This window comes from Loxodonta africana, chromosome 22 (assembly GCF_030014295.1).
Source record: "Loxodonta africana isolate mLoxAfr1 chromosome 22, mLoxAfr1.hap2, whole genome shotgun sequence".
Lineage (NCBI taxonomy): Eukaryota > Metazoa > Chordata > Mammalia > Proboscidea > Elephantidae > Loxodonta > Loxodonta africana.
Genome location: NC_087363.1, coordinates 3425160 through 3497248, shown reverse-complemented (window position 1 = coordinate 3497248; position 72089 = coordinate 3425160). Strand labels below are relative to the sequence as shown.

Genomic DNA, 72089 nt, shown 5'->3' with positions numbered 1-72089 from the left:
GTTTCATCCTTAGTTTATCACTGATGCTTGAAATTCTCCAAGTAGAGAGTTATTTATTTGCCTTAAGGTTTAAAATGTATCACTGTAGAAACAACGGAGTCAGCAGTGTATTACTTTATAATAGTGACACAGAGGAAGAAAAGGTAAAAATAATGAGATTGAAAGAGGGAAAAGTCAGCCTGAGATTCTAAGACTAACAACACAGGCGCTAAAGAGAATACGTGTTCAGAATGGCTTGTTAGTAAGAGTTGGACAAGTTTTACACACTAATCAAAGAGAAGCCAATTTGTCCAGATGGGTATGGCATTGGGTGGACAGGTTTTGAACACTAATCAAAGAGAAGCCAATTTGTCCAGATGGGTATGGCATTGGGTAAAACTTCAACAGTCCATGTTAAACCTATCATTGCTATTTTCAAATGCCTTACTGAATGTCAAATACACCAATATTTAGCTTCTAAGTTTGAGATTATCATGCTTTGAAAATAAGGATAACCAAAACAATATTATCCCTTGGATTGACTTTGAAATACAATCCTTCATTTTAAATTAAAGAGGTTGAACTTTAATTACCATTTCTATCAACTTGAAATATCTTTATGAATCTACTATCTAAGATTTTCCACTGGAAGCCAGTATTCTAGATATGTGTTCTAGGAAGTAGCACAACAATGAATTGTTCACTCAACACAAGTTTTCTCATTTTATAGGTGAGGCAATTGTGGCAATAGTTAGGACTTTGAATACACTGTTTCATTTAGGGTTGAAAATCTAACTTGAATAAGAAGGAAAATAGCAAAGGATATAGATAAAATTTATTACATTAAGTAAAATAATATAAAAAGTTAATAGGACCAGACGTATGCAAATAATTTTATATCTATTGACTTAGTAAATCTTCATGATCATGCTTTGGGGTAATGCATTCTGGTGCTTAGAACTGAAGATTTAAGCACATATATACCACATACACATGATGTTTGTGTGATTTTTTGGTTAAAAATGATGTTTACACTCTTACTATTTCGTTTGTATTTGTATTTTCTCAATAAAAATGATAAGACTAGAAAAAGATCTGATTTTTCTTTTCTCTAGAAGGGTGAATTTTATAAAGTTATCGAGGCATAACATCCAGGTGATGTTTGATAATACATGTTGTTAGAATGGTTGAATAAATGTACCATATTCTATGTTATAAATTTATTGACAACACACAACATATACCTAAGAATCAGACGGTGCAATAGTTAAGTTCTCAGCTGCCAACCAAAAGATTGGTTGTTTGAACTCACCAGCAGCTACGCAGGAGAAAAGGCTTGGTGATCTGCTCCCATAAAGATTACAGCCTAGGAAATGATATGGGACAGTTCTACTCTGTCATACAGAGTTGCTATAAGTCGGAATCAACTTGAGGGCACACTGCAACAACAAGTGTGTGTATATGTGCATATATATGTAAATTTCATCTCAGAAATCTAATACATTGCCAGTAATTAATGTTTTCAAGAAAAGGACAAGGCGGTCTGCAGAAGTGTTCCTAAATAAAAAATCAAATTTCTATTTTCTTCTATCCTTGAGCCATTTTCATTATAACCTCCCCCATGCAAGAAATGATGTGTATCACCACATTTAAATAGATCTCATAAGAATTCATAATTTGTCTAAATTGCAGGTGGCTAAAATTGCTCTGGATCATGGAAAATGGAAATAATATCACAGAATTTATTCTCTTAGGACTTTCTCAGCAAAAGGAAGTAGAAATTCTCTGTTTTTTTTCTATTTTTTCTTTGTTACATTGCAATTTTGGCAGGAAACCTGCTTATTATGATTTCTATCACCTGCAGCCAACTTATCAACCAGCCCATGTATTTCTTCCTGAGTTTCCTCTCACTCTCAGACCTTTGCTACACCTCAACCGTGACACCGAAGCTAATCATTGACTTACTGGCAGAAAAGAAAACCATTTCCTACAATGGCTGCATGACACAACTCTTTACCATGTACTTCTTTGGGGGGATCGAGGTCTTCATTCTCACAGGGATGGCCTATGATCGCTATGTGGCCATCTGCAAGCCCTTGCACTACACCGTCATCATGAGCAGACGGAAGTGTGATGCCATAGTTGCTGCTTCTTGTGCTGGGGGTTTCCTGCATTCCTTTGGTCAGTTTCTGCTTGCCATCTTGCTACCCTACTGTGGCCCCAATGAGATAGATCACTACTTCTGTGATGTCTATCCTTTGCTGAAACTGGCCTGCACTGATACCAGCAGAATTGGCCTTTTGGTCATCGCCAATTGTGATGGGTCTAGTGACATTTGTGGTCTTGCTGATATCTTATGCTGTGATCTTATACACAATCAAGTCCTACTCCAAGGAGAATCGTAACAAAGCTCTTTCCACATGCAGTTCCCATATCACTGTGGTGGTCCTTTTTTTTTGCTCCTTTACTCTTCATTTACATTCGACCAGCAACTACTTTTCCAGAAGACAAAGTGTTTGCTCTTTTTTATACTATGATTGCTCCCATGCTCAACCCTCTGATATACACATTAAGGACATGGAGATGAAGAATGCCATAAAGAAACTATGTTCCCATATTATAGGAAGGTGAGGGAATAGACTGAAAAACATTCCTGCTTCTCAGCACAGAGCTTGTTGAATATACATCTTCTCTACCCTAAGAACTTTAAAATGCATAAAGCTCGTCTTTGTCTCTTGTATCTAGCGACATGTATAGGCTCAGATATGAAAAAAAAATTAATATTTCTTGGATTTACACAGACTTTCCCTCTGCTGTGCTTTGTTTTCTATGTTCTTATCTTGTGCATTACTGATTCTTTGGTTCTACTAATAATTTAGATGTTTAGCAGCAGGCCACTCAGAGAAGTATGCAACCCAAATCAGAAGAGAGCCCACACATAGCTCATTCTTGTGGTTAGCTCATCATGTTTAGTGAAGACAATTCCAGCCATCAAAAAATAATGTAAAAAGCAATTCTAATCTTTTACATGCATCACTCAGAGAATATTTTAAAAGATCTCATCTATACCACACAACAACACTTCTCAAAATTTTCACCTTCTCTGATAATCATGTAACTGGTGCCATTCTGGAGTTTCTTATATGCCTAACATCAACATGCTCTCTATGTTTTTTTCTTCTAACTTACTTTGTTTCCTAGCTGTGGTCATATGCAAATCAACTGCACATCTCTGGTGAATCCTAGCACTACTTAAAAAAAAAAAATCTGCTGCTGTTGAGTTGATTCCAACTCATAGCAACCCTACAAGACATAGTAGAACCACCACATAGGGTGTCCAAAGAGCGGCTAGGGGATTAGAACTGCCAACCTTTTGGTTACAGTCTAAGCTCTTAACCACTGCACCACCAGGGCTTCAGCACCATATATTGTATTGGTAAAGGGTATGGACCCTGGAGCCAGAATCTCTTGGTTCAATGTCACACTTGGTAGCTTACTAAATGTGTTCCCTAACTCTGTTGGGGGCAACTCTATGTCCCAACAAAGCATCTATGGTACAGAGGTAATAAGAATGGTACACCACTCACAGGTTTGTGAGGATTACATGTGAGGAATTACAACAGTAATTGTCACGTAGTGAGTACTCAATATGTATAAGGTATTTTTATTACTTGTAATAGATTGAATTGTGTCCCCGAAATATGTGTCTACTTGGTTAGGCCATGTGTGGCTCTCCTCCATTTTGTGATTTTCCTATGTGTTATACATCATAATCTCTTCCTGTGGTTAAAGATGATTAGGGTGGAATGTAACAACCTTGCTCAGGCCATATCCCTGATCCAATGTAAAGGGAGTTTCCTTGGGCTGTGATCTGTTCCCCCTTTTATCTCTCAAGAGATAAAAGGAAAGGGAAGCAAGTAGAGAGTTGGGGACCTCGTACCACCAAGAAAGCAGCACCAGGAGAAAAGTGTGTCCTTTGGACCTGAGGTACCTGAGCTGAGATGCTCCCAGACCAAGGGAAGACTGATTACAAGGACCTTCCTCCAGAGCCAACAAAGAGAGAAAGGCTTTAGGAGGAGCTGACACCATGAATTCCGACTGCTAATCTACTAGACTGTAAGAGAATAAACTTCTTTTGTTAAAGCCATCCACTTGTTGTATTTCTGTTATAGCAGCACTAGATAACTAAGACATTACCAAATCTTCTATTATTTACCATTCTCATAATGACTTTCCTCTGGAGCAGTGGAGGGTGTGAGGAAGGAAAAAAGAGAGGGAACTCTCATACACAAATACCATATTTGTGAAACAGGTAGAATACAATTTTTCTTGGTGTGGGAAAATAATGTCACCTAAACTCACTGCAAATTTTTTTGTCTGTTTTTCACAACTTTATAAAAACTAAAAGTTTTTTTTGTCCAGTGGTAATTTCAAGTCAACCAGAATCAAATTTGCCTCAAATCAGAAAGGACTAGGGCAAAAACAGGTTGCTGTGTAATTGCTTAGGATTAGAGAGGAACTCGAAGGCCATAAGAAACTCTATGACAAGAAAAAGTTTTGCATAAAAATATATTTTCAGATTGGTATAGAAAACCAAAAAAAAAAAAAAAAAACCAAACCCAGTGCCGTCAAGTTGATTCCGCCTCATAGCGACCCTACAGAACAGAGTAGAACTGCCCCATAGAGTTTCCAAGGACGCCTGGTGGATTCAAACCGCTGACCCTTTGGTTAGCAGCCATAGCACTTAACGATTATGCCATCAGGGTTTCCGATTGGTACAGAAGGTGCAATAAATAAAGATGGTTAATATTGTCAAAGGATTCTAAGATGGCTGGAGAGTATAAACAAAAGGATAGAGTAGTACTTGAGCTCAGTTTAAACTTCCCAACAAAAAAAAATTGAAAACACTACATACTAAAAATTATTGAAAATATCCTAGCATACTTTCCTGGATGTTCTTTATCTAATTCTTGACATTTATCTAGAAAGTGCCTGAGTGGGTTGTGAGCTGGACACATGTCAGAGAACAACATGACAACAGAAATGTGGAAGGTCACTTTCTGGAGTACGATAAACAATGTCTCTGGTACGAAAACCTACAAGCCCTTGAATTTTTCTTCTCTTTCCGAAGCTCTATCCTCCAACTCAGAAGGCCTAAATTACTGAAAAATAAAACTTCAAAAAAACACTGCAGATGTTTCTTTTATTTTTGCTCATGGAATAAAAGTTTTGAACAGGGATTATTTAAACATCTGTGGCAAAAAAAAAAAAAAGGAAATATCAATCATTAGCAAGGAATCCCTCCTTTAATTCCATCTTTTATGCACCAGCTCTCATTCTTTCTCATCTTCTCAAGGGCATCACTTCACTGAGTCACCCCTCTTCCTCTGCGTCAGCAGTTTTTTCTCTCTTTGGTAATTGATGTCAACATAAGAGCTGTAGGGGAAAATGGTGAGAGTGTTCTTTGCAATTTAGTGGGTATCCTGGCTAGCTTTTCCATTCCAATTACCCAGCACTAATTGTCTTTGACTAGGATAAATGGAGATAAAATTAAAGTTGTCAAGGATTTCATTTTACCTGGATCAACAATCAACAGCCATGGAAGCAGCAGTCAGGAAATCAAAACACACATTGTATTAAGTAAATCTGCTGCAAAGGACCTCTTTAAAGTGTTGAAGAGCAAAGATGTCACATTGAGGACTAAGGTGCACTTGACCCAAGCCATGGTATTTTCAGTCACATCAATGCATGTGAAAGCCGGGCAATGAATAAGGAAGACCAAAGAAGAATTGACGCCTTTAAATTGTGGTATTGGCAAAGAATCTTGAATGTACCATGGACTGCCAAAAGAACAAGCAAATCTGTCTTAGAAGTACAACCAGAATGCTCCTTAGAAGCACGGATGGTGAGACTGCGTCTTACATACTTTGGGCATGTTGTCAGTAGGGATCAGTCCCTGGAGAAGGACATCATGCTTGGCAGAGTACAGGGTCAGCGGAAAAGAGGAAGACCCTCAACGAGGTGGACTGACACAGTGGCTGCAACAATGAGCTCAAGCATAACAACGATTGTAAGGATGGCTCAGGACAGGGCAGTGTTTCGTTCTGTTGTGCATAGGGTTGCTACAAGCTGGAACCGACTCAACGGCACCTAACAACAACAACAGGATATTTTACAACTTTGTAGTTGTAGAAGTCAACTTGTAGAAAATGTTAGCAAGGCCAATAATGCCTGTCCATGGAGATGTAAACTGGTTCATTGAATGTGAGTATTGATGGGGTTTGCCAGTTTGGCATCTGCTTGTAAATTACCTTCAGCCTTTTTTTTACCAGCCTCAACGTGTGATATTTTGTGTTCTTACCGATGGTAACACCTTAATAACAAAAACCAAACCCATTGCCATCAAGTAGATTATGATTTATAGTGACGCTATAGGACAGAAGTGCCCCATGAGTTTCCAAGGAGCTACTGGTGGAGTTGAACTGCCAATCTTTTGGTTAGCAACCAGCTGTTAACCACTGTGCCACCAGGGTTCCATCTTAGTGGTATCCCATTAAACAATGAGTTAAGTAAAATCTTTAACATGTGTTTATTTTACTTGTATAAGAATCACGATTATATCCTCTTTTAAAATTTATTCTTTAACAAAATAAACTTATTCATGTCATCAAAAACAAAACAAACATCTCTTTTGTGCCTGCTTTCCCTTCCCATCTTCTTTCCCAAATTCTGATTTCTTATCTTCCTGTACTCACTGTATCTAATTTCTCTCCTCCCAGTTTTATTGTGCCCTCTCTCATCAGTTTTTTTTTTTTTTTTTTTTACCTTTATCATTTTACTTAAGCTTCTCTTATCAAGGTCACCAAAGACTTCTACATTGATAAATCCTGGATTTCCTAGAGTTGATCATTTTTTTAATCAAAAGACATTTTGACTTGGCTTTGAGGTCTCCACACTCTTCTGATTTTTCCCCTGTGTTTTTAACAACTATGTGCAGTTTCTTTTCCTGTCTTCTGCTTGTCTCAGTGAACTCTTCATTAGTGTTGAGGGGCACAGTCCATACTCCATTTATCTATTCAACTGCTGACGGACACTGGAGTTGTTTCCACCTTTTGGAGAATGTGAATAGGGATGTTATGAACCTTGGAGAATCCCTGGATGGTGCAGTTTGTTCTCAACTACTAATCAAATTTGATGGTTCAAATCCACAGTTGCTCTGTAGAAAAAAAGCCCTAGCAATCTGCTTGTGTAAAAACTACAGACAAAAAAAAAAAAAAAAAAACTCTAAGGAGCACAGCTATACTCTCTAATACATTGTTATGTTTTTGTTGTTGTTGTTTAGAGTATCCTGAAAGCAGCAAAGCATAGTGATTAGGAATGTGGTATCTGAAACTAGATTTCTGGGTTTTCATCCCAGACCCACATTTACTGCTTATGTAAACCTGGGAAAGTTTCTCAAGCCCTGTCCTACAGTCTTCTCCCCCATAAAGGGGAGATAATAATAGTCCCTAACCATAATATAGCCTGAGTGCCAAGTGAGTAACAAATTAGAACAGTATTTGGCACATAGTAGTTATTCAATTAATTTTAGGTATTAACACATATTTGGATACCTTCAGTAGGTGATTTTTGAGACAAAACAAAACCCACCACTGTAAAGTTTATTTTGACTCACAACAGAAGAGGCTAATTGATACTTTATCTGAACTGACACTGAACACAGAGAAATAAATGAATAGAATATGGCAAGTGCACTCGGACTTAAGAGTTCAATGGGAGACAGATTTCTCAGTTAAACAAAGCTTCATTGTAAAAACCAGGTAGATAGAGTCACACGATCAAGGAGCTATGAAAGTACATCTAAGTTACTGCCGTAAATCAGAGAATAGATTTCAACTATACCCTTCAACTATACAAAGGAGGAAGGAGCCCTGGTGGTACAGTGGTTGAACTTTCATCTGCTAACTGAAAGGTTGGTGGTTCAAACTCGCCAGTCACTCCGTAGGAGAAAGATGTGACAACCTGCTTCCATAAAGATTACAGCTTTGAAATCCCTAGGAGACAGTTCTACTCTGTCCTGTAGGGTCTCTATGAGTTGGAATTGACTCAATGGCAATGGAGATATCCAGGAGGATAGAGACTGTAACTGAAAATAATGCAAATAATCTGTCAGTTGGCGAACATGGATCTAGAGAGATGTTTTCACTTATTCCAGCAAAATTAGTCCAAAAGCAGGATGAGAAGGCAGAAAGGGACAGGAACTGGTCTCATGGACACTGAGAACCCAGTGTGGAAAGGGGGAGTGTGCTGCCACATTGTGGGGATTGCAACCAATGTCACAAGACAATGTGTATAAATTCTTGAAGAAGTTAACTTGAGCTGTAAAATTTGCCTAATGCACCAAAAAAAAAAAAAAAAAAATTAGAAAAAAAGGGCTGTGAAACAATATTGCAGAAAAAGGAAAAAATAAAATTATTGGAAAACGTGGATAGAAAGCAGAACTGTGAATATTATTTCTTGTGGGGACAAGTAGAAAAAACATTTGCTATCTTCAATAGGTTGTGAGAAGTTGCCTCTATAAAAATGAGCCAAAAATTTTTAGGGAAAATAGGCTAATGTTAACTAGAAAAAAAAATGTCAGAACAGAAATGGGTTGGTTAGGAAAAATCATGAGGAAAGAAAAACTTAAACAGAAAAATTAAAATCAACTCTAATGGTTTTTAAAAAATAAATTTGAAAATATTGACCATCAAATGCTAGAAACTTGAGAAATTCTCTCAATTTGAAGAAGAAAGAGAAAAAGAGATGAAAACAGTGAGGGAGATTATAATTAATATGGCCGATAAATTGAAATATGCTGCAAGAATTATACATTTTCCTGTAGTTACAGTCTTAAAACTATGAGATTAAAATATAACTTTCATGATTTGAAAAACAAAACAAAAAATATACATAAAAACAAGTCTGAACATGAAGATCTAAAGTCTAAAATGTCCTGAATTTTTTTTTTTTAGATCTATAAAAATAGATCCATTCGTAGGCACTTATTTAATGTTTAAAACAATTTCAATGATAAACAAACAAAAAAAATGACAAGCTTTTTTTTTTTCAGGCAATAAAGACAAAGTAAATTCATCAGATGATTCCAGGTTTCGGACTAATGTAAGGGGGAAATTGTTTTCGCTAGAAGAGGAATGAGGAAATACAATTTCCGGTGGAGTTACTTGAAGACAAATTGACAAAACAACCAGAAGCTAATATCCGTATAATATAAAGAGTCAAAGGTTTATTATTGTATAAAGCTTTTGCAAATTAATAAGGAAAGATTGAAAGCATCTTGTTGTTTTTTATTTTGTTTGGTTTTTATTTTAGATCCACTGTTCCTAATTTTATGTTTGTTTGCTTGTTTGTTATCTGTCTCCTCCTTTAGTCTTCAGGCCTCATTCAGGGCAAAGACTATGTCTGTTTTGACCACCATTGTGTACACGCTCCCCACTGGGTTATACTCAACTCAGATTTTGGTATCTAGAGGTATTGTTCTTCTTAGTTGCCTTCAAGTCAATTCCGTTGAGGTGACAGCAATTTTTTTTTTTTTTAATGAATGAGATCATTTTATTTTTTATTATAATCTCTAGATTTTTTGCAATACGCATATGTGATGCTCTAATAAAAATTTATGTTTTTAGAAATTAATTTCTTTATATTGATAAATTTGTAAGCTATCTGTATATGCAGGAAAATAACCCATGGGAACGAATGGGCATCCTGAAAGAACAGTTGTAAAAAAAAAAAAGAATCTTTTCCAGGCCAACCAATCAACCAACCCCATTGCTGTCCGGTCAATTTTGACTCATAGTGACCTGTAGGACAGAGTAGAACTGACCCATCTGGTGAATTCAAACTGCTGACGTTTTAGTTAACAGCCCAGTCTCTTAACCACTGTGCCATCAGTACTCCAGTAAGTTTGCTTTTGTAGAAAAAAAATCTTAAACTCTTGGTTCACATTCTGCACTTCTAACAATGACCATAGGGTTACCTGGTACTTCCCCTTTCAGCTCGCCTCTGCCTCACTCCTAACATGTGGGCACTACTCAAAACTTTTCTTTATAGTTCCCATGCCCCATCTCTAAACCCAGTGTCTTAGATGCTGATGCAATGGGAAAAAATAATTGACTTTGGCATACATATTTCACATTCTGCACTTCTAACAATGACCATAGGGTTACCTGGTACTTCCCCTTTCAGCTCGCCTCTGCCTCACTCCTAACATGTGGGCACTACTCAAAACTTTTCTTTATAGTTCCCATGCCCCATCTCTAATCCCAGTGTCTTAGATGCTGATGCAATGGGAAAAAATAATTGACTTTGGCATACATATTTCCTAGGAACAAGCTTAAGCTATGGTCTATATCAGCATACTGATGGGAAATTTCTAAATCCTGAGAGATATCAAGAGTTACTCTGTATAACAGATTTTCTCAGAATTCACTTTCAACACCAATATGACATCAAAAAGAAAAGATATATATGTACATGTCTTCTCTAGAGGCAAAGGTAAATACCAGAGAGGTACTTCTTTTCTTTCTCAGAAATAGAAAATAGTATGCTGAAAAACAATCAAACAAAACATCTTGAATTTAGTATTTTTGTAAAATCTACATCTTTAGATAGAGTTTACTGGTATTTTCTCATATCTTAAGACAATGCAATTTGAGAGTTATTATTGCATATCTATGTTAATTTTTTTTATTCTGATTTTACCCCAGGTGTGAAACCTCAGTTTATAAGAAATCTGGTGAGTTAAGCTGCTGGTAAGCTAAAGCCAGTTCATAAATGCACTAGTTATTTTTCTTAAAAAGAACATTTAAATTATTTTGCTGTATTAATGATCTAGTCTTTCTAAGAACACTTTGAATGAAAAAAATTCAGAATCATTAAAAGTACTAATTTTACTGTTTTGGGAATGCTTCAACTTGCTTTCCGACTATACTAAACAACTACATATGGTGAACTTTGCTGTTAGATTATCAGCACCATATCTTTCAGCAGGTATCAACATAGCACTGAATCTAACTGTTTTGCTTTATTCTAGAATTTCAGAATTTGAAGCACTTTTCCAGTAGGAAAGTGATCAATATTTTAGAGAAGATGTATATAAAATTATCAAAAAGCAAAATACCAGTATGGTTCTAAGACCATGAAGAGGCAAAATATGTATGGCAAATTTTTCTATAAATCTACTCAAATGCATGAAAACTGTGGTGTATGTTTCTTCCTTCTAAGCTTTTAATTTCAGGAATGATTTGTTTCTGATGAAGAACATTCTTCAAAGAGAGGAGGACTGAACATCTATCTAACTTGAGTAGGGTTAATGGATTCAAAGGAGAGAAAATAAAAGTGCTAAACAACTGAAATAAGCAAGCAATTACTTTCAAGAATACAAGATCAGCTTAGTCTTTTTTTTTTGAGAAATAAGCAAACATTCCTTCTTTTTATTACAGCTTCCCCTTTTTCAAATTTTAAATTTATATTTTTATTGAGGTATAATTTACATTCAACGAAATGCACAGACCCAAGCTGAACAGTCCAATCATTTTGACCAGTGCACACTTCTATGTAACCCTTGTCCTTGTCAAGACACAGGACATTTCCATTGCATTAGAAAGCTTTCTCATGAGCATTTCCAGTGAACCCCTCCCATTTCTAGTGACTTTGCTGGTTATATCTCTGTAATTCTAAAGGGCCAAGATAATAACTTGCATTATTGTTTATAGCAGGTAGACAAATTCAGGAAATTCATCATAACTCTCTGAAAGTAACCTGTAAACTACACTTCAATCTTTATGTCTTAAACATATTTCCAAGAATCCATTTATTCTAAAGATATTAGGATCTTTTTCATAATGAATAATTGTTTTTCTATTCCGCTAAGTGCAATATCTGGATGGAAAATATACAATACTTTTTCACAGGAGAGAAACACACTGTACATGCTTATTAAATAAATATGCTGTCTACTTATGTAAAAAGATATCTTATCCAACCTTACACAGAATCTCACTCTGTAGATAGATGGTAAGTTAAATGATGTGTTTCTATGCCACTGATGGCTTGATTAAATTTTTTTTAATTATTATTAATTTGGCTTGTGGTTAACCCTTCTTTGTCTTGGTACTATTTTCTCAAGGACATTTTCAGGAACTTTCTAGCAGAAAGAGTAGACAAAAGTATCCTATAGTTAAAGACTGGTCACCACTTTGAGATGTGTTTTCTCCTTAGGAAAAACTCCTTAATGATTAGATGGAAGGAGTGGATTTTTATTAAAAAATGTTTTCTTAACCATGACTCATGAATAGTAATTTTTCAGATCTTGAAAAATTCATGAGCTATAGATCTAGATTCTAAAATATTCAATCCTATTTCTTTCTCCAACTTTCATCCCATGATACATGTCTTATCAGTATGTAATTTTAATTCTCAGGTGAAAAAAATGTGTATCGGTCAGTAAAAACCCCTCACCTCAACAGGAAGACAACTGAAGGAGCATTTGTCACCAAGTGACTCCCTAGAAGCACCATCTCCAAAGTGAATAAGCCTCACTGAACTATAAGCCATTCTAGCAATTATAGCTACTTGTTCACTATTGTGCTTCAATAGGAAACCCTGGTGGTGTAGTGGTTAAGTGCTATGGCTGCTAACCAAAAGGCCGGCAGTTTGAATCCCTCAGGCACTCCTTGGAAACTATATGTGGCAGTTCTACTCTGTCCTATAGGGTCTCTCTGAGTTAGAATCTCCTGGAAGCCAATGGGGTTTTTTTGGCTGCTGCTTCAAGAATCTAATTCAATGCCTGGTAAAGAGAAGGCATTCAATACATGTTGAATAAATAAACAAATATTCTGGGGCAGGAACTGGTTCCCATCCAACTTTGTGCTCCTATTACCTAGCACGATGCATAACGCATAAAAGCTACTCAGGACTTATCATTGACTTGAAATGGCCACACTAAAATGGTAATGGGTAAAGGGACAAGATAAATGGATCTGAGGTCATTTTTAAAGCTTTGGTTCAAGATGGTCTAAGATCATTTAGTTCAATTACCTGATTTTTTTTTGCAAACCAGTAAAGAGAGTCAAGATATAGTATGACACATGTTGGAATCGGCTTATTCCTGGCCAGGAAGCAACTTTGTTTAATGAGGGAAAGCTCCTGTGGAATCAACTGTTAAATGACAGAGAGGAAGGGAAAATTAGATCTGCTGTGTGTTAATACCGTGATTTTACCAGACGGTTACTTGGAAAGGAAGCATGTTGTTATCAGATGCCGTCGAGTCAGGTTTGACTCATAGGGACCCCGAGTAGGACAGGACACAGGCTGCTCCCTCCTGTGCCGTCGTCAACACAGCAGGTAGGACTGAGCCCGTTGTAGTGGCTGTTGTGTCAGTTCATCTTGCCGAGTGTCTTCCTCCTTTTGTTGACCCTCTACTTTACCAAGCATGATGTCCTTGGCCAGGAATTTGTCCCTTCTGATCACATGTCCAAAGTAAGGGAGACAAAGTCTCACCATCCTGGCTTCTAAGGAGCATTCTAGCTGTACTTCCTCCAGTAGCTTCTTCTATTTAAGGTAATATGAAGAGAATAAATTCTGTAATGGAATCCTGCAGCTTGTGTGCGTAGAGTCTGTAAAAAGTTAAGGGAGAAAAATGGTTGAGCAAAGCAGGCTGCATGACTTGTTTTATGCTGTGCTGGAGGGACCTTTTTTTACATCAGAAAAGTGGTGTTTCCATCTGGGCAAACATATTTGATTGGTAAGATGTAATTCAAATGAGTTTTCGAAAAATCTACCTTTTTTTTAAAGTTTAGGTAACTAGGAAAAAAAGTATTTTGTAATAAATTTATGTTGACTATCTTATCATCTCTTCATGCCCAGAGTAACATGACAACAACATTGAAAACTGCATCATGCTTTATGATTTTCTCAGTCCTTGTCCATCTATCGTCTTACATTGCAAGACTTTCAGTGATATTGACTCAGTCAAAATATTCACATTTATTTAGGAAATCAGAACAGTATAAGAAGACCATATCAATTTTTCAACTAAAAGGAACTTGACAATGTTAACGTTATTGATTCTTAATGCACTTTTACTTAGGATAAATAATTATCAGTGTGCACTCCTGGTCTTAGTTTCCTATAAGGATCTTAGTTGGGTTCCAGATCCATATAGTCACAATTCTTAAATATTATAGACTGCATTTAAAAGAGAAATAGGCAGTCATATTTATAAAGACACTTTCAAATTAATTTAACATATATTCATTGGTAACATAAAATATATTTATAAAATATTTTCATTTTCTGAATATAAATACAAGTGTATGATAAAACACTTGCATATTAGAGAAGAGCATAAATTGAAAAATTAAATTCAACATAGTCTAACTATCAAGGAATAGCCATTGTTAACAATTGTTTAAATATTTAATTTCACAGAAGAACAGAAACTGAAGAATTGCTAAACTTTGGATAAATGTTTCTTACAAAAAGAAGCACTGACTCTTAAATAATAATCCCCAAATCAAAAAAACTATTAAAATGCTTTCAAGCACATGTATCTCAATAAATTTGCTTACAGAAGAACACATTCAACTTAATGTAAAAGGCAGAAGACAGCAATGTTGTTTAAAAATGTTTTAATTGCTTAAAAAAAATGTTGAACCAGGAATGAAGTTTAAAAACTCAAGTCGCATTTACTCTAAACCTACAAGAGAAATAAACTTAAAAAAAAAAAAAAAAAGAGCTGTAGGTATACAAAAAGCAGAGCTACAAAAAACATCTGGAAAAAAATGTTATGGAAAAAAAAATCACCTTATAAATGCAAAGAGATTACAAGTGAATTCAGAAAAATAATCTGTTCTTCTGTTTAATCCTGAGTTACCTGACAAATGGATGACTGGTTATTTTTAATATTGCATTATTTGCTCAAAATTGTAGTACATTTTTGTTTAATTCCAAATTTTTTCCTTAGTTAATATCAGTTTAGCAAAAGCAATCGACTGATAACTGAAAGGTCGGCGATTCAAAACCACCAACAGCTCCTTAGAAGAAAGATGTGGCAGTGTGATTCTGCAGAGGTTTACAAACTTGGAAACCCCGTGGGGTCACTATGAGTCAGAATCGACTCCATAGCGGTAGGTTTGGTTTGGTTTTATGGGACGAGCAGAGTCCCAAGTTGGTGAAAACGGTTAATGAATACACTGTTATTCAAAAAGTTGGTAAAAGGTTGGTGGTTTGAGTCCACCTGGAGGCACCTGGGAAAAAAGACTTGGTGATCTACTTTCAAAAAGTCAGCCATTGAAAAGCTATGAAACACATTTCTACTATGACACACATGGGGGTGTCCCATGAGTTGGAAACAACTCAATGGCAACTGGTTTGTTTTTGTTTTGTTTTTTTCACGTGTCAAGTACAGTATAAATGCTCCCCCCACCCTCATTTTTGTGATCTCATTAGGAAAAGCCTAGTCAGGTAAGTAGTATGGTGACCTCCATTTTATACCACCAGAGACCTAATGAGAGTTGGGAGAAAGGAGATAAGCTGCATTGTCCAGATCTTTCTCCAAAAGTAGTTAGTCAGTCAACACCTCCAACTAGCCCAGAGCAACATAATAGAGGACTAGAGAGAGTCCAGCATTGTGACTCCCTTGAAAATTCTATATTGAAATGCGTGGTGAGGAAGAAGGACTTCTCCTAACAATATCTTCTTAACTATTTTTGAAGAAAGTTATAAAGATTTTTTAATAGTTCTTCTTTCTTCCATGGTCAGTTGTTTTTTTGTTTGCTTACATCATTCTCTTGTATACTTTAGGATTTCTACAAATTCTGTTGATTCTCAATTGTCCAATCATATTAACAGAATAACTATAAATCAGTCTAGAAAGTAGGCACAGGGTTCTCTAGTTTATGTAGGTCATGCCTCTAAATATTGGGGTTAACTCTATAGTTTTTCACTTGAGTGTGTGGGATATGCCTGTTAAGATATATGGCAAGAGTTAAGCTGGCTAGCTGGTGACCTCCTAAAAAAACCCAAGATTGTCAATATCAAGAAGCCTTTAATCTTGGGTAGAATAACTGCATTTTATTCTTCTGTGCTGAGATCCTTTTTTCTTTCTTTCTTTCTTTTCGTTTCAAGTTAAAAACATTTTAGCCTTCTCTGTGGCTGTATGACCTATGTTAGTATTTGACAGCTCAACTCCTCTTCTTTACCTAAAATTATTTCTTCTGGTTTGGAATTGGGCATGTATGCTACAAATACTTACTTGGTACATACTTTCTCAATAGTTCTACAATAAGTTGATTAGATAAGATACTTTGAAAGTCTCCCTATTTCTAGAAGGTAACATAGCATAGGGTTTTAGAGCACAAGCCACAACCTAGTCTAAAAAAAAGAGCCTGCTGCCATTGAGTCGATTCCAACTCATAGCAACCCTAAAAAAGGACAGAGTAAAAGTAACCCATACGGTTTCCAAGGAGTGGCTGGTGGATTCGAACTGCTGACCTTTTTGGTTAGCAGCCAAATTCTTAACCACCGTGCCACCAGGGCCTCAAAGCTAGTCTACATAGTTTCAAAACCAATATTGGTTGCTTAATAGATTTGTGAGCTAGTATCCATTACTTAACCACTCAAGGTTTCACTTTCCTCATCTGAAAATGGAAAAAGTAATACCTGTTTAGTGAGAGAAACTGAACACATAATAGTTCATACATGTAAAAATATAACAACGCCTGATTTTTTTTCTGAGTAAAATCTTAGTAATCGTTATTTATTTTTTTGTATTTTTTCCTAGAAGTTAACATTACAAGATTCTGATTGTGTATTAAGGAGCTGTCTTACAAATACCTAAATAGTTGGGCAGTTGCAATATCTTATATTCAAGTAATTCTTCTGGGATTATTAAATTATCCCATACTCCATTTTTCTAGTAAATTATGAAAAATAATCTTGTGAGGTACACAAAGCAGTTTTCTATGAGGATCCCAGAGGTTAGAGGGCCCATCATTACTATGAAACTCATCTTGGTTCTCCCTACAAAGTTCTGTTGAGTGCCTGTTCTTACAGTGTACTTATTATTAGTGCCCGGTTTCACTCTCAAAAGTCTCCAGTTCAGAATACATTACATGGTCACCTACATAAAATTATTACTGATTATTTTGTTAATTTATTCTTGATCATAAAAATTTTGTTTCCTAAGCAAAACATTCAAATTGCACAAAATCTTGGATTGTGCCTAATTTGTCACTGTATCCTCAGTTCTTAGAACAGTAGTGCCACTAAGTGTTCAAAATAATTATTTTGAATGAACAAATGATTTCTATGAACCTCAAGATAGCATGGGTCTAAGAAAATGCATTTGCGTCATTTCAATTAGATAATAGATTTCCTTTTCCTTATCAATAATTTGTCTCATTAACTTTGTCATTTCAGGTAACTTTCCAGAGCTATCTGTAATTTCATCAAACCATGGAAAATAGAAATAATGTTACTGAATTTTTTCTTCTGGGACTTTCTCAGAATAAGAAAGTCTGAATGCTCTGCTTTTCATTTTTCTTACTTTGTTACCTGGCTATATGGTTGGGAAATCTGGTTATTATGATTTCTATCACATTCAGCCAGCTAACTAACCAGCCCATGTACTTCTTCCTTAGTTACCTTGCTCTCTCAGACCTTTTCTACACTTCCACTGTGACACCCAAACTAATGACTGACTTACTGACAGAAAGGAAGATCATTTTTTATAAAAACTGCAGGACACAACTTTTTACCACACACTTCTTCGGCGGTATTGAGGTTTTCATCCTCACAGGGATGGCCTATGACCGATACGTTGCCATCTGCAAACCACTGCACTATACCATCATCATGAACAGGCAAAGATGTAACTCAATTCTCTTAGCGTCATGTGCTGGGGAGCTTCTACATTCCCTTGATCTGTTTCTTCTTACATTTTTTTTGCCTTTCTGTGGCCCCAATGAAATAGATCACTACTTCTGTGATGTCTATCCTTTGCTGAAACTGGCCTCCACCAAAACAGACAAAATAGGTTTCTTAGTGATTGCCAATTCTGGCCTCATGGGAATGCTGATCTTCGTGGTTTTGATGGCATCCTATGTTATGATAATGTATAATTTGAGAGCATACTCTGCAGGGAGCCGCCACAAAGCACTTTCCACTTGCAGTTCTCACATCACTGTTGTGATTCTGTTTTTTGTACCTGTCATCTTTATTTATATTAGACCCACAACAACTTTACCAGAAGATAAAGTGTTTACACTTTTTTACACAATTATCATCCCCATGCTCAACCCTCTTATCTGTACACTTAGAAACACGGAGATGAAAAATGCCATAAGTAAAGTGTGTTGTAATCAAATGTTTGTGGAACGCAAGCAAATGATTTGAAGGGCACTTTGAGATGCAAATAAATATCATCTCATGACAACTCCAGACCATGTAAAAGCCAAGCCTTGAACTACAGCTCATCATCAGTGGAGTTCTTCTTTCAGTTCCTTTCCTGACTTGCTTTCCTTCTTTTAATTCTTCGCTAGCTTGTAAGCTCCATGAAGGTAGGGGTCATGTCATGTTTATTTCGCTGCTCTTTTCCTAGTAACAAGCAAACTTTCTACCATATACAAGGAACTCAATAAATATTTATTGAATTAATATATAAATATCTTATAGAATAGCTCTTGTTCTCATACACTATTGGAATCATCTCCATGTATTAGTAATCCATTTGAACATTAAACATTACCATATTGCTGGTATTTATTCCTCTTCACTAATTTTTCTACTTCTATGTATTTTTATGTATATGTTGGCTTCATATAGCTACAATAGTGGGCAAGAAAGGCTTCTATGTGGGTTCAATCAGCCAATGGCCAAATCAGCCAGCCCAGGCACTGAAGAATCAGGAAACATAGTATTGAGTCAACGCTTTTGGAGTGATTTAGATTTATTTACATATTCTTTTCCCAATATTACAACAGAATCTTCATATATGATAAGCTTGTTATCCATAAGGTCTCTTCTTACAAGAAAAATAGCCAATTTATGTATTAAAAAGGGTCACACACCCTCCAAATTAAAAAAGGTCTAACTAGAAGTCTCTTTTTTTTTTTTTTTTTGTCTAATAGTTCTTCTGGTGATGTTGAAAAAGTCAGGATGGCAAAATACACTGACAGAATATACCCCTTTATATAGTTAAAAATCTATTTTAAAGCCTTCTATCTCTAACCACTTTATCATGTTTCCATAACATTAATCTCTACAAAATTTTATAAGAAACAAAGATAATACAAAATATCGAATAGTCACAATAAAAGGAATTCAAACCTCACACCTCATAAGCCAATGAATCCCTGTCCTACAGGGTATCTCTATATAACCCTATATGACCTAGATATATGTACACATTTTATGAATATGCCTCCTAGTTAGTTTGGATGCTATTTTCAATGTAGATAAATATATGTTATAGTAAAGTCACATCATATATACTTAAGATGTGAATTGAATGTGGTTTAAGTTACCTAAGGTCACAAATATTCCCCAGTTTGTCTGTCAGTTTGTGATACTGTGGGGGCTTGAGTGTTGCTGTGATGCTGGAAGCTATGCCACCAGTATTCAAATTCCAGCAGGTCACCCACGGTCAACAGTTTTCAGCTGAGCTTCCAGATTAAGACAGTCTAGGAAGAAGGATCTGGTGATTTACTTCTAAAAAATTAGCCAGTGAAAACCTTATGAATATGAGGGTGATATTGTCTGATATAGTGCTTGAAGATGAGCCCCTCAAGTTGAAAGGCACTCAAAAAAGAGAATGCAGAAATTATTGAACAATGTTATTAGTATCACATGCAAGTACAATTTTGCTGACCATCATTTAAAAGCAGTTGCAGCAGTTCATCAACAAGGAACTGCCAGAAATTAAAGGCGGATTCAGAAGAGGACTCAGAACAAGGGATATCATTGCTATTGTCCAGTGGATCCTGGCTGAAAGCAGAGAATACAGAAAAGATATTTACCTATGTTTTATTGACTACACAAAGGCATTTGACTGCGTGGATCATAACAAATTATGGATAACATTTCAAAGAATGGGAATTTCTGAACACTTAATTGGGCTCATGAGGAAACTGTACATAGACCAAGAGGCAGCCCTTAGAAGAGAACAAAGGGCTACTGAGTGGTTTAAAGTCAGGAAGGGTGTGTGTCAGGGATGTATCCTTTCACCATACCTATTCAACCTGTATGCTGAGCAAATAATCCAAGGAGCTGGACTATATGAAGAAGAACATGACACCAGGATTGGAGGAAGACTCATTAACAAGCTGTGTTATGCAGATGACACAACCTTGCTTGCTGAAAGTGAAGAGGACTTGAAGCATTTACTGATGAAGATCAAGGACTACAGCCTTCGGTATGGTTTCCACCTCAACATAAAGAAAAAAAAAATCCTCACACCAATAAGCAACATTATGATGTACAGAGAAAAGACTGAAGTTGTCGAGGATTTTATTTTACTTGGATTTACGATCAACTCCCATGGAAGCAATGGTCAAGAAATCAAATGACACATTGCATCAGGGAAATCTGCTGCAAAAGACCTCTTTAAAGTGTTAAAAAGCAAAGATGTCACTTTAAAGGCTAAGGTGCTTCTGATCCAAGCCTTGGTGTTTTCAGTCGCCTCATATGCATTCCAAGGCTAGACAATGAATAAGGAAGACCAAAGAAGAATCTATGCCTGCCTTTGAATTATGGTGTTAGGGAAGAATATTTAATACACCATGGACTGCCAAAAGAATGAACAAATCTGTCTTGGAAGAAGTACAGCCAGAATGCTCCTTAGAAGCAAGAATGGTGAGACTTCGTCTCACTTACTTTGGACATTTTATCAGGAGCGATAGATCCCTGGAGAAGGACATCATGCTTGGTAAAATAGAGGGTGAGTGAAAAAGAGGAAGACCCTCAAAGAGATGGATTGACGCAGTGGCTGCAACAATGGGCTCAAGCGTAACAAAGATCACGAAGATGGTGCAGGACCAGGCAGTGTTTCCTCCTGTTGTACACAGGGCTGCTAGGAGTCGGGAGTGACTCAATGACAACTAATAATAACAATAACAAGGTCACAAAACTATTGAATGACAAAGATGGGATTCGACTATCCAGACTGCAAGATACTTAGTCTATTAGAGGTGTCTGACAGCTAAAACTCACAGAGAAAAGAGCAAAAAACATCTCATATCTTGCATGTACTATAGCATTGGGTGGGATATTGGGCAGGGCATAATTCCCCATACCAATTAAAACTTTTCCACTTTATGTCTTTTGCCCACTGTTTTTTCCCAATATGCATACTTATTTCTCACAAGTTCAATATGCCTAGAAAGTGACTCCATTGTCCTGCTTGATATGTCATGGATGCTGCTACTTTGACTATTTTGACATTCAATATATAAGATCAATAAGGAAAACACACTGGCTTTGCCACCAAAAGAAAGAAAACAAGCCCATCAAAATACATGATATTTTTAAGTAAAATATTTTTATATAATTTATAGTAATTTTGTTGTTACTGAGAATATACACAGTAGAACATACACCAATTCAACAATTTCTTCACGTACAGTTCAGTGACACTGATTGCCTTCTTCAAGTTGTGCAACCATTCTCACTCTCCTTTTCTGAGTTGTTGCTCCTTCATTAACATAAACTCACTGCCCCCTAAGTTTCCTAGCTAATATTTCAAGTTGATGTTGTCAATTTCATCCCATATAGATAGATCTTAGAAGAGCACAATGCTCAAGACAATTAAATAAAAAATTTTAAGTAAAATATTTTACACTTGTTACCTAAATTCAAATTGAAAAAAAATCATAAAATAATATTTGACGAGATATAGGGACTACATTTGGTAATGTGGACCTGTGAGCTATACTTCCTCATATAGAAATATAAGATGGGCATTTTGTCTGTTTTTTCTTTACTTGACTATTTAACTACCTCTCTAGTTTTCAGTTTGATGTTAAAAATTATTTCATCCTCCAAGTTTCAGTTTACTCATGAGTAAAATAAAGCAGATAATTAGGTCATTATTTCAAAACTAGAGTTTATGTGGCTTTTCTTTAAGAGGAAATGATTTTCACAAATCTTTTGCTGACTGAAATAAGTTATAAAGTTACAAGATTACTTAAATGTGTGAATATAAGGACTTTATGCTTATATTTCTTATAGTATGAAAAAATATTTTTAAAGTATAAAGTAAATGCAAATAAAAATGTTAAAATCTTTATTTAAATACTGTTTTACCAAAGTTAATAACAAAAATAATAAAACAATTTTAAGTTTCTTTTCAAAGCACAGTACTTGTTTTTTCACTACAGTTATTTTACAGAAACACTTCTAATTTTTCTATGTACCTATTATTTCTTACATAAATGATATTTTATTGTTTAGACCCTATATAAAGTTTTTTTCTTCTTATTTAGCATTTTCAGTGAATATTAAAAAAGCATGGGCTGAGTGGAAAAAACGGTTCTTAATTTCTGTTGCTCCTCCTTTGATGTGAAATGCAGAAAAAATAACAGGCCATATATCCGCAACCAAACCCTGTGCCCTTGAGTCGATTCTGACTCATTGTGACCCTACAGAACAAAGTAGAACTGCCACATAAAGTTTCCAAAGCTGTGATCTTTACAGAAGCAGATGTCCACTTTTTTTTCCCCATGGAGTGCCTGGTGGGTTTGAACCACTGACAGTTTGGATAGCAGACAAGTACTTAACCACTATGCCAACAATCCATAAAAAAAAAAAAAAAAAAAAAAAATCCATACAGCCCTTCAAATGTGGGATGATAGATACCAATGGAGCTTATGTAAATTTGGAGATTCTTCGTGGAACCAAAGCACTCAGGAGATAGAAATGTGGGCTCTGATTATGGACAAAACCTAAAGAAAAAAGTACCAAATAAAAGTACAACAGTTGAACAAGGAAATAATAACTCAAAGTAGCAGGGAATAGTGTAAATAAGAAATACAGATCAATAAAGAAAGACCAAGGTCTTTTAAAGTAAATTATAATATTAATGAACTGGTATCAGTGCCTATGCTTATGTTTCTTACGGTCAGTTCTCGCTTTAATAAACTTAAGATGGAGCAAACTCACTTGGATAGGGTGTGGAATGAGGAGTAGATGTGCCTTTCAGATCATATGCCTTCCAACCAAAAATGGATTCTCATACCAACTTTCCTCATCGCAGTCTTCATCTCCATGTTTCTCAAAGTGTAGATCAGAGGGTTGAACATGGGGGCAATGATGGTGTAGAAAAGAGCAAACACTTTATCTTCTGGAAAAGTTACAGGTGGTCTAATGTAAATGTACAGGATAGGCGCAAAGAAAAGAACCACAACTGTTATGTGGGAACTGCAAGTAGAAAGAGCTTTGTTGCGGCTTTTGGCAGGGTGAACCCTGACAGTGTATAATATCAAGAAGTAAGACAGCATCAAGACAACAAAATTCACCAAACCCATCATGCCTGAATTGGCAACAACCAGGATCCCGAATATGTACGTGTCTGTGCAGGCCAGTTTTAGCAAAGAATACGCATCACAGAAATAGTGATCTATCTCATTGGGGCCACAGAAAGGTAAGTTGATAGTGAGGAGACACTGCACAAGGGAATGCAGAAATGCCCCAGTACAGCAAGCAAAGACCAATACATAACACCTCCTCCTGCTCATGATGACCGTGTAGTGCAGGGGCTTGCAGATGGCCACGTAGCGGTCATAGGCCATCACTGTGAGGATGAAAATTCCTATCCCCGAACAGAAGTGCATAGCAAAAAGCTGTGCCATGCAGCTAGCGTAAGAAATCGTGTTTGTTTCTTCCAGTAAATCAGTGAGAAGCTTGGGTGTCACTGTTGAGGTATAACACAGGTCTGCGAGAGCAAGGTATTTAAGAAAGAAATACATGGGTTGGCCTATTAGCTGACTGTACGTAATGAAAATGATTATGAGCAAGTTTCCCATCCAAATAGCTATGTAACAAAGTAAGAATAATAGAAAGCAGGAAGTTTTAATTGTCTTTTTCTGGGAAAGTCCCAAGAGAATAAATTCTGTGACGTTATTGATATTTTCCATGGTTAATTCTCAGAGGGTATAACTGGGAAAAAAGTTGCAAATTAGCATCAGAAAAATTGATTAAGCATGTGTGAATCAGAGTGAGTATTGCAGAAACAAATTTAGTTAATCGATCAGCTATCCTATAACATACACGCAAAGTCATTAATGCTAAACCTTACACTGGTAGGCTTACTATATAGTTTACCATTCTGATCAGGCTATTTTTGAGAGTGAAAAGGAGAGATAGTAATAGTTGTAATAGCTCAAGTTACAAGTTAAGAAGTACAGTCACCTTATGGATGGGACACAAAAGGGAGCTTACAGAAGATGCATTTCTTGTCCTGGAGTAGCTCATCCTCTTGATAGGTTGAAAGAGGACCAGAATGAAGTGTTCAAGTGGAGGTTCAAATCCTGTCTTTATTTAAAATTTTGGTATTCCATTTATTGTGCAATTTTGCGTTATTGAAAAAAATATTTCAATGAAATATTATTTATCTTGATTATCGAGTTGTTTATATCCAAGGTTTATACCTCATTGATTCATGCTAACCTGTGTTAAGAGCTAAATACATGTTAACAATGTTATGAAGAGCAATAAAAATGATACGATGGCACTGGAAGCCTAAGTGGCTGTGACAGTTCTTCTAGTCTTGGAATTATTGTAGGAATTTTTAGGTTAGTGCCAGCTACTACCCATGGTTTCTCGCCCAAAAAGTCAAAGCAGAGATGTATTTTTCTCAACATCTTCTATGCTCTCTCCTGTTACTAGTACCAATTATTTACTGAAGTAAGCCCTTCTTTTTCTCTTACAATTAACCCATTCTCTCCCCCACTCCTTAAGTTTATTCCACATTGGTGCCCAGGAGACTCTGACATTAAGTTGTCTAAACCCATAGCATTTCATGCTCTTAACTACCCACTGTACGCTTCTCCCACAAAGAGTAACGAAGGAGAAAGGGAGTAATGTATCTCCATTTTAGTGCACCCCTTAATTTCCTTGACTTGTGCTTCTTCTTCTCTATAGCTGTCTTTTCTCCTTTACCTAAATGCAAGTTACTCACTTCATTAATCTATCAACTCCTTTGATTTCTCCTCTAATAAGAGCCAGATATGACGATGAATACTTTCATTATTTCCATCATGAAATTCTCAATATTATACTAAAAAAAAAAATGCTTTATTTTAACATCTGACCAGGGATAGTACACGAATCATTCAATTCATTTTACTTGGAAAATGAGAAGTTATTTTTTAAATGTTTGCAAAAGCTTGAAGGAAGGGGGGCAAACAAACATTTCAAAAGGATTAAAATCAGTATATTTACAGAGAAAAATGTAATTTTTTTTTTTAGATATACATACATGTATGTATAATATGCAAACTTAACTTTCTTCTGTTTGGATAAAATACTTACTTCATATAGGTTGGTCACATTTTCACTTAGCCGGTGAATAGCTCATAAATAAATTTGTTTAGCTCTGACTCAAAGGCAATATTCGGAGCTTACAATGCAGTCAGAATAAATGCTTACCATCCTTGCTATCCTTGCTAAAGATTAATAAATTTCAGCATCCAATCATCATCTGTTGGTCCTGGGTGTAGTCCTGCACTATATTCCCTGAAGAGAGGAATAGTCTCTCCCGATTTCTGTGACTAATAGGAAATAAAAGTCGTCATCAACATTTACATTGAAAATGCTTCTTATCTTTATTTTTTTGTATCCAAAAGTTGTATCCACTGTGGTCTCAGGGGTGGAAATTACAAATAAGTTTGGTAATTAATTTCCCCATGGAATTTAAAGTGCATTAACTGAGATATAATTATCCCATTGCACACTCTCACTATTTTTATTGACTTTTATTTATCAGATCTCATTGTCCTTGCAGGTCAAGTGTGGCTCAGCAGGCTCTAACTTCTACATACTTCCTGATTATACTTCCGGAGATGTCCTGTGGGTGCCTGCAGTATCCCAAGCTGCTGTCCGACCAGCCCAAGGACATCAGCAAGAGTTTCTTGCTGAGATCTACCAAAAGAAATGTTGGCCAAATGTGTCACTGAAAATGGTTTCATGACTCTCAAGTTCCAAACACACAGGTATGTCAGGGTTAATAATTCTTTATACCTTGTATATTCTGATCACAATGCAATGGCCCATATTCATTCAGTATTGATAGGCCATAAAGCAAGTGCTTTATGTTGTAACTAATTCTGAGGAACCAGTTGGTGGTAAGGTGTGAGCAGAGACAAAATGGAAAATGCCAAAGAAATCTTAGGGCAGGGAAATTGGACCCAGGATTTGAATTTTAGTTTACCCCACAATAAGTTGTTTGAAAAGTGGGTGGAATACTTCCTGTATTTTTTTCAAGTCCAAATGGCTACTCCAGGCCCTGCTATGACAACCAGTTCCATGTAGGTGCAAAATTACAGCCCTCCTACTTGTTCATCCCTGACCAAGAAACTCTTGCTGATGTCCTTGGGCTGGTCTGACAGAAGCTTGGGATGCTGCAGGCACCCACAGGACATCTCCAGAAGTACAATCAGGAAGTATGTAGAAGTTAAAGCCTGCTAAGCCACACTTGACCTGTAAGGACAATGGGATCTGATAGATAAATGTGTTCCCCCTTTGTCCTCAGGCAGACATTCTGCGATGAGTTTCATAATGTCCCCGGCAGGTCTTTCAGAAGAGATGTCAGTCATCAAAAGAATGGCCAGCAATATGATTCATCTTCATATTGGCTCTCTTTTTTTCCCTGCTTTATTCCTCCTGTCCCACATTCCTGCCACCTGGGATCATTTCCCAAAGAAACCACTTGTATGTAAGCATTGCCTCAGGCTCTGATTGTCAGGAAACCAAGGCTACTACAAAAGGAATTCCTGTTTAATTCAGCCCAGTGCTTCGGCCCTCACAAATTTTATTTAGGATTGACGGGTTGATTGTCTTTTTCTCCCAGAAGTTTTCTGTGCTTTGTATTAAGTGGCAGCAAAGCAACTCTCCATAGCAACTGGAGTCGGAATCAACTCTGACAATGAGTTTGCTTTTCTTAATCAATTCCTCATCTTACCCGTCTTGGAGTTTCTGGCTGAGGTCACGTGAATCCCTCATTGTCTATCATTTTATATGCCCTCACTTTGGCTAGGCACACTTTGCTTTTATACTCTTTTTAGAAAAAAATTGTTTCTTCCCATGGATTCTGTATACCTGCAGTGAAATTAAAAAAATATATAGTTCATTTAAATTTTCTTTTAGTATAAAATACCTGTCAGTAAAAATAATACACACTGCAGACATTTCAGAAAATTCAGGTATTTATAGAGGAAAACTTGTTACCTAAGATATTCCAAACTAAAGGTAACATTTTTGACAATTTATATTTTTGGGGAATTTTTTTCTTAAACTTGGATTTTAATTTTAATATACTTTTTAATATACAAAGATGTATACGTACATACTTGTTATTCATCAGCACCAGTTGAGTTCAACTCATGGCAACCTTATGTATAACAAGTGAAATGATCCCTTCATGATCTTTAGTATGTTTGAGCCCAATGTTGTGGCTATGTGTCAGTCCATTTATTGAGGGGTTTCGATCTTTTTCACTGACACTGTATCAAACTTGATGTTTTTTTTAGTAATTTGTCTTTCTTGATAAAGTGTCCAAAGTAATAAATGAAGTTTTTTCATCTTCACTTGTAAGGAGTATTCTAATTATATTTCTTCTAAGACTGATTTGTTTGCAGTCCATGGTGTATTAAACAGTCTTTGCCAACACAGTTCAAACTCATCAACATTTCTTCTATCTTCCTTTTTCATTGTCAAGCTTTCTCATGTATATAAGGCACTTGAAAATACTGGACTTGGGTCAGGTACACCTTGGTCTTCAAAGTGACGTCTTTGTTTTTTAATACTTTAAAAAAGGCCCTGGCGGCACAATGGTTAAGAGCTCAGCTGCTAAGCAAAGATCAGCAGTTCAAAGCCACCAGCAGCTCTTCAGAAGCTATGGGGCACTTCTGCTTTGTCCTATAGGGTTGATAGGAGTGAGAATCCACTGGATGGCAACAGGTTTGTTTTTGTGTGACTGGTGTGCCCAAAGCAATACATCGTTGGTTGTTTGAATGCTGTTTCCATGGAGCTCCTGGGTGGCACAATGGTTCAACATTTGACTACTGTTAAAAATAATCAAAACTCACCAAAATTTGAACATAAGGTTTATTCTGAGCAGTTATTCTGTATTCATATCAGGAGGCCATATGGATTCCAGAAAAAGCAAATGGCTCCAAGAAGCTAGGTACAATGGAGCTTATAAAGAGAACAGGAAGGAGAAATGTAGAAGACTAACCATTAGCTAATCTTAACATGATTGATTGAAGCCTACCTCCTCCCCTTTACTAGATCAACTGCTATCAGTTTATTTTTGGCCTGGCTGCTAATAGTTTTGTCTTCCATCCACCTGCAGGCAAGAGACTTTTTGAGATTTATATTAGGAGGTAATTGTTTGTTGACTATTCTAGCAGGTTAAGGCAAATATACATTGCTGTAGAGAAGTTTCCGGTAGGTTTTTATGGTTAATATTTGGTTTTGTGGATAAGAAAAGACTTAAAATCAAAGTAAGATGTCTGTTATTACTTTTCCTCTTTAATACCACTGATGGAAAGGTTGACAGTTTGAACTCACCCAGGGAAACCTTGGAAGAAAGGCCTAGTGATCTGACCTTGAAAGAGCACAGCCTAGTGTAATTCTATTCTGCTTCACTTGGGGCCCCCAAGAGTAAGAAATGCCTCGATGGCAACAAGTTTGTTTTTTGGTTTTGGCTTCCGTGTACATTGATTTTTCAAGCAAGTGGAATGAAACTATTGACAAGTTCAAATTCTTCTTCATTTTTCATGATGTTTACCGATTCACTTGTAAGAATTTTTGTTTTCCTCACATTCATGAATTTATATATAACATATATATAATCCTGTTATCATCCTGGTACATTTCCTTCCAACCTTTTTCTATATATTTATAAATGGTTGTGACGGTCACCTTGTAACAGCAGTGGGGTCTATACACTCAGACTTCTGTAAAATCCAAACGCAATTTTTTTTCATGAGGGTCTGCTTTCTAGGGCCATTTCTGAAACCAAATATCTTAACTTGGGTTTCCTAAGAATCAGACACTAAGCAAAATATTATTAGCTAAAAGTCAGGCATGAGGAAATGGAAATAAGACAGGAAAATGAGAAAGTGAATTTTCTAGCTGGTCACTGTTCGGCATCAAAAGCAAATGTTTTTTCCACCTACCAGATTTTCTTCCCAGAAAGCTGTATAAAATATTGTGTCTCAGACATTCCACTTGGAAGGAGGAAGAGAGAATGTTCCACAGCCCCATGTTCATTCTTTAGCATTGTCTCTACAGTCCTTAAATCCCTTCACAACTGAATTGCACATGCAGGGGACTGAACAGAGCACCTTACCTGTGTTAAAAGACGCAATGCAGGGATAGGTGAGGTGCTGGGATTTTTAGGTGTTTCGCATTTTTATATATTGAGCTGGAACTCACCTAACCTAAAATTAACCATATTAAAACATACAAATCAGTGGTTGTCTTAGTTATCTGGTACTGTTATAACAGAAATACCTCAAGAGGATGGCTTTAACAAAGAGTTTATGTTCTCTCAGTAAGGTAGGCTAAAAGTCCAAATTCAGGATGTCAGCTCCAGGAGAAGACTTTCTCTCTCTCTCCACCTTCTTATCAAAATCCCCCAGACTAGGAGTTTTCCTGGCAGGGAGATACGCTCTGCTTCTGGCTGTGATTCCTTCTTGGTATGAGGTCCCCCCCATCTCTGCTGGCATCTTTCTTCTATATCTCAAGAGATTGCCTCAGGACACAATCCAGTCTTGTAGAATGAGTCCTTCCGCTCTAACACAACTGCTACCTATTCTCCCTCGTTAACATCAGAGTGGAAGGATTTACAACATTTAGGAAAATCCCACAATACCAGGAGTAATGGCCCAGCCAAACTGATACACACATTTTGGGGGGACATAATTCAATCCGCAGCAGTGGTATTTAATATATTCACATTGTTGGGCAGCTATAAATTTATTTATATTTATTTATTATATATTTATATAATTTTTCCTTTCCTCTTATTTTTATATTATTTCAAATAAGCCTTTTTTTTTTTTTTTTTGTAATGTCTTTTACTATCAGGAAACACTGGTGGCATAGTGGTTAAGTGCTATGGCTGCTAACCAACAGGTCGGCAGTTCGAATCCACCAGGCACTCCTTGGAAACTGTATGGGGCAGTTCTACTCTGTTCTATAGGGTCCCTATGAGTCGGAATCAACTCGATGGCAATGGGTTTGGGTTTTTTTGAATCTTTATGTTACAGAATTTTCAGATACAATTGTAACCTGAACTTAACTAACATTGAAATTAACGTTGTCCAGATATGTCTACCAAGGTTTTTGGGATATCCTATCTCCCGTTATGTGGGAGAGGATGAGAATAGCTAGGTAGAAGCATCTTGTCCAGTGGAAGCAGAAACATGTTGTTGCTTTTTTTTATATTCTTTTTTAAGTGATTTCAATCTTGTTTATGACAATGTGTATCTAAAGGTGTTAAATGTTTCAGTAATTTATCTATTGGCCTGAACTAGAAAATCCACCCTCCTATCTTCTGCTCTTTGATCCTCGGACAGAGAGTATGAAACTATCTCTCTCCTCTGAAAGGTGTCTTCCTGTTCCTATAAATAGGGGTTCACTAGAATGAGATTAAAAATCAAGAGAAGGGGAGAAGAGACTGCATTATAACGTCAAAGTATGGAGAACTTGAAGCAGGTATCTGAGGAGAATAGAGTAAAAATGTATGCAAAATGTACATCAAAATTTTCCTAAAAGGAAGAGGTTTGGGCAAATGCTAACTATATTGAGCTCTGACCTGTTGTTGTCTTTCACATAATCTCATATACATTTTGTTACCATTCTACATCAATTTTAAGGCTCAGTGTTGATCTTTAAAGTGAAATTTAAAATGCCTTTCATGCAAACCTCTTTCCTTCCAAAAATAGTGGAAAACACCACATCTTCTTTATGGCATTCTTCATCTCTGTATTTCTCAGTGAGTAGATCAGAGAGTTGAACATGGGAGCAAGGATGGTGTAGAAAATAGAAAGCACTTTATCTTCTGGAAATATTCTACCTGGTCTAAGACAAACGAAGGGAACAGGCACAAAAAGAGGACTACAACTGTTACGTTAGACCTACAAGTTGAAAGATGTTTGGTACAGCTTTCGGCAGGGTACACCCTGGTGGTATATAATATGGGAACATAAGACATCATCAAAATCATAAACGTCACCAATGAAATCAGATCTGAGTTGACAGTTACCAATAAACCAATTTTGTGTGTATTGGTTCAGGCCAGTTTCAGCAAAGGATACACATCACAGAAGTAGTGATCTACCTCAGTGGAGCCACAGAAGGGTAAGAAGGTAGTGAGAAGAAATTGACTGGCAGAGTGTATAAACCCCCCAGTACAACAAGCTATGACGATTGTGTTACACCTCTGCCTGGTCATGATGACAGTGTAGTGCAGGGGCTTACAGATGGCCACGTAGTGGTCATAGGCCATCCCTGTGAGGATGAAGATCTCGATGCCTCCAAGGAAGTGAATGATAAAAAGTTGTGCCATGCAATTATTATACAAATGGTCTTCCTTTCTGCTAGAAAGTCAGTCATCAGTTTGGGTGTCACTGTGGATGTGTAGCAAAGGTTGGAGAGAGAGAGGTAATTAAAGAAGAAATACATGGGTTGGTCAATTAGCTGACTGCATGTGATAGAAACCATTAGGGGCAAGTTTCCCATCCAAATAGCAATGTAACAAAATAAGAGTAACACAAAGCAGAGAATTCAAAGTTCTTATTTTGGGTAAGGCCCAACAGAGTAAACAGTGACCTTATTCCTATTTTCCTTGATCTAATGCAGTTAAAATAAATAGCGGTCACCTAAAAAGCTGTAATTTATAAGTCACTGTAAGAAACGTTTTTGTATAATATTGATGATACAACACATGTTTTAAAAAGTATGTTCAATTGAACTGATTGCCATGTTTCAGAAACTGAAAATCTTTATTTAATAAGAGTATTTTTTCTGGTTAGTCTCATGATGATTTCCTTAGATATTTCAGGACATCATGTTAGATATTGATATTCATATGAATGAATGTACTCATTCAATCATATTAAAAAAAAAAAAAACTAGGCACTAATCGTTTTCCAATTCCAGTGGAGCATACATCTAAGTTTTAGAAAAGATGTAACTCTGAATTCTTACTAACTCAAAATTTGTTAAAGATGCAAGTTTTTGTTTAATGATGTAGAAGCAAATTCAAAGTTTTAGCAGTGCTCACTAGTTGAAAATATTGTGGTTGTTAGCTACCAGTGAGTCAGCATTGACTCCTGGTGACCTCATGAACAATGGAACAAAACTCTGCCCAGTCGTGCGACATCCTCACGATTGTTGGGGTATCAGTTCCTTTGCAATTCGTAGAATTTTCGTCAGTTAATTTTTGGAAGCAGACAGCCAGGCCTTTCTTCCTAATCTGTCTTAGCCTGGAAGCTCAGCTGAAACCTGTTAGCCATCATAGCAACACTCAAGCCTCCCCTGAGAGAAAGCCGGTAGCTGTGCTGAGATGCACAGGTTGAAACTCAAGTCAAATCTTCAGCGTGAAAGGCAAGGATTCTTCCACTGAACCGCCAGTGCCTCACAGTGGAATGTATGCTACCTTAAAATTATTTTATTGTAAAATAAAATGAAAAATTTACTTGATGATAAATACATATTTAAAAAGTACACGATAAAAGTTCTCTGTAAGGGGTCTATATAATTGGTTTGGCTATTTCTTTGATTGCTTGTTTGACATTTTCACAACGATATGTGAGGGTAAAACGCTGACATTTTAAAACCGAAATTTCTTTCTTTCTACAGGCTGTTGCTGCTGTTGGTAGTTGCCCTGGAGCCCACACCTCCTCATTTTGACCCCGTATGTGCAGAGTAGAACTGCTCCACTGGGTCTTCGAGGCTGTGACCTTTCAAAAGCAGATTGCCAATTTGTCTCCTGAGGCAATTCTGTTGTGGTTTTGTGACCACAAGTCAATTCCAACACATAGTGACCATGTAGGTCAGAATAGAATTGCTCCATAGGGTTTTCTAGGCTGTAATCTTTACAGGAGTAGTTCGTCAGGTCTTTTCTCCTGTGGCGACTCTGAAGGGTTTGAATCTCCCTCCAACCATTAGGTTAGCAACTGAACACTTAACCTTTGCCCCACCAGGGATCCAAGGCCCTGCTGGGTAGGTTCAGAACCTTTGGGCTAGTAGTCCAACGCAAGAAGGGTTCTGCCGCCCAGGAGCTCCTGTTTCTACGGGTAGTTCAATGAAAATTATATACTTAAAAGAACACCAGAATAAAGTGATAGTTAAAAAGTGGAGCAGAAGACAGTTTTACATTTTTTTTTTTATTTTTGCCTCTTGGCTCAGCATATCCTATTTTTCAAGTCAATTTTCTCACAGTTTTTGGAATTGGAAGTGCATTTCTGTTTCCATATTTTTGTAACAATTTATCGGTTTGCCATAAAACCCTAAAGAATCCTAATACTGCCTAATACAAAGAGAAAGTTCATGGATAGTTTATGGGGAAATGTTTATGGGAAGACAAATAATTGGGACCTGGACTCGATTACTGAGTTACACCACAGTGTACAAATTTGGATACTTCTCATTTTACCACTCTGAATTTACCTTATTTGTAAAATGGGGTAACCTGCTCAGACTTTGCCAAAAATGGTTGTGGAGCTCAAACAAATCGACAAATGACCATTATTTTATAAACTATGGAAGCATTAATGTTTGAATTTATTATCTAAATGTTACTGTTACTAAATTAATATTCTAACAGTTGTCAATAGCACAGCACAATAAAATTTACTGCCATATAGAAAATAAAATTGTGTAATCCTAAATTTGTTTTGACTAGGAAGTGAACTTTGAGATCCACTAGTCGAATCCCTTCATTCTAAATAGAATGGATTTTTGTCAAAATACGCATATAGAATAAAGGCAGTTTGAATCTCTATATCGATCAGTAAATATTATATTAAATTAACAGGAACAATTTTTTTTTTTTTTAGCCATTGCAGTTGGTGTTGATCAAACCTTCTGATAATTTGGAAACATAACATAAAATTGATGACCACATCATCCAATTAGCTGTATAATTTTAGGCCTCAGAATACATCATCAGCTTTTTACCCCTTTCCTTAAAATTTGTAATACATATTCTGTCCTAATTTTGTAGCTATATTTTCTTATCAATTTAATTTTAAATCCCAACCTTACCTCTCTATTTATGGATTAAGTTAACTATGTTTTCCTCCAAATCAAAGAATTCCATTGCACTGAAAATGGAACCATAAACTGTTAAATATGTATATGTATATACACATACATATTTTTTTTACAAGGTGATTTTATACAGTTTATCTGGCTTCAGAAAAGATCCATGGATGGAAGTATATCTCCCAGGAAAAACTAGGAGGTACTTCCCTGAACAAAAGCAAGCTGGCTGTTTTTATAGAAAACAAAGGGCAGGGAGAGAGAAAGAAAAAGAAAAAGAAAAAAAAAGGAGCAAAAGAAACCACTGTTCATAATTAGGTCATGCAGAGCAAAATGTACAAAACCCTAAACGTTTAATTTGTCTCTTCAGCAAAGTCTGTTTAATGTCTGAACTAAAACTTGTGAGCAAGCACACAAATCAAAACACCTATGCTAGCGGAAATGTTTTTTGTGTATAACAAAGAGTGATAGGACATTCAAAATGGGGCTTGAGGTAGAAGCATCTAAGCTGCTTTAAGGCTTTCACTCTTTACAGAGCCTTTTTGACTCCAGCAGGTCCAGAGGTTTAAATACAAATTTAACAAAACAAATGAATTTATTTCTGTGGTAAAATTTTATGGTTTAGAATTAGCTATTTTTTTTTTATAGGTGAACCATTGAGAAGGAAGGGTTCTTAGCACACCTCCAATTTTACTGTATAAATATCTCCTCACCTATAAATAAAATGTCTATTTTTAATTTTTTAAATAATAATTAAAATACATTTTTGTACAGCTGCTAAAGTAACGGCATCTTAATTTGAAAGAACATAAAACCATTATTTTAATCATGTGCACAGGAAAAAAAAAATCTGAATTATTTCCCCCGTATCCTTCTCCTGACAATAAAACAAGATATTATGTCTCAAACATGAAATTTAGCCTTTGCAGAAACTAAGGTTATTGGAGAGCTCAGAAAAAGCCAATCAGTTTGCATTTATTGATAGAAAATTAATATCCCTGCTACTTCAATGCTTTCTGATATTCTAACCAAAAAAGTCACTAAATAATTGTATGAATCTCCAATTTTCTCCATTTCCAAAGCCACAGAAGAGGCTTTATTTCCTTCTTGGCAATTCCTCTTTTTCATGTCACCTTCCTAGTAGACCAATGAATGATTCATCATGTATAAACTCCCACCTATATTTCTAGCTCCCTAATAATAATGACAATTTCAGGCTAAGGAGCCCTGGTAGCACTATGTTACCTTTCTACATGGTGGGGAAATCGGGTTATTATGATTTCTACCTCAAGCAGCTGACTAACTAACCAGCCCATGTACTTCTTTCTTAGTTGCCTTGCTCTCTCAGACCTTTTCTACACCTCCACTGTGGCACCCAAACTACTGACCAATTTACTGACAGGAAGGAAGATCATTTCCTATAAAAACTTCATGACACAACTTTTTACCATGTGTTTTTTCACAGGTGCCCTGTGAGGCTTCCATCCTCACAGGAATGGCCTATGACTGGTCCATCACCATCTGCAAACCACTGCACTATGTCATCATGAGAACAGGCAAAAATGTAACTCAGTTGTCATAGTGTCATGTGTGCTGGGGGGTTTCTGCATTCCCTTGGTCTATTTCTTCTTAACAATTGCTTTACCTTTCTGTGGCCTCAGTGAATTAGATAACTATTTCTATGATGTCTACTCTTTGTTGAAACAGGCCTGCACTGAGCACATAAAATTGTTTTCTTAGTCATTGCCAACTCTGGTCTAATGGGACTGGTGATCTTCCCATTTTTGATGGCCTCCTATGTTATGATAATGTATAATTTGAAAGCACATTCTGCAGAGAGCCACTGCAAAGCACTTTCCACTTGCAGTTCCCACATCACTGTTGCAATCTGCTTTTTTTGCATCTGTCATTTGTAATTATAAGACCTGCAACAACCTCTCCAGAAGATAACGTGTTTACATTTTTTTACACAATTATCGTCCCCATGCTCAACCCTCTTGTCTACATACTTAGAAACATGGAGATGAAAATGCTATAAGGCAAGTGTGTTGCAATCAGATGTTTGTGGAAAGAAAGCAAATGATTTGAAGGGCAAAATAAGACTCACATGAATTATCATCTCATGATAACTCCAGACCATGTAAAAAAAGCCAAGCCTTGATCTACAGCTTGCCATCACTGAAGTTCCTCTTTCAGTTCCTTTCCTGACTTGCTTCCCTAGTTTTATTCTTTACTAGATTTTAAATTCCATGAAGGTAGGGGTCATGTCATGTTTATTTCACTGCTCTTTTCCTAGTAACAAGCAAACTTTATTACATATATTAGAAACTCAATAATTATGTATCAAATTAAGGTATGAATTTTTTTTTGCATAACTCTGATTCTCATACACTAATGTAATCATCCATATATTTTAGTAACACATTTGGACATTAAAAATCACCATAATGTTGTCATTCATTCCACTTCACTGATTTTTCTACTTCTGTACACGCTGGCTTCATACCTATGACTGTGGGCAAGAAAGGCTTCTCCCACGGTCCAATCAGTCAACGGCCAAGTCAGCCAGCCCAGACACTGAAGAAACAGGAAACATAGTACTGGCCCAAGGCTTTTGGAGTGATTTAGGTTTATTTACATATTCTTTTCCTGGTATTATAACAGAATCTGCATATATGATAGGGCTGTTATTCATGAGGTCTCTTCTTACAAGAAAAACGGACAACTTACATTAAAAATACTCAAATCGTGCACACACACACACACAGACACACACACACAGACACATCAAGTTAAAATTTCTTACTGAAATTCTCTTTTTTTTCTAAAGGTTCTTTAGATGATTTTGGAAAAATCTGGATGGCAAAATGCCCTGACAGTGTATACCCCTTTATACATTTAAAAATCTATTTTAAAGCCTTCCATCTTAAATCACCTTTACATGCTTTCATAACACTAATCACTATGTAATTTTATAGGAAACGAAATATTGAATAGTTGCAATAAAAGGAATTCAAGTCTCGCAAATCATAGGCTAATGAATCCTCCGTCCCCCAGGATCTCTCTGTATAACCCCATGACCTAGAAATATGTACCCATTTTACAAATATGTCTCTTTGTTAGTTTGGGTGATTTTTATAATACAGTTATGTTGTTATAGTAAAGTCACATCTTACAAATAATATCAATTATTCATGGTCATAAAGCTAGTAAATAGTTAAGATGTGCTTCAACTATCCAGCCTGCAAGATACTTAATCTATCAGAGGCAACTGACAGCTGAAATTCGCAAAGAGAGGAAAAACATCTCACATGCGTACTACAGCACTGGGTGGGATGCTGTGTAGAACATAATTCCCCATGCCATCTAAATCATTTCCCCTTTTTCTCTTGCCTACTAATTTTCCCAAGAGTCATACTTCTTTCTCACAAGTTCATTATGCCTAAAATTGCCTCCATTGTCCTGCTTGATATGCCATGGATGCTGCTACCCTGGCTGGTTTGACTTTCGATCTATATGATTAATAAGGACAGTGCACTGGAAACTTATCAAAATACATAATATTTTTAAGTAAAATATTTTATATAGCTTATAGTATTTTTGTTGTTATTGAGGATATACACAGCAGAACATATACCAATTCAACAATTTCTACATGTACATTTATTTCAGTGACACTGATTGCCTTCTTCGTGTAGTACAACCATTCTCCCTCTCCTTTTCTGAGCTGCTGCTCCGCTGTTAATATAAACTCACTGCACCCTAAGTTTCTTAGCTAATATTGCAAGCTGATGTCAGTTTCATCCCATATAGATAGATCTTAAAACAACACAATGCTCAAGGCAGATAAATAAAAAGTTTTAAGTAAAATATTTTCATTTATCTAAATTCAAGCTGAAAAAAATTGTAGAATAATATTGACAAAATATATAGAGCACATTCAGTAATGTGGATCTGTGAGCTACACTTTCTCATACAGAAATATAAGATGGGCTTTTTGTTTGTTTCTTTTTTGTTTTTGTTGTTTTTTCTTTACTTGACTACTTAACTGCCTCTAGAGTTTTTAGTTTGATGTTAGGAAAAGTTTTAATCCTCTGAGTTTCTGTTTACTCATCAGTAAAATAATGTAGATAATTAAGTCATCATTTCAAAACTAGACTTTCTGTAGCTTTTCTTTAGGAGAAAAATATTTTAATAAATACCTTGTGCTGACTGAAATAAGTTATTATGATGTTACATTATAAGGTTACTTAAACATGTATGAAGATAAGTGGCAAAATTGTTATGCTTATAATTCTTAGATTATAAAAATATTTTTAGAGTGCAAAGAAAATTCAAGTAAAATATTTATGTTAAAATCTTTATTTAAATATCATTTTCCAAAAGTTCATTTACAGATACTAGTAATAATTACAACAATAATAAAGCAAGGTTAAGAAGTTTCCTTTGTAAGCACAATACTTAATTTCATCACTATTATTTAGGAAAAATACTTTTGAATTTTCTATGTAGTTATTATTTCTTACATAAATGGTATTTGATTGTTTAAACACTACATAAATATATATATATTTCTGGTTTTAGCATTTTTTCAATGACCGTAGAAAATCGGGAACTAAGTGAAAAAAGTGGTTCTAAATTTCCAAGGCTCCCTTTTTGATGGGGTATGCAGAGAGAATAATAGACAATACATCCACAACCAAACAAAATGCCGTCAAGTAGAATTCTACTCTTAGTGACCTTACAGGCCACAGACGAATAGCGTTATACAGTTTTCAAGGCTGGAATCTTCACAAAAGTAGACTATCACATCTTTCTCCCATGGAGGGGCTAGTGGTTTCGAAAAACTGACCTTTGGTTAGCAGCTGAGCACTTAACCCCTGGGCCAGTAGACCCTATGGGCCGTTTAAACCTGGGTTGGAAGATACCAATGGAGCATACGTAATTTTGGATAGTCACTGGAACCAAAGCAGAGAGGTTAGAAATGTGGGCTCTGACTAGCAACCTATGAACAAAACCCAAAGAAAAAAATACCAAAGAAAAGTTTAAAAGTTGAACTCAAATTACCAGGAACAATTTAAATAAGAGACACAGATCAATAAAGAAACAAGAAAGTAGTTCAAGGTAAATTATAATATTAATGAACTGATGTCAGTGGCTATGCTTATGTTTCTTATGGTCAGTTCCTGCTTTAACAAAACTAAGATGGGGCAAACTAACTTGAATAGGGTGTGCAGTGCGAAATAAACATACTTTTCAGTAAGTACATTTGCCTTCCAATAAAAAGTGGATTCTGGCTCCACACTTTCCTCATGGCATTCTTCATCTCCATGTTTCTCAAAGTGTAGATCAGGGGGTTGAACATGGGAGCAATGATGGTGAAGAAAAGAGCAAACACTTTGTCTTCTGGAAAAGTTACAGCTGGTCTAATATAAACGTACAGGACAGGCACAAATAATATAACCACAACGGTTATGTGGGAACTGCAAGTGGAAAGAGCTTTGCTGCAGCTTTTGGCAGGATAGACCCTGATGGTGTACAATATCAAGAAGTAAGGCAGCATCAAGACAACAAAATTCACCAAACCCATCATGCCTGAATTGGCGACTACCAGGATCCCTACGCTGTATGTGTTAGTGCAGGCCAGTTTCAGCAAAGGATAGACATCACAGAAGTAGTGATCTATCTCATTGGGACCACAGAAGGGTAGGTTGATAGTGAGGAGGAACTGCACAGAGGAATGCAGAAATGCCCTAGTACAGCAAGCAAAGACGAATACATAACACCTCCTCCTGCTCACGATGACAGTGTAGTGCAGGGGTTTGCAGATAGCTGCGTAGCGGTCATAGGCCATGATTGTGAGGATGAAGATTTCAACACCCCCCCCCCCACCAAAGATGTGCAGAGAAAAAAGCTGTGCCATGCAGCTAGCATAAGAAATTCTGTTCCTTTCTTTCAGTAAGTCGGTGAAAAGCTTGGGCATCACCATTGAGGTATAACACAGGTCTGAGAAAGCAAGGTTATTAAGAATACATGGGTTGACCTATTAGCTGACTGCAACTGATGGAAATGATTACGAGCAAGTTTCCCATCCAAATACCTATGTAACAAAATAAGAATAATAGAAAGCACAAACTTTTAATTGTCTTGTTCTGGGAAAGCCCCAAAAGTATAAATTCAGTGCCATTATTGATATTTTCCATGGTCTGATGCAGTGAATTCTCAGAGAGTATAACTGGAAAAAAGTGACAAGTTAGCATCAGAAATATTCACTAAGCATGGTGTGAATCAGAATGAGTATAGTAATAAGAAGTTATTCATGCAGCTATCCTATACTATATTTGAAGTCATTAATTCTAAACCCTGTACTGGTAGGTTTACCATATAACTTACTGTTCTAATCAGGTTATTTGGAGAGTGAATTGGAGTGACAGTAATAGTTATAATAGCTCAAGGCAAAAATTAAGATTTACAGTCAGCCTATGGTTGAGATGCAAATGAGAGCTTACAGAGAATGCATTTCTTTTCCTGGAGTAGCTTGTCATCCTGATAGGTTGAAGAAAAGACCAGGATCAAGTGTGCTATTGTAGGTTCAAATCCTGTCTTTATTTAAATTTTGGTATACCATTTATTGTGCATTTTTGCATCATTTAAAAAAATATTTCATACACCCTTTTAGTTCAGTAATGAAGTCCCTCCTGAGATTCAATCTTCAGCCAAAGGTTAGACAGTCCCGTAAAAGAAAACAAGGCTAAAAGGGCACAGTAGCCCAGGGGCAAGTACTAGAATATAGGAGGGGACAGGAGAGCTGGCAACAGGGACCTCAAGGTTGAGAAGGGAGAGTGTTGACAAGTTGTGGGGTTGGCAAGCAATGTCTTAAACAATATGTGTACTAACTGTTTAATGAGAAGTTGGTAAGCACACTAATCATTAAATATTTCATTAAAATATTATTTATCTTGATTATTTAGTTGTTTACATCCAGGGTAAGTATCACGTTTGACTCATGCTAACCCTGACACTGTTAAAAGCTTAATCTATATTAACAACATGATAAACCCAGGATACAAAAAAAAAAAAAAAAAAGATAACAACATTATGGAGAGCAATAAAAAAGATAGGATAACATTTGAAGCCTAAGTGACTGATAGTTCTTCTATTCTCGGAATTATTCTAGGAACTTTCATGTTAGTTCTTCCTGCAATCCATGTTTTTTCACCCAAAAAGTGAGAGAAGAAATGAAATTTTGCCAACAGCTTCCAAGCTGTATTCTCTTATTAGTCGTAACTCTGCACCTTAGCAAAAAAAAAAAAAAAACAAACAAACAAAAAAAGCAAGCCTTTCTTTTTTCTGTACAATTCACACATTCTATTCTCTCTAAAAAAAAAAAAAAAAAAAAACTAGCACTCATTAAATGCGCTCCACGTTGGTGCCCCGGAGACTCTGATACTAAAATATCTAAACCCATAACATCGTGCTATTAATTACCTACTGTATGCTTCTCACACAAGTAGTAGCAAAGTAGAAAGGGAGCAATGAATTCCACTTTAGAGCATCCCTTGATTTCTTTGACTTGTGCCTCTTTTTCTCTATAGCTATCCTTTCTCCTTTACCTAAAATGCAAGTCAGTCACTTTATTCATCTATCAGCTTCTTCAATATCTCCATTAATAAGCCCCGTATATGCACCGAGTACAATCATTATTTCCTTCATGAGTTTCCCGATATTATACAAAAAAAAAAAAAAAGCTTTATTTTGACATCTGCCCCAGGATAGGACAGGAATCATTCAATGGATTTTACTTAAATAGTGGGAAGTTATTTTTTAAATGTTTGCAAAAGCTTGTAAAAAAGAGGGCAAATCACATTTCAGAAGGATTAAAATCAGCATATTTTGAGAGAAAAAAATGTAATTTATATTATCTAATATATATTAAGTTTGCAGTATCTATATTTTTTTTAGATATATGTGCATGTATAGATAATGCAAACTTAATTTCTTCTGTTTAATGCAATTTTTTTTTTTTACTATAAGTTGGTTGAATTTTCACTTACCAAGCGATTTCCTCATAAAGAAATTCTTTTAGCTCTGAGTCAAAGACAGCATCCTGAACTTACAGTGTAGTCAGAATAAATGCTTACCATCCACACTCTCCACGCTAAACATTAATAAATTTCACCATCCAATCAGCCTTGGTTGGTCCTGGGTGTAGTCCTTCACTGTTCCCTGAAGACAGGAATATTCTCTCCAGATTTCTGTAACTAATAGGAAATAAATGTCCTCACCAACATTTATGTTGAAAATGCTTTTTTTTTTTTTTTTTCCTATCCAAAAGTTGTGTCTGCTGCGGTCTCAGGGGTGGAAATTACAAATAAGTTTGGTGTTTAGTTTTCCATGGAATTTAAAGTGACTTAACTGAGATATAATTACCCATTCTTCATTCTCCCTTTTTTTGTGGGAAGAAAAATCTCCCAAAAGAAATGCTGGCCAAATGTGCCACTGAAATTGGTCTCATGCTTCTCAAGTTCTGAACGCACGGGTATGTCAACGTCAATAAATCTTTATATCTTGTGTATTTGGATCATAAACCAATGGTTCATATTCATTCGATGTTGATAGGCCATAAAGCAAATGCTTTACGTTGTGACCAATTCTGAGGAACCAGTTGGTGGTGAGGTCTGAGCAGAGGCAAAATGGAAAATGCCAAAGCAACGTTAGGGCAGGGACATCGGGCCCAGGATGTGAATTTTGGTTTGTCCCATAACAAGTTGTTTGTTCGGGTTTAAGTTGTTTGAAAAGTGCGTGGAGCCGCTTCCTGTGCATTATTTCCAGTCCAAATGGCTCCACATCTTACTCCAGTCCTGGCAGGGGTCAGCGGTTCTTTGCAGGTGCGAACTACAGCCTTTCTGCCTGCTCGCCTCTGCTCATCCACATCTTACTCCAGTCCTGGCAGAGGCCAGCGGTTCTCTGCAGGTGCGAACTACAGCCTTTCTGCCTGCTCGCCGCTGCTCATCCACATCTCACTCCAGTCCTGGCAGAGGCCAGCGGTTCTCTGCAGGTGCGAACTACAGCCTTTCTGCCTGCTCGCCGCTGCTCAATACACTCCTGTGGTGGCCTTGGGCTTGTCTGACTGCAGCTTGGGGTGCCACAGGCACCCACGGGACATCTGGGGAAGGGCAATCTGGAAATATGTGGAAGTTACAGCCTGCTGAGCCACACTTGACCTGTAAGAACAATGGAATCTGATAGAAAAATACGTCTCTTCTTTGTCCTCAGGCAGAGATGAGTTTCCTAAGGTTCCTGGAAGGCCTCTCAGAAGACACATCAGTCGTCAAGGGCGTGGCCAACAATGTGATTCATCTTCATATTGCCTCTCTTTCCCTGCTTTATTCTTCCTGTCCCACATTCCTACCACTTGGGACTATTTCCCAAATAAACCACTCATATGTTTTGTTTTTTTTTTTATGTAAGTATTGCCTCAGGCTGTGAATGTAGGGAAACCAAGACTACTACAAAGGGAATTCTTGTTAATTCAGTCCAGTGCTTCAACCCACTCAAATTTTATTTAGGATTGGCAGGTTGATTTTCTTTTTGTCCTAGATGTCTTGAAATAAGTGGTAGCAAATCATCTCTTCCTCTAAACTCCCTTAGAGTATCTGACAGAGTTCACATGGATCCATCACTTCTGTCATTTTAGATACCTTCTCCTTGGCCAGGCACACTTTACTTTTATACCAATATTCTACTCTTGTTTTGAAATTCCTTTCTTCTCATGGATTCTCTCTACACCTGCAGAGATAATTTTGAATAAAATGCTTGATTCAAATTTTGTTTTAATATAAATACCTGTCATGGATTGTGTCCCTCAAAAATATGTGTCAACTTAGTTAAGCCATGACCCCCAGTATTGTGTGGTTGTCCTCCATTTTGTGATTTTCCTGTGTGTTATAAACCATAACCTCTGCCTGTGGCTAAAGACGATTAGGGTGACACGTAACAGCCTTGACCAGGTCACTTCCCTGAACCAATGTAAAGGGAGTTTCTCTGGGGTGTAGCCTGTACCGCCTTTGATCTTATTGTTGTTGTTGTTAGGTGCTGTCAAGTCGGTTCCGACTCATAGTGACTCTATGTACCACAGGGTGGTCCTGCGCCATCCTTACCATCATTGTTATGCTTGAGCCCATTGTTGGAGCCACTGTGTCAATTCATCTCGTTAAGGGTCTTCCTCTTTTCTGCTGATCCTGTACTTTACCAAGCATGATGTCCTTCGCCAGGGACTGATCCTTCCTGACAACATGTCCAAAGTATGTAAGACACAATCTCGCCATCTTTGCTTCTAAGGAGAATTAGGACTGTACTTCTTTCAAGACAGATTTGTTCATTCTTTTGGCAGTCCATGGTACATTCAATATTCTTCATCAACAGCACAATTCAAAGGTGTCAGCTCTTTTGGGGTTTTCCTTATTCACTGTCCAGCTTTCACATGTATATGAGGTAATTGAAAATACCATGGCTTGGGTCAGGCGCACCTTAGTCTTCAGGGTGACATCTTTGCTCTTCGACACTTTGAAGAGGTCCTTGCAGCAGATTTGCCCAATGCAATGTGTCGTTTGATTTCTTGACTGCTGCTTCCATGCCTGTTGATTGTAGATCCAAGTAAAATGAAACCCTTGACAACTTTAATCTTTTCTCCTTTTGTCATGATGTTGCTCATTGGACCAGTTGTGAGGGTTTTCGTTTTATGTTGAGGTGCAATCTGTACTGAAGGCTGTGGTCTTTGATCTTCATTAGTAAGTGCTACAGGTCCTCTTCACTTTCAGCAAGCAAGTTGGTGTCATCTGCATAACGCAGGTTGTTAATAAGTCTTCCTCCAATCCTGATGCCCCGTTCTTCATATAGTCAACCTTCTTGGATTATTTGCTCAGCATACAGATTGAATAGGCATGGAGAAAGGATACAACCCTGACACACACCTTTCCTGACTTAAAAAAACCAATCAGTATCCCCTTGTTCTGTCTGAACAACTGCCTCTTGATCTGTATATAGGTTCCTCATAAGCAAAATTTAGTGTTCTGGAATACCCATTCTTCACAATATTATCCATAATTTGTTATGATCTACACAGTAGAATGCCTTTGCATAGTCAATAAAACACAGGTAAACATCCTTCTGGTATTCTCTGCTTTTAGCCAGCATTCATCTGACATCAGCAATGATATCCCTGGTTCCATGTCCTCTTCTGAATGGAACCTGAATTTCTGGCAGTTCCCTGTCGATATACTGCTGTAGCTGCTTTTGAATGATCTTCAGCAAAATTTTTCTTGCTTGTGATATTAATGATATTGATCTATAATTTCCACATTCGGTTGGATCACCTTTCTTGGGAATAGGCATAAATATGGATCCCTTCCAGTTGTTTGGCCAGGTAACTGCCTTCCAAATTTCTTGGCATAGAGGAGTCATCACTTCCAGCCCTGCATCCATTTGTTGAAACATCTCAACTGATATTCCATCAATTCCTGGAGGCTTGTTTTTCACTAATGCTTTCAGGGCAGCTTGGACTTCATCCTTCAGTACCATCGGTTCCTGATCATATGCTACCTCTTTTTAATGGTTCAACGTTGACTAATTCTTTTTGGTATAATGACTCCGTGTATTCCTTCCATCTTCTTTTGATGCTTCCTGTGTCGTTTAATATTTTCCCCATAGAATCCTTCACTATTGAAACTTGAGGCTTGAATTTTTTCTTCAATTCTTTCAGCTTGAGAAACACCTTGCGTGTTCTTCCCTTTTGGTTTTCTATCTCCAACTGTTTGCAGATGTCATTGCAATACTTTGTCTTCTCGAGCTGCCCTTTGAAATCTTCTGTTCAGTTCTTTTACTTCATCATTTCTTCCTTTTGCTTTAGCTGCTCAACATTCGAGAGCAAGTTTCAGAGTCTCCTCTGACATCCACCTTGGTCTTTTCTTTCTTTCCTGTCTTCTCAATGTCCTTTTGCTTTCTTTGTTTATGATGTCCTTAATGTCATTGCACAACTTGTCTGGTCTTTAGTCATTAGTTTTAGATGTGTCAAATCTGTTCTTGAGATGGTGTCTAAATTTCAGGTGAGATATACTCAAGGTCATATTTTGGCTCTCGTGGACTTGCTCTGATTTTGTTCAGTTTCAGCTTGAACTTGCATATGAGCAATTGATGTTCTGTTCCATAGGCAGCCCCTGGCCTTGTTCTTACTGATGATATTGAGATTTTTTGTTGTCTCTTTCCAGAGATGTAGTTAATTTGATTCCCCTGTATTCCATCTGGTGAGGTACATGTGTATAGTTGCCGTTTATGTTAGTGAAAGAAGGTATTTGCAATGAAGAAATTATTGGTCTTGCAAAATTCTATCTTTGGATCTCCGATCTCCAGCATTGTTTCTATCACCAAGGCCATACTTTCCAACTACCATTCCTTCTTCTTTTTTTCCAACTTTTGTTTTCCAATCACCAGTAATTATCAGTGCATCCTTATTGCATGTTTGATTAATTTCAGACTGCAGAAGCTGATAAAAATCTTCAATTTCTTCCCCTTCGGCCTTAGGGGTTGGTGCATAAATTTGAACAGTAGTCATATTAACTAGTCTTCCTTGTAAGCGTATGGATATTATCTTATCACTGACAGCATTGTACTTCAGAATACATCTTGAAATGTTCTTTTTGATGATGAACGCAACACCGTTCCTCTTCAAGTTGTCATTCCTGGCATAGTGGACTATGTGATTGTCCAATTTAAAATGGCCAATACCAATCCATTTCAGCTCACTAATGCCTAGGATATTGATGTTTATGCATTCCACTTCATTTTTGATGATTTCCAATTTTCCTAGACTCATACTTTGTACCTACCAGGTTCTGATTATTAATGGATGTTTACATCTGTTTCTTCTCATTTAGAATCATGCCACATCAGCAAATGAAGGTCTCAAAAGCTTTAATCCATCCACATCATTAAGGTTGATTCTACTTTGAGGAGGGAACTCTTCCCTGGTCGTCTTTTGAGTGCCTTTCAACCTGTGATGCACATTTTCTGGTACTATATCAATGTTCTGCTGCTATTCATAAGGTTTTCACTGGATAATTCTTTTCAGAAATAGACTCCTGGGTCCTTCTTCCCAGTCTTTCTTAGTCTGGAAGCTCAGCTCCATGGGTGACCCTACTGGTATCTGAAAACTGGTGGCATAGCTTTCAGCATCACAGCAACAAGCAAGCCCCCACAGTACAATGAACTGACAGATACGTTGAGCCTTTTACAAGAGATAAAAGTAAAGGGAAGCAAGCAGAGAGTGGGGACTTCATGCCACCAAGAATGCAGTGCCAGAAGCTGGACACTTCCTTTGGACCCAGTGTTCCTATGTGGAGAAGGTCCCAGACCAAGGGGAGACTGGATTGTTGATGAGGACCTTCCTCCACAGCTGACAGAGAAAGCCTTCCCCTGAAGCTGACACCCTGAATTTGGGCTTGTAGCCTACCAGACTGCAAGAGAATAAATTTCTCTTTGTTAAAGCCATCAACTTATGGTATTTCTGTTATAAGCAGCACTAAATGACTAAGACAATACCTATAAATAAAAATAATGAATCCACATTTTAGACATTTTAGAAAACACAGATAACCATAACTGAAAACATATTATTCCAAATATTGCAAATTAAAGGTAACACTTTGACACTTTATATTGTCAGGGATTTTTTTTCCTCCTTAGGCATGACTTTTATTCAACATATTTTATAATATGCAAAATTATATAAACATTCATATATGTATGTATAGACAGATTGATAGATAATAAATGCATAAATAGATGGATAGATAGTGTCATGGTTTGAATTATGTCCCCCATAAGATATGTGTCAACTTGGTTAGGTCACGATTCCCAGTATTGTGTGGTTATCCTCCATTTTGTGATTGTAATTTTATGTTAGGAGGATTAGGGTGGGGTTGTAACACCACCCTTTCCCAGGTCACCTTCCTGATTCAAGGTGAAGGGAGTTTCCCTGGGGTGTGGCCTGCACCACCTTTCATCTCTCCAGAGGTAAAAGGAAAGGGAAGCAAGCAGAGAGTTGGGGACTTCATACCAAGAAAGTAGCGCCTGAACAGAGCGCATCCTTTGGACCAGAGGTCCCTGCTCCTGAAAAGCTCCACGACCAGGGGTAGATTGTGGACAAGAACTTTTCTCCAGAGTCAACAAAGAGAGAAAGAGAAAACTTTCCCCTGGAGCTGACACCCTGAATGTGGACTTATAATCTACTAGACTATGAGAGAATAAATTTCTCTTTGTTAAAGCCATCCCTGTGTGGTATTTCTATCATGGCAGCACTAGATAACTAAGACAGGTAGATACATAGATACGAAGATAGATACATAGATAGTTGTTATTAGTTGGCGGTTAGTCAACTCCAACTCATTAAGACCTTATATATAACAGAATGAAATTTTTTCGTCATCATTAATATACTTGGTACCAATATTGTGGCTATTGTGTCAATCCACCTCATTGAGTGTTTCATGCGTTTACATCGACACTCTACCAAACTCGATGTCTTTCTCTAACAATTGATCTTTCCTGATAAATTGTCCAAAGTAAGAAAATGTTTCCGCATCCTCACTCCTAAGGAGCATTCTGGTTGGTTGTATTTCTTCTAAAATTGTTTTGTTTGCAGTCCACTGAATATTATAGTCTTCACCAACACCACTATTCAAACTTATCGACATTTCTTCTGTCTTCACTTTTCATTATCCTGTTTCCTCATACATATTACCGAAAAAAAAAAAAAGTTGCCTTTGAGTCTGACTCATAGTGACCCTATAGGACAGAGTAGAAATGCTCCTTAGGGTTTCCAAGGAGTGCCTGGTGGATTCAACTACCAACATTTTGGTTAGCAGTGCAGCTCTTAACCACCTCGCCACCAGGGTTTCCTCATTGTATTAGGCAATTGAAAATACCAGGCTGGGGTCAGGCACACCTTGGCCACCAGAGTGACAACTTTCCTTTTAATACTTTAAAATAGTATTTTGTGACTGATTTGCCCAACACAATGCATCGCTGGTTTTTTGACTGCTGCTACCACGGAGTTGCTGGGTGACACAAATTGTTAAATGTTTGACTACTCTTTAAAATATCAAAACTCATCAAAATTTGAACCTAAGGTTTATTCTGAGGAGTTATTCTATATGCCCATAAAGAGGTCATTTTGATTCTAGCAAAAGTAAGTGACTCAAAGAAGTTAGGCATAATGAGGCTTATAAAGAGAAGAGTGGGAATACAGAAGATTAAACATTTGCTAATCTTAACATGATTGATTGAAACCTGCCTTCTCGTTTTGCTGAGATCAGCTGATATCAGTTTACTTCTGATCTGGCTGCTAATAATTTGGCCTTCCACCCAACTTCAGCCAACAGACTTTTTGAGATTTGTTTTAGGAGGTAATGGATTGTTGACTCTTCTCATTTAGCAGGATAAGAGAAATTTATATTGGTGTAGAGAAGTTTCTGTCAGGCTTTTTTATGGTTAATATTTTGTTTCATGAATAAGAAAAACTTTAAATCCAACTGTTTCGTTCTGTTGTGCATAAGGTCGCTATGAGTCAGAACTGACTCGACAGCACCTAACAACAACAGCAAAGGTGTGTTATTAATTTTCCTCTTCAATATTACTAATGGAAAGGTTGGCAGCTTGAACCTACCTAGAGACACATTGGAAGAAAGACCTAGTGACCTGCTCCTGAAAGGTCACAGTCTTGAAAACCCTATGGAATATAATTCTTGGGACCCCTAAGAGTCAAAAAATAATTTGATGGCAACAAATTTGGCTTTTGGTTTTGTCTTCCATGGACATTGATTATGGATCCAGGTAGAGTGGAATCACTGACAAGCTCAATTTCTTCTTCATTTATCATGATGTTGCTGATTGATCCAGTTGTGATGATTTTTGTTTTCTTCACATTCATGTACACAAACACCTATAAATATTATACATATTATTTATATATATATATATATACACACACACACATACACACATATATATATATATAAAATCTCTGTATAATCCTGTTGTCATTCTGGTATATTTCCTTTCAACAGTTTTCATATGTTTAATATGGTTGCAATTGCCACTTCCCACCAGCAGTGGGATCCGTATACTCTTAAAAAAAATAAAATTCCATCACGAGGGTCTGCTTTCTAGGGTGACTCCTGATATTAAATATCTAAACCTGGGTTTCCTAAGAAACAGAGACTGAGCAAAGCCTTATTAGCTAAAAGTCAGGAGTGAGATAAAATGGAAATAAGACAGGGAAGATAAGAATGTGAATTATCTAACTGGTTATTCTTTGGCATTAAAAGCAAATATTTCTTCCACTCACTGGATTATCGTCCCAGAAAGGCATATAAAATATTGTGTCTCAGGCATTCCACTTGGAAGGAGGAAGAGAGAATGTCCCACGATCCAATGTCCATTGGTCAGCATTGTCTCTTCAGCCCTTAAATCCCTTCACATCTAGATTGCACATGCAGGGGGCTGACCAGAGCACCTTCCCTGTGTTAAAAGAGATGTGATGCAAGTGACAGGTAAGGTGCTGGGATTTTTCATTTTTATTAATTGAGATGAAATTCACCTAACATAAAATTAATCATATTAAAACACACAAATCAGTGGTATTTTATATATGCACAGTGCTGTAAATATATATTTATTTATATCTTATATTTGTTTATATATTATTTTTTCTTTCTTCTTTCCTCTTTTTCCATTATTTTATATAGTGTTATATTTTGTAATCAATTGTACAATCTAATCATTATGTTACAGATTATTTAGATGGTGTTATAACCTGAATACAACCAACCTTGAAATTAACATTGTCCAGACATGTTCACCAAGGCTTTTGGGATATTGTGTCTGCCTTTATGGGTGATAGGATGAGAATAACTTTATAGAAGCATCTTGTCAGGTGAGGAAGAAAGATCTTGTTGACTTCTTTTTTTTCTTTTTCCTTTATGTGTGTTCAATCATGTTTATGAAGGCTGAGAACCTAAAGGGAATAAATGTTCCACTAATTATTGGCCTAGACTCAAAAATACATCATTTTATCAACTGATTGATGATGCTGGGACTGGGACTATTAAAAATATATTTCTCCTTTACCAGTTGGGTTCCTATTTCTGTCAATAGGGGCTAGGGGCTCACTAGAATGAAGTTAAAAATTAAAACAAGGGGAAAAGAGGCTTAATTGTAAAGTAAAAATAAAATGTCAAAGTATGGAGAACTTGAGGCATGTATATGAGGAGAATAGAGTAAGAGTCAACACAAAATATATATCAAAATTGTCCAAACAAGAAGAGATCTGGGAAAATGCTCAAGATACGGATCCATCTTTTGCATACTCTTGGATATTCTTTGTATATCATTGTACATCAATTTAAGGCTCAGTGGTGAATTCTAAAGTGAAATTCAAAGTGCCTTTCATGCAAACTACTTTCTTTCCCAAAACAATTGATCGTACCACATCTTTTTCATGGCATTCCTCATCTCCATATTTCTCAGCATACAGATCAGAGGGTTGAACATGGGAGCAATGATGGAGTAGAAAAGAGCAAGCACTTTATCTTCTGGAAAAGTTACAGTCAGTCTAATGTAAACCAAGAGGACAGGCACAAAGAACAGGACTACAACTGTTATGTGAGAACTGCAAGTTGAAAGAGCTGTAGTACAGCTTTTGGCAGGGTAAGCCCTGATGGTAAATAATACCAGAACAAAAGACACCATCAAAATCACGAAGATCACCAAAGCAATCAGACCTGAATTGACAATTACCAATAGACCAATGCTGTGTGTATTAGTGCAGGCCAATTTCAGCAAAGGATACACATCACAGAGGTAGTGATCTCACTGGGGCCACAGAAAGGTAAGAAGATAGAAGAAACTGAATGGCAGAGTGTATAAATCCCCCCGTACAACAAGCTATGATGATCACGTTACACTTTTGCTTGCTCATAATGACAGTGTAGTGCAGAGGCTTACAGATGGCCACGTAGTGGTCATAGGACATCCCTGTGAGGATGAAGATCTCAATATTTCCAAGAAGTGAATAATAAAAAGTTGTGCTATGTAATTATTACAGGAAATGATCTTCCTTTCTGCCAGTAAATCAGTCATTAGTTTGGGTGTCACTGTGGACGTGTAGCAAAGGTCAGAGAGAGAGAGGTAGTTAAGGAAGAAATACATGGGTTGGTCAATTAACTGACTGTAGGTGATAGAAATCATTATGAGCAAATTTCCTATCCAAAAAGCAATGTAACAAAATAAGAATAATACAAAGCAGAGAATTTCAGCGCTCTTGTTTTGGGAAAGGCTCAAGAGAATAAACACAGTGACGTTAATTTGGATAAAAATATAGTAACTTAATCTATGAAATATCAGAAGTAAGGATGGGATTTAAAATTAAATTGATAAGAAAATATAGCTTCAAAATTAGGACAGAAGGTATATCACAAATTTTAAGGAAATAGGATGAGAATTAGTAATGAACTTTGAGACTTAAAATTATATAAAGGCAATTGGATGATTTCGTTATCAATTTTATGTTATTTTTCCAAATTATCAGAAGCCCTGAACAACACCAACTACAAAGGCTAAATTTTCACAGGTTGATCCTGTTGGTTTAATATGATATTTGAAGACTGATGAAGAGATTCAAACTGTCTTTATATATTGTACATATAAGTTTTGATTACATTGCATTCTATTTAGAATGAAAGGATTTGACTAGCAGATCTCAAAGTTTACTTCCTGGTCAAAATGATGTTAAGATCATGCAGTTTTATTTTCTATATGGTAGCTAAATTTATTGGACTGTGCTATTGTGAACTGTTAGAAAATTAATTTAGTAACAATAACATTTAGATAATAACTGAAACATTAATGCCTCTATAATTTATAAAACAATTGTTATTTGTTGATTCTTTTGAGCTTCACAACCATTTTTACAAAGTCTTGGCAGTTTTGAACTAAGGAGTCCTGGTGGCAGAACAGTTAAGTGCTCAACTGCTAACTAAACTTTCAATGCAATGATAATAGAACCGTAAAACTGTTGAATATATATATATATGTATTCTTTCACAGTTAATTTTATAGAGTTTATCCAGTTTCAAAAATATCCATGGATGGAAGCACATCTCCCAGAAAAAAACTAGGAGGTACTTCCCTGAATAAAAGCAAGTGGGAGGTTTTATAGAAAGCAAAGGGCAGGGAGAAAGGAAGAAACAAGAAAGTAAAAACAAAGAGCAAAACAAACCACTTCTAATATGTTTTGACATGTCAGTAGGTTATACAGAACAAAATGTAAAGAACCCTTAACATTTAAATTTATCTATTTAGCAAAGTCTGTTTAATGTCTCAAGTAAAACTTCTGAGCAAGCAGACAAATCAAAGCATGTATGCCAGCAGAAATCTTTGTGTTCGTACCAATGAAGCTGGAGGTGATAAGATGTTTAAACAGGGGGACTTGAGGTGGAACCATCCAAGCCTCTTTAAGGCTTTCACTCCTTGCAGAGCCTTTTTGATCCAGCAAGTCTGGAGTTGAAACACAAATTTAACAAAACAGATGAATTTATTTCTATGGTGTAATCTTATGATTTAGAATTAGCTGTAGGCAAGCCATTGAGAAGGAAGTCTTTTTAGCATACCTCCAATTTTACTGTATAACTATTTCCTCACCTATAAATAAAAATCCTCTTTTAAATTTTAAAATATTTGTTTGGATGGTTATTAAAGTAATGGCTTGTTCATTTGAATGAACATAAAGCCATTATTTTAATCATGTGTGCAGAAATTTAAAAAAAAACTGAATTATTTTCCCCCATCTCTCCCCGATAATAAAATTTGAAAATTATGGCTCATACATGAAATTCAGCCTCTGCAGAAACTAAGGTTGCTAGTGTACTCAAAGACAATCATTCCATTTGGATGTATTGATAGGAAATTAACATCCAAACTAATTTAAATGCACTCTGACATTCTAACCAAAGAATTCTGCATGTATCTCCAATTTTCTCTAATTCCAAGGCCACAGATTTGGCTTTGTTTTCCTTCTTGGCAGTTCTTCCTTTTCGTACCACCTTCCCCATTTTTTTTTTTAATTTTTTAATTTTTTTTTTTCCCCATAGACCAATGAGTGATTCACCATATGTAAACTTTCACCTCTATTTCTAGCTCCTTAATAGCAACAACAATTTTGAACTAAGGAGTCCTGGTGGCACAATGGTTAAGTGCTCAACTGCTAACTGAAAGTTTAGCGGTTCGAGCCCATCAGCCACTCTGCAGGAGAAAAGACCTGGCGATCTGCTCCTCTAAAGACGACAACCTTGGAAAGAAACCTTGTGGGGCAGTTCCACTCTGTCCTACAGGGTTGCTATGAGTCCAAATCAAATCAACTGCATGCAACAGCAAGAAGAGTTTTAGACTGGTTACTAATCTTAACTCAGCCATCAATTTTAGGTGTGAGCTCTACAAGTGACTCCATTTTATTTGACAATATTTCTTCACCTATCCTGTAGAGATACAATTCTCTTTTAACTAAATCAGTAAATTAATTCTGAGTTTCAAATTTAAAAATAGATGAAGGAAAACTTCAAAAAGAATAAAATATTCAGTTTGATGCACAAATAAGACTAATAACACCTTAAAAGCCACTGCCTCTGAGTCCATTCCAACTCCTGGTCACCCTATAGGACAAAGTAGAAGTGCCCCATAGAGTTTCCAAGGCTGATTCTTCATGGAAACAGACTGTCACATCTTTCTCCCATGGAGCAGCTTGTGGGTTTGAACTGCTGATATTTATGTTAGCAGCCGAGTACTTAACCAGTGCACCACAAAGGCTCCTTACTAATCCCTTTGAAAAAACAAACAAGCAAACCCTTGACATTGAGTCAATTCTGACTCATAGCAACCCTATAGGATAGAACTGCCACATATGTTTCCAAGGAGCTGCTGGTGGATTCAAACTGCCAACCTCTTGGTTAACAGCTAAGCTCTTAACTACCGTCCAACCAGGGCTCCACCAGAGAGGTAAAATATAGTAGAGACTTTCCTGGGTTAAGTGCATACAGAATATCTAAATAGCATTTATCAAACCAGATCTTGAAAGCAGAAATTTCTGAGTTCAGAGCCTGAGTTCATAACCAAAAAGATATAGAAAGGAAAACTTGATGTTAAAGCGCCCACTTTTTCATAATTACCTAATTCTTTCATGCAAAACCAGATAACCTCCTAGATTATCTGCATTAAGCCATTTCAGCCATCCTAATTTTAATATGTGGCTAGTAATTGGATAATAAGTTAAACCCAAATTTGAAGATAAAAAAATGATAGATAACATGTGTTGTCATTGTTGTTAAAAAAAAAAAAAAAGATGCCATCAATTATGTTCCGACTCATAGTGACCCTATAGGACAGAGTAGAATTGCCCCATACAGTTTCCAAGGATTGGCTGGTGGATTTGAACTGTGAACGTTCAGTTAGCAGCCGAGCTTTAACGGCTACAGCACCAGGGCTTCCCGACACCTGCAGCCCACCTGTATAGAGTAAGACAGTTACAGCTCACATATCTGAATCGAAAGTGCTGAATCTCCTCGTTCTCTCAAACACGAGGGATGCTATTACAGACACAAATAAACCAGTTGCCTTAGAATAGACTCAGGCTCAAGATAAATCCACGTTTTTCGAAGTAGAATTGTGCTCCACAGGATTTTCAGTGGCTGATTTTTCAGGAGATCACCAGGCCTTTCTTTCAGGGTGCCTCTGGGTGGATTCAAACTTCCAACCTTTTTACTAGCAGCAAGAGTGTTAACTGTTTGCATTGCCCATGAACACCACAATAATTTTATAAAGTATGCATTATCAGTAAACTTATATTCCTAAAAAGGACACTGACCGTATAGACATTAAGTAACCAGCCCAAAGTCCTAGAGCTAATAAGAGGTAGTCAAGATTTAAACCAGCAAATACCTCACATGGCAAGACACTTAGCAAAATGTGATATACTTAGCACAGTGAAGATTCACAGAGTATAATCGATAAATGTTTGATACTATTATGATTTGAAAGGGAAGAATCACTCCCTCAAGACTTTCTATCTTCAATTCATACCAAACTCTATAAATGCTTAAAATGGGTGATCTTACATTTTTATACGGCTCCTTGAAATATTGGCAAATGCTTGGACAAATTTCATTTTGAATTTCGGCTTTATGTCTTCCTAACCTGTGTGACTTCCGTATGCAATGTATTCTCTAAGACCACCACACTGCTGATGTGTACACTGGGGATAAAGATATCTATGCTCCCCAAATCTTGTGAGAATTAAACTAGATAAAGGGTATCCAAATGTCACCCAGAACATGGTAGGGGTTCAACAAGTAACTATTTTCATGTCTTTTACCTCTGTTATATCCCTTGTTAAATGCATGCTACCTATAATCAGTAAATATTTGTTCAATGAAGAAATTTAAAGATTGAAAATAGTATATGTTACATGTAAGATATTAAATGAGTAAAACCATTATCGCCATAATTGTAATTATGAAAGACAGTAAATAGAGATGAGGTAAACACAGACTCTGGTTTTGAAATACTTCTATCTGATTTTTAGTGAGCTCCATCTGGTTTTTGGTTAAGTTTTATTTGATGTTTTGTTTGACGGGGAGGAGGAAGAGTGATCCTGTAGTGGTTGTTGCAGGGAGCTTATTTGTCTTTTCAGTTTAGGTTTTCTTATTTTCTTGGTAACTTGTCAATCATATTTTTTCTTAATCGATACTCTGTTGACTTTCTATAAGAAGTGCTTATAATGTTTTCTTCTCTTTTGAAATTTCCTACTCAGCTTAGAATCATTTCCCTGTCCATGACTGACTGCTTGTCCTTTAAAAACACCATTACACTCTCAGTGGACAGCAACTTAAATTTATTGCTGTTTTAATCTCAAAAGAAATTAGTCTATACAGTTCAGAGAGGATGCCTATATTTAACTTTAATTGCCAGTCAATCTGTTATTTAAAATATGGATTCTAAACTACAATGAACAGATATCACACACTTAGGTGGGATAAAGGGAAGGGAGGGGAAATAATTCACCCCAGGTTCTTCTGCTTCAGTTGTTGGGGCTCTGTTCTAGGCTTTCTTTCCCTTGCTATCTCTCTTTCCTCAGGGACATGCTGGCCATTCTCCTACTGCGCTGATTATTTCATTTAAGCTTCGCGAATTCACATTTCCTTCAACATAGTCCTTCACTATTCTTGGGGGGAGGGGGACTTATACCTTTATAGAGACAACAGACACATGTTATTCAGCAAATGTTCCCAGAAACAAGAGGAAGTCATGTATTCAGAACAACAGCTCAAAGGCAAGAGAAATGATTTGCCCATCCAAACAAGTCAAACCACAATCTCTATTTGCATCACTAAAATGATTCTAAGATATTCAGGCTACATGACTAACTAAATCCTAAACCCATTGCTGTCCAGTCAATTCCGTCTCATAGTGACCCTATAGGACAGAGTAGAACTGCTCCATAGAGTTTCCAAGGAACAGCTGGTGGATTCAAGCCGTTGACCTTTTGGTTAGCAGCCTGGCTATTAACCACCAAGTCATCAGGGCTCCAAACTAAATATTAAGTCCAAATTCTAAACCTACATTTCTTCTTATTTTAGGGCATTAAGAATCCCTCACATATTATTTGAATTTATCTTCCCGAGGACTCAACTCACCAGGTGGGTTTCCAACTAACAGTACTAAAGAGAATATCAATTAAAATTGAGTTAAAGCCAAAATTTGATTCTTCAAAGAGAATAATTAAAGTTAGAAATTTCCATCATGATCAAACAAGAGAAAAGGGAGGGTAAAAAAGCAAATTATTAATATGAGGGACGTACTGGTGGTTCAGTGGTTAAGAGCTCAGCTGTTAACCAAAAGTCCAGGAGTTTGAATCCATCAGCTGCTCCTTGGAAACCCTATGAGACTGTTGTACTGTGTCCTATAGGGCTGCTGTGAGTTGGAATGGACTCCAATGCAATTTTTTTTTTTTAACTCATATTACTGCTACCTGCTCGCCCATTGCTGTTGAGTGGATTCTGACTCATAGCTACCCTATAGTATAGAGTATAACTGCCCCACAGAATTTCCAAGGACCACATGGTGGATTTGAACTGCACACATTTTGGTTAGCAGCTTAACTCTTAACTACTATGCCACCAGGGTTTCCATATTGCTGCTAGTAGTATAAAATTATAAAAACTATGAACTACAGTTAGACAGTACCTATTGAAGCTACTATAAATTATAATCCACAAATCTACCTCTAGGTATTGATTTAAAATATTATAAAAATACATGATTTGCATGAAAGTATCATCAATAAAAAGTGCAGATTTAGAATTGTATCTAGACTTAGCAGGAACAATAAGTTGCATGAGCATATGGCTTACACTTCTATCATAACTGATCTTGCATGCAAATAATTTCAAAGAGCAGATGAGAAAATTGAACCCCAAGGGAAGATAAATTATCCTTGGTCTTCAAGTGAGATTATATATTCATTTCAGGGTGAGATACTAAAAAAAAAAAAAAAAAAATTGAGGCCAGTTTAACTTACCAACATGTACCCAATTGAATGATGTGCATGCCACAAGAACCTGAGAAGAGTGGACAAGTTGGTCATTCTGGGCAGTCTAACATTCCAGAAGTTTATTTCCAATGATCTCAAATATTCATTGCTGTAAAACTATCAAACTGGATCCAGAAATGAATTCAATTAAAGAATGATAGTTTGGAGAAATATGAGGGATAGTCTAAGGGAAACATATTTGTAGACATGCAGGAGCAGCTTGGAAAGAACTCATTCTAAGTAGAAAAGGACTCCTCAAGATAGTGTTAATATAGTGTCTTAAATATTTAGTGCTGCTATAACAGAAATACCATAAGTGGATGACGTTAACAAAAAGAAATGTATTCTCTCAAAGTATAGGAGGCTAGAAGTCTGAATTCAGGATGAAAACTCCAAGGGAAGGCTTTTTCTCTTTGTTGGCTCTGGGGGAAGAGCCAACATCAATCTTCAATCTTCATCAATCTTCCTCTTGGTCTAGGAGTTTCTCAGTGCAGGGACCCAGGTCCAAGTGAAGTGCTCTTCTTTCTTGGTGGTAGGAGCTCCCTCCCCCTCTACTGGCTTCTCTGTCCTTGTATCTCTTATAAAATAAACGATGATGCCAGACACACCCGCAGGAAACTCCCATTACATCAGATCAGGTCTGTGACCTAAATAAGGGTACTGCATCCCACCCTAGTCATCTTTAACATAACCTAACCTTGCCTTATTAACCACAGGCAAAGACTGAGATTTAGGACACATAGGAAAATTACATCAGGTCACAAAATGGAGAATAACCACACAGTTCTCGAAATCATGGCATTGACAAGTTTATACATTTTGGGGGGGACACAATTCAATCCATGATAATGACCCACAAAATTAACTAGGTTTCCAATTAATTTTTATATGGTAGACTAGTAATTGCATTAGTAATTACATTAACTTTTAATTCCTATTTCCCACATTTAACTCATTACTGACAGGCAAGGTTTACATAAAGTATGAGAAGACTATAACATTTGATTTCACAATTAGCCACTCTATTTCACAAAATTGTTTAACTGACAGGCTTCATCAATTAATTGTGAGCTTCTTTTGAAAATAACCTTGACACCAAACTTTTCTTATGGCGTTTTTCATCTCTGTATTTCTCAGGATATAGATTAAGGGGTTGAACATTGGAGCAAAGATGGTATAAAACAGCGCAAATACTTTATCTTCAGGAAAAGTGGTAGGAGGTCTAAGGTAGACAAAGATTGCAGGAGCAAAAAATAAGACCACCACAGTGATATGGGAGCCACAGGTAGACAAGGCTTTGCGTCTTTCCTTAGCCGAGTGATTTCTTAAGGTGAATAACATAACGACATAAGACCCAAACAAGAGAACAAAGGTGGCTAAGACAACCATACCTGAGTTGACAAGCACAAGAACACCAGTGATGTGGGTATCAGTACAGGCAACCTTTAGCAGAGGGAAGATATCACAAAAATAGTGATCAGTTTCATTAGGACCACAAAAGGGTAACTGGATTGCCATAAATAATTGAGGAAAGGAGTGGACAGCCCCACCAACCCAAGCAGCTAAGACAAGAAGATTACATCTTGTTCTATTCATAATAATCATGTAGTGGAGAGGTTTACAGATAGCAACATAGCTATCAAAGGCCATGGCAGCAAGAATGAAGATCTCAGTACTGCCAAAGAAGTGCATAGTAAATACCTGTAACATGCAATTACCATAGGAGATGGATTTTGTCCCCAATAACAGATCGCCTATGAGTTTAGGTGTAATACTAGAAGTATAATAGATGTCCAGGGAGGCTAAGTGGCTGAGGAAATAGTACATTGGTTGGTGAAAAAGGGTGCTGCTTGGAATGGAAACAAGGATCAGAACGTTTCCAACCAAGAGAGAAATATAACAGAATAAGAATAAAACAAAGCAAAATATTTGTATGTTCTTGTCATAAGAAAGTCCCAAAAGAATGAATTCTGAGACATTTCTCTGGCTTTCCATATATGTCACTTTGGTGTATGTTATAAACAAATGATTGAATATCTAAAAATAAAGAAAACACTAATTTAAATGAAAAGTTGAGTATAATAATAATAATACACAATATACCAAAATGGCTTAGTACGCAATGCTATTGATATTTTTATGTATGAAATTAAGCTCCTTTTTCTTTTACTTCTGTTAATTTAACAAATATATTGTGAATTAATTTTACAATGGGAATGATGGTATTAAGAATATACTTTATTCAATTTTACCAGTAAACATTAAAGAATATTTTAAATGTTACTTTGCTCATGAAGAAAACATCGTTTACTGTTAAGTATGAAATTTTGATAAAACAAAAAAGGTTTAATTTGTTCTTGTCGTTGTTACTGTTAGATGCCACCTAGTTGATTCAAACACGTAGTGACTCTATGTACAACAGAAAATAATGCTGCCTGGTCCAGCAATAACCTCACAATGGTTGCTACGTTTGAACCCATTGTTGCAACCACTATGGCCATCCATCTCATTGGGGGGCTTCTTCTTTTTCATTGATTCTCATTTTAGCAAGCATGATGTCCTTCTCCAGAGACTGGTCCTTCCTGATAACAAGTCCAAAATATGTAAGACAAAGCTTCCCCACCTTCCCTTTCAAGGGGCATTCCAGCTGTAATTCTTTCGAGACAGATTTGTTCTTCTTCTGGCATTTCATGGTATATCCAATATTTTTTGCCATACATACTAATTTAAAAGGCACCAATTCTTCTTCAGTCTTTCTTATTCATTTTCCAGCTTTCCTATGCATATGAGATGATTGAAACTACCATGACTTGGGTCAGGAGCGCCTTAGACCTCAAGGTGACATCTTTGCTTTTCGACACTTTAAATAGTTCTTTTGCAGCAGATTTGCCCAATGCAATATTTAATTTGATTTCTTGATGACTCCTTCCACGAGCCTCAACTGTTGTTTCAAGTAAAATGAAATCCTTGACAGCCTCGATATTTTCTCCATTTATCATGATGTTGCTTATTGGTCTAGTTGTGAGGATTTTTGTTTTCTTTATGTTGAGGTGTGATCCATACTGAATTCTGTAGTCTTTGATCTTCAATATGTGCTTCAAGTCCTCTTTGTTTTCAGTAAGCAAGGTCCTGTCATTTGCATATTACAGGTTGTTAATGAGTCTTCTTCCACTTCTGATGTCCCATTCTTCTTAATATATTTCAACTTTTTGGATTATTTGCTGAGCATACAGATTGAATAGGTATCGTGGAAGGATACAACCCTGACACACACCTTTCCTAATTTTAAACCACATAGCATCCCCTTGTTCTGTTCGAACGACTGCCTCTTGTTCTGTGTACATGTTTCACGTGAGCACAATAAGGTGTTCTAGAAATCTCATTCTTCACAATATTACCCACAATTTGTTATTATCCACACAGTCAAATGCTTTGTAGAGTCAATAAAATACAGGTAGACATTTTCTAGTATTCTTTGCTTTCAGCCAAACTCTATCTGACATTAGCAATGATATCCTTCATTCCACAGCTACTTCTGAAACTGGCTTGAATTTCTGGCAGTTCCCTGTTGATGTACTGCTGCAACTGTTTTGAATTATCTCCAGAAAATTTTACTTGTGTGTCACATTAATAACATTGTTCAATAACTTCTACATTGTTGCATCACCTTTCTTTGCAATAGGCAGAAATATGGATCTCCTCCAGTTGGTTGGCCAGGTAGCTTTCTTCCAAATATCTTGGCATAGACAAATGAGCACTTCCGGTGTTGTATTCATTTGTTTAATTTACTCATTTAAAAATGCATATTTTATGTGTATCTTATCCATAGATTCAACTTTCATTCTTCCAGCATGTTCTGGGCCATCTCCTCTGAATTATTTTCTGAATGTATATTCAGAAAATCCAAACATGTGTTTTAAAAAAACTCAGCTTAAAATGCTGAATTTTAGTGTGTGGAGAGTGTATTCTTCTATGCTATGCGAGTAAACATTGGCAATGAGTTATGCTAAACCTATGCAGGTCTGGTTACATTAAAAACTACACAGTAAAAGAAGAAATTTCAATTAAAGTTTGAAGTTGTGAAAAGTAACTGCAAACCCATTCAGTTCTCTTATTTACATCTCACAGGTTAGAGAAAAACATCAAATATACAGTCATTCAAGTTTGTGAAGGCAAAGGAAAGATAAAAAGGTTGAATTACCCAACTGTGTTTGAATTGTGCATATGTTATAGTTTCTTACAGAAATCTAATCTTTTTATATGCATTCTAGGCAACAGATGTCTATAAAAGAAGATTATAACGAAAGCAACTAAAACAAACTTAGTGGTCAGTTAGGCTATTTGTTTTATGAATAAATGGACAAAAAGTTCGTGAATCACATATGTCTTTTGATTAATCTTGAGACAATAACACAGGGGAAAAGAGAGTGCAGAATGGAAAGAATGACCTTCCAAGGGCTATTTTATCCAGTGGTAAGGGATGTTAAGGCACACAGTGGAGGGGCAAAAACTTAAGCACAACTTCTATCTTAGTTCGGATCTGATGTGGCAACCATGGTGGCCTTACCAGTTGTTTATTTTTTAAAACACATAATGCTTCGGTAGTAAGGTTATTCAGAAACCATCAAATCCAGGAATACATAATTCCAAAATCTGTATTATTTATAGTCTTTGAAATTTTGGACGGCAATTAGATAACATGCATGACATTTTACTATGAGAAACCAATTATATTTTTTACATATATTCAAAACTTTAATTTTATCAAAGAAAGTCTCAGTTTGTTCCCACCAGTACTTCACTATCGATATAAGCTTTCCTAGTCTTCTCTTTTTTTTTTTTTAACAAAGAAAAATAATTATCAGGCTCAGAAGGTTCAGTATTTAACAGTGACTAAATAGATTTTTAAATAGATTTTAATTTTTTTTGAGGGTTCTCTAAGAAGGCCTGGTGGGGCAGCAGCTAAGAGTTCAGCAGCTAACCAAAAGGTCAGTGGTTCAAACCCACCAGCCACTCTGTGGAAGGAAGATATTGCAGCCTGCCTCTATAAATATTTACAGCCTTGGAAACCCTTGGGACAATTCTATTCTGTTCTATTGGGTCACTATGAGTCAGCATCAACTCGATGGCAAAGAGTTTTTGGGGGTGACCTATTTTTTCCTTCTTTAAACTAATGCAAATTCCTACTTTTTGAGTGAGTATAAAGTTCAGTTTCCAAATACATTTATATAACAAAAGAAATTGGCTTATAGGAAGTTATTATATTAGTAGGCTGGTGAAAAATTAAAAGCATTAAATGCTTGATTAATCCACACTGTTCTTCAAGGGAGTGGTGATAACCAAATGCTAAGGGTTTTTTTGCAGTGATTAAAATGTTCTAGCATTGACTGACGATGGTTGCAAATATTTATGAATATACTAAAAAAAATTGAACTCTATACTTTAAATGGGTGAATTGTATGGCATGTGAATTATTTCCCAATAAAGCTGTTAAAAACAGGGAAAATAAGAGATTGGGATCAAGAAGACCTAAGTAATTTCTCAGGATCAGAAAATAACACTCTGGACACCAGAAGCCAGATGTCCCTATCTCCCTCGGTCTAGTGCTGTATCCCATGTGTAATTAAAAGCTAAGTGGGATATGGGTGGGAGAGCATGGGTGTCATGGACCAGAGGAATGAGAGGAACTATTTTGAATCTTCATCAGCAGCAAAGAAAATTTAATTTGAGAGACTATTAGATCACCCAAACTTACTTTGGAAATTCTCTGATTCTAAGAATTGTATTGGACAAAGCTCCTGCAAAAGACTTCTTTAAAGTTTTAAAAAGCAAAGATGTCACCTTGAGAACTAAGGTGTGCCTGACACAAGCCATGGCATTTTCCAATTCTCTCATATGCGTGTGAAAGCTGGACAGTGAATAAAGAAAACTGAAGAAGAATTAACACCTTTGAATTATGGTGTTCGTGAAGAATATTCAATATACCATGGACTGCCAGGAGAATGAACAAATTTCTTAGAAGTACAATCACAGTGTTCCTTAGAAGAGAAAATGGCAAGACTTCATCTCACATATTTTGGACATGTTATCAGGAGGGCCCTGTACCTAGAGAAGGACATCATGCTTGGTAAAGTAGAGAGTCAACCAAAAAGAGGAAGACTCTCAATGAGACGGATTGATATAGTGGCTGCAACAATGGACTCAAGTATAACAAAGACTGTGAAGACAGCACAGGACAAGGGAGTGTTTCATTTTGTTGTACATAGGGTCACTATGAGTCAAAACTGGTTTGATAAAAAAAAGGTTTGATAGCACCTAATAAAACAGTCATTATGAAATAATTTTCCTTTAGTTTTACAAAAATGTAATTTATTTTAAGTCAAGATACTTCCTTTTTTTCCTAGATTATCATAGGTGTTTAATCTAAAATAGCACTTAAAATTCCATCCTGAATGGGAGCATGCTATTATAATCAGTGCTATTAGCAGAGGTATTGGGGACTGTAAGTTCCTTAAGGTGAGAAAGTGTCATTAAAAAAAAAAAAAAAAAAATTCTTGTTCATGTAGATAATAAGGAAAGCTTCTATGAAACAAGTGAAATCAGAATTGATGAAAGGAAAGAAATATTAAGCAACTTTTGTGTAAGTGTTTAGAACAGTGGCAACACAGAAAGAGGCAGAAACATTGACGGCTGTAAAACAAACTGACCAGGGGTGGATCTTGAGCTAATTGCTTGAATTCTTTAAGCCTCATTTTCCTCATCTATGCAGCTGAGCTATCAGTACCTAGTTCAGACATGTAATGAAGAATACATGAAGTAATATAAATAGCGCAGTGTTGTACATGGTTTGTGTCATACATCTTGTTTTCCTTTTTCTTTATTTCTTCTTTGAGTGAGAAGTTAGTTTACAAACTATTTAAGTTGCTATTCACACATATATAATCAAGTTAAACAAAGAAATAAATAAAAGAAACAAAAACAAAAGGTACAACATAAATGTAACGAGTTAATGATCAAGTAAAACTTCAATTTAGACAATTCATGAATTAAAAATAAGTTACGCAGATGATCGACTAGCTAAGAGCATTCTCTGACACCAGTCAGTGACTTTTTTTCTTGCACTGAAAAAATATACTCAAATGACTGCTTTATTCCTTGGTAGCACTGAATAAAAAAATCTGCATTTTTTTTTTTTTTTTTGGTGTTCTTTTAGCATAGTAAGAATACATGCTCTTATAGATAAAGAACAATTTCCACCACAAGGTCAAATTTTCTCAGAGTAAATACAGAATACAACCTGCTATAAACTTACCTTACTTAACACAGATGCATCTAGTCTATTGTAGGATAGCATGTTTATTGAAAGGTGAGAAATTCCACATAACTGTAGATATTGAAGCATAAACAAGGTTTTTCCTTAACTGGAATATGAAAGTAAATATATTAATACAAGAATGGGACTCAGTGAATTTCACTGACAACTCGAAGATTTCATTCATTTAAACCCTACTTTTCTCAAGTGAATAATGGAAACTTAAAACTGTGCTCTAGTACTTTTATACTAATCAAATTACTTTATGCTGCAAGAGAAGTCATAACCTAAAGAGAGAAAACAGACGGAATGACAACAAACAGCCCATAGTCAGTACAAAAATAATTGGTGTGCTCTCTTCGGTCCAAGGCAACATGGATAATTCACTGACCATCAGGCCTGAGTGTCCTCCAGATTCATTTTAGGCTGAATCAGGAAGAATTTCTCCCCAAGATACTCACCCTGCTAATTCTTCTGCAGCACACGGATCTAAAATAAAATGCAATAAATTGCAAGCCAGTAATTCAAACACACCTTAGGCTAATTTGCTGAATATACATAAAATCTCAAAATCCCTGAGAATATTCTACACATTTGCAAAGTAAGCGGACTTTAAACGTCAGCTTAAATCATCAGGGAAGCAAGAGGAAGGTCTTCTTTTTTTTTTTTTCCACAGAAAGCAATCTGGGGCTTCTGAATGCAGATTTACATCTTAAATCTGCTTAAGACTAAAAAGTAAAGAAAAAGTGTTTTGAAATTCCTGAAAAATCTAACACTACTTAATTCCGAGGAATCTTCTGTATAATGCTTAAGCTCAAAGGAAATCTGATTGGGAAGCAGAATATAAATATATGTGGCAATGGAGGAATTAATAGGTCTTTGACAGCTCTAAGTAACTGTATTTCCGGATGCATTTCTACAGAGGTCTTTGCCAAATGGCACACTAACTGGCTGTCCACCTTAATGGCCCCGGTGCCGCCAGGGATTCTTTTGTGCCAACTTCCCATCTTTGTGTTAGCCTGGCTTAGGCACTGTTTCTCTACAGACCTCCTAATGCTACAGTCAGACAAGAACAGCTTGGAAAATCCTTCTGACTCCCTGATCATTTAGGTATCTGAAGAGCAGGAGGAAAAAATATAGCCTGGAATATCAGGTCAGGAAATCTGAGATGACATAAGACAGAGAGAACCAAAGACAGGCATTTACACTGCAAATATAGCTCATTATCAACATTAAGGAAACCCTGGTGGTATAGTGGTTAAGAGCAAGGCAGCTAACCAAAAAGGGCCAGCAGTTCACATCCACCAGGCACCCCTTGGAAACGCTATGGGGCAGTTCTGCTCTGTCCTATAGGGTTTCTACAAGTCAGAATCAATGGCAATATGTTTGTTTGTTTGTTTATTGATTTTTTTTTTTTTTTGGTTATCAGCATTAACCTAGGTGTGAAGAACCTGTTGTTGATGTTAGATGCTACAGGGTTAATTTTAGACAAATAGCCACAGCATGTGACACAGTATAACTGCCCCAATAGGCTTTTCTATGCTGTAATCTTTATGGGAGCAGATCACCAGGTCTTTCTTCCTCAAGCTGCTAGGGGTGTTCAAACTGCCAACTTTTTGGTTAGCAGCCAAGCACATGACCATTGTGCCACCAAGACTCCTGTGAAGAATCTACCAGACTGATAAAATCAGTGACCCGCAAGATCATGACTGGGACCGGATTAATTGTGGTCAGGAACTAACATTGCTGGAATAGATGGCTGGGGAATGGGAGAAGAAAGAACAGAAGAAGAGAATAGAAGATGGCATTGTTTGCTCAGTACACTTGGCAAGAGGAAAAGGTATATCATTAACTAAAAAAAAAAGAAAAGAAATAGAAAAATCAGAAGAAATCACCAAAGTGCAGTAAAGCTTTTATTCTGTTCACCATTTGGTTGTCTTTTCTATGTCACTGACAGGTAGTTTAGGCTCATACTAATATTCACACACTGACCTTCAGTTAGTCTCTCTTTCCCTCTCTCTCTCTCTCTCTCCCCTTTTTTTCTCTCTCTCCCAACATATACAAATCTGAACATTAAAAGTTTTCTCATACATTTACGGGGATAAAAAACACTAAGTAGGCAATAGATTAGTGGTAAGTTCGGTGAAGGGTAAGACAGTACGTAACACTGGGGAAGCCAGCACAGCTTGTACAAGGCAAGGTCATGGAAACTCCATAGACACATTGAAACTCCCTCAGGGACTGAATTACTGGGCTGAGGGCTGGGAACCATGGCCTCAGGGAACATCTAGCTCAATTGGCATAACATAGTTTGTAAAGAAAATGGTCTACATTCTACTTTGGTTGAGCAGCATCTGGAGTCTTAAAAGCTTGTGAGTGGTCATCTAAAACACTTCACTGGTCTCACCCCATCTGGAGCAAAGGAGGATTAAGAAAATCAAAGACACAATGGAAAGATTAGTCCAAAGGTCTGATGGACCATAAGTAGTACAGCCTCCTCCAGACTCAGTCCAGCAGAACTGTGTCTGGCTATGACCACTGACTGCTTTGACAGGAATCACAATAAAGGGTCCCAGACAGAGTTGATGAAAAATGTAGAACAAAACTTTAACTCACAAGAAAAGAAAAAAGACCGTACTTACTACTCTGAAAGAGACTAGAGAAACCCTGAGAGTATGGCCCCTGGATACCCTTTAAGCTTAGTAATGAAGTTGCTCCTAAAGTTCACCTTTCAGCCAAAGATTAGACAGAATCTGTCATGGATTGAATTTTGTTTCCTAAAAATACCTGCCAATTTGGCTAGGTCATGATTCCCAGGATTGTATGATTGTCTACCATTTTGTCATCTAATGTGGTTTCCCCATGTATTGTAAATCCTATCACTATGATGTTAATGACGTGGATTATCAGCAGTTATATTCATGAGATCTAGAAGATTAGATAGTGTCTTAAGCCAGCCTCTTTTGAGATATAAAAGAGATAAGCCAGTAGAGACACGGGGACCTCATACCACCAAGAAGCAAGAGCCAAGAGAATAGTGGGTCCTTTGGACCCAGGGCCCCAGAGCTGAGAAGCTCCTTGTTCAGGGGAAGATGGATGACAAAGACCTTCCTCCAGAGCCAAAACAAAGAGAAAGCCTCCTCCTGGAGCTGACAACCTGAACTTAGACTTTTACCCTACTAGACTGTGAGAGAATAAACTTCTCTTAAATACATCCAGTTGTGGTGTTTCTGTTATAGCAATGCTAGATGACTAAGAAAAGCCCATAAAGAAAAACAAGACCAAAGGGGCACACCAGCCCAAGGGCAAAGACTAGAAGGCAGGAGGGAACAGGAAAGCTGGTAATGGGGAATCCAAGGTCGAGAAGGAGAGAGTACTGACATGTCATGAGGGTGGCAACCAATGTTACAAAACAATATGTACACTAATTGTTTAATGAGAAACTAATTTGTTCTGTAAACCTTCATCTAAAGTACAAAAAAAATGTTATTTATGTTAAAAAAAAAAAAGAGAGAGAGAGAGAGAAGGCCGAATTTATTCCTGGGAGAATAGAGTTTCAAGTCACTTTTTGAAGAGAAGGGTGATATGGCCAGACATGAACTATAGGAAGGCATTTTCCTCCTTCTTCAAACCTAAGTGATCACACCTGGGACTGGTTGGACCCTTTAAAGTGCAGATTATCATATGAATAACAGTATTTTGATTCTTTTGCTTATGCAATTTCAGAGGTTATTTAGTCCAATCCCTTAAAGAAAGCTTATGTTCTTTCTTCAGCATCTCTAATGATAACTACCCTGCTGACATAGCACAGGAACCACAATGATTACCACCTCATTGACTTTATTTCTGAATGTGTCATTCAAGACTATACCATCCACATGGCAATTTTCATCTCCACATTTCTAAGGATAAATAAGAGAGGATTCATCATGGGGGCAATCACAGTGTATAACAGACATTTCCTTATCCATGTTCACACTAGCATCAGGTAGGACAAAAGTATAGACACAAGGCTCAAAGAATAAAACTACAATCATTATCTGAGAGCTGGAGATTGAAAGAGCTTTGCTTCACCCTGCAGAGGAGCATACAAAAAGAGTGCACTATGTAAGTATGTAAGAAACCACTAGAACAACAACAACAAAAACTACAACTCCCACCTTCCCTGAAGTGACAATAACCAAGATATTAACAATGTGAATATCTTTGGAGACCAGTTTTAAAAGAGCTTTCACATCACATATGTAGTGATTTCTTTCATTATGGCCGTAGAAAGGTAAATTCAGTACCGTGAGCAGTAGAGCAATAAAAAAAACCCACTGCTGTGGAGTCCATTCTGACTCATAGCAACCGTACAGGGCAGAGTAGAACTTCCCCATAGAGGAAGTTATGGTTAGCCATAACACTTAACCACTACACCACTAGGGTTTCCAGTAGAGCAATAGAGTGCCAAAAACCTATGATCCAAGTCGTTATGATCACCATCTGCACCTGTGACGGTTCGTGATGACCATGTAATGTTTTGCTTGATGATGGCAACATAGCAGTCAGATGCCATGTACACCAAGATAAGTATTTCCACACCTGCAAGCAAGTGGGCAGTAAAGAGCTGAGTCATACAGTTGTTAGAGGAAATGTGTTTCTTCTCTGCAGCTCTGTCACTGGTTAGCGTGGGGACCAGAGTTGAGGTGAAACAGAGGTCCATGAGGAAGAGGTGACAGAGAAAGTAGCACATTAGTTGTTCAATTAGATGGCTGCAAGTGATTGTAAGATGAAGAAGTTTTCCATTAAAACTGCAAGTAACAGAGGGGGAACAAATCAAAAATTGTGAAAGTGGAAAATACAGGCTTAATTATTTGATGCATTTGGAGGAAAATGTTCGTATTTGTTGTTCTTAGGGGCCATGGAGTCAGTTCCAGCTCCAAAGAACCAAAGAACAAAACACTGCCCAGTCCTGTGCCATCCTCACAATTGTTACTATGTTGGGCCCATTGTTGCAGCCGCTGTGTCAATCCATCTCCTTGAGGGTCTCATCTTTTTCACCAACCATCTATTTTACCAATCATGATGTCCTTCGCCAGGGGTTCATCCCTCCTGATAATATATTCAAAGTACAGGAGAGAAAGTCTTGCAATTTTCTCCTTGAAAAAGTATTCCGGCAGCACTTCTTCCAAGACAGAGTTGTTCATTCTTCTGGAAGTCCATGGTATATTCAATAGTCTTTGTCATCACCATAATTCAAATACATCAATTCTTAGGTCTTCTTTATTCATTGTCCACCTTTTACATGCATGTGAGGTGACTGGAAGTGATGAGGCAATGGTAAGACACACCTAAGCCCTCAGTGACATTTTTGCTTTTTAACACTTTAAAGAGGTAATCAAAACAGCCTGGTATTGGTTCATCAACAGACACATAAACCAATGGAATAGAATTGAGAACCTAGAAGCAAATTCATCCATCTATGTGAAGGTGATTTTCAATGAGGGGTCAAAGTCTATTCAATGGGGAAGGAACCATCTCTAACGAGTGGTTCTGGCAAACGTAGATATT

General features: G+C 36.7%; 2 protein-coding genes and 4 pseudogenes across 2 annotated transcripts; 2 read left to right on the top strand and 4 right to left on the bottom strand.

Moving 5' to 3' along the window:
• Nucleotides 1-1693: 1693 nt before the first annotated feature.
• On the top strand, nt 1694-2658 carry LOC100666319 (olfactory receptor 4P4-like; annotated as a pseudogene).
• Nucleotides 2659-17496: 14838 nt separating this feature from the next.
• On the top strand, nt 17497-18435 carry LOC100657122 (olfactory receptor 4P4-like; annotated as a pseudogene).
• Nucleotides 18436-23237: 4802 nt separating this feature from the next.
• LOC135228533 (olfactory receptor 4P4-like) lies at nt 23238-24650 on the bottom strand. Its single transcript, XM_064275170.1, has one exon. The coding sequence runs from the start codon at nt 24168-24170 to the stop codon at nt 23238-23240; it is 933 nt and encodes a 310-aa protein (XP_064131240.1). The 5' UTR covers nt 24171-24650.
• Nucleotides 24651-39745: 15095 nt separating this feature from the next.
• On the bottom strand, nt 39746-40733 carry LOC100661976 (olfactory receptor 4P4-like; annotated as a pseudogene).
• Nucleotides 40734-52041: 11308 nt separating this feature from the next.
• On the bottom strand, nt 52042-59278 carry LOC100661692 (olfactory receptor 4P4-like; annotated as a pseudogene).
• A 1002-nt stretch (nt 59279-60280) lies between these two features.
• LOC100661409 (olfactory receptor 4P4-like) lies at nt 60281-60874 on the bottom strand. The gene has a single exon (XM_003423347.2). It carries the CDS (start codon nt 60872-60874, stop codon nt 60281-60283), a length of 594 nt encoding a protein of 197 aa, XP_003423395.2.
• Nucleotides 60875-72089: the final 11215 nt, after the last annotated feature.

What these genes read in the sequence shown, in the direction of transcription:
- LOC100661409 (XM_003423347.2), bottom strand. Translation starts at nt 60,874, where the DNA reads ATGGCCTTTGATAGCTATGTTGCTATCTGTAAACCTCTCCACTACATG.
- LOC135228533 (XM_064275170.1), bottom strand. Translation starts at nt 24,170, where the DNA reads ATGGAAAATATCAATAACGTCACAGAATTTATTCTCTTGGGACTTTCC.